Raw genomic sequence first — 72,089 nt, 5'->3', positions numbered from 1 at the left:
TACCTAGGAATTAACCAAATAAGTGAAAGACCTCTATAATGAAAACTATAAAATGCTGATTTAAAAAATTGAAGAGGACACCAGAAATGGAAAAAATGCTCCATGTTCATGAATTGGAAGAATCAACATTGTTAAAATGTCCATATTACTGCCCAAAGAAATCTACAGATTTAATACAATTCCTATCAAAATACCAATGACATTCCTCACAGAAATAGAAAAAAAAATTCCAAAATTTATATGGAACCACAAAAGACCCAGAATAACTAATGCTATCCTAAGCAAAAAGAACTAAACTGGAGAAATCACGTTACCAGACTTCAAATTCTACTACAGAGCCATAGTAACCATAACAGCATGGTACTGGCATAAAAGCAGACACATAGACCAATAGAATAGAATAGAGAATGCAGAAACAAATCCACACACCTACAATAAATTCATTTTTGACAAAGATGCCAGGAACACACTGGGGAAAGAGAATCTCTTTAATAAATGGTGCTGGGAAAACTATATGCATATGCAGAAGAGTGAAACTAGACCCCCATCTCTTGCCATATACAAAAATCAGATCAAAATGGATTAACGACTTAAATCTAAGACCTCAAACTATGAAACTCCTAGTAGAAAACATTGGGGGAAATCTCCAGGACATTGGTCTGGGCAACAATTTATTGAGCAATACCCCACGAGCACAGGCAACCAAAGCAAACATGGACAAATAGGATCACATCAAGTTAAAAAGCTTCTGCACAGCAAAGGATACAATCAACAAAGTGAAGAGACAACCCACAGAATGGGATAAAATATTTGCAAACTACCCACTTGACAAGTGATTAATAGAATATATAAGGAGCTCAAACAACTCTATAGGAAAAAATATAATTCAGTCAAAAATGGGCAAAAAATTTAAATTGACATTTCTAAAAAGAAGACACAAATGGCAAACAGACATATGAAAAGGTGCTCGACATCACTGATCATCAGAGAACTGCAAATCAAAACTACAACAAGATATCTTTCACCCGAACAAAATGGCTTATAGCCAAAAGACAAATAGCTTTTATCCAAATAACAAATGCTGGTAAGGATGTGCAAAAAAAGGGAATTCTTGTACACCGTTGGTGGGAATGTCAATTAGTACAACCACTAAGGAGAACAGTTTTGAGTTTACTTAAAAAACTAAAAAATTGTGCTACCATATTATCCAGCAATCCCACTTCTAGGTATAAACCCAAAAGAAAATAAATCCATAAATTGAAGAGATATCTGCATTCCTGTTTGTTGCAGCACTGTTTACAGTAGCTAAGATTTGGAAGCAACATAAGTGTTCATCAACAGATGAATAAAGAAAGAAAATGTACATATACACAATGGAGCACTATTCAGCCATGATGAAGAATGAGATCCAGTCATTTGCATCAACATGGATGGAACCGGAGATCATTATGTTTACTGAAATAAGCCAGGCACAGAGAGACAAACAATACATGTTCTCCGTTATTTGTGAGATCTAAAAATGAAAACAATTGAACTCATGGACATAGAGAGTAGAAGGATGATTATCAGAGGCTGGGAAGAGTGGTGGGGGATTGGTGCAGAGGTGAGGATGGTTAAAGGGTACAAAACAAAATAGTTAAAAATAATGGATAAGGCTTCCTATTTGATAACACAACAGGGTGACTATAGTCAATAGTCAATAATAAAAACTGAACATTTAAAAATAACTTAAAAAACGTAATTTGATTGTTTGCAACTCAATGGATAAATGTTCGAGGGGATGGATACCCCATTCTTCATAATGTGCTTGTTTCACATTGCATGTCTGTACCAAAACATCTCATATACCCATATATACACCTACTATGTACTCAAAAATTAAAAATGAAAAAGAAAACAAATAAGTAAAAAAATCCATATGCCTATATGTCTGTGTACCAGTACCAAATTATAGCTTTTATAATACGTTTTGAAATTGAGAAGTGAATGTCCTCCAAGTTTGTTCTTATTTTTCTAAATTATTTTAACTACTTTGAGTGTTTTTCATTTTCTCATAATTTTCAGGATTTATCAATTTCCACACACACAAAAGTCTACTGGAATTTTTGATAGGGATTGTGTTGAATCTATAAATGAATTTGGGAGATAATTGCTATCTTCACAATATTGATTCTTCTAATGAACAAACATGAAATGTGTTTTTATTTATTTAGATCTTATTTAATTGACTTCAGCAAAGTTTTGTTATTTTCAGTGTATGTTTTATGTTTTTTCTGCTAAATTTATTCCTATTATATTCTTTTTGTTGCTATTATGAATGGCATTTTATTCTCAATTTCACTCTTATTTAGAAATACAATTGATTTTTATATACTTATCTTGTATCTTGCAATAAAGCAATAGATTTTATCTTAAAAGCAGTTTCAGGTTTACAGAAAAATTGAGCAGAAACTACCGAGAATGTCCACATTTTCCCTCCACCCACTACCACTCCCCTTTCATGCTCCCTACCCAGTTTTCCCTATTATTAACATTTTGCATTAGCATGGTACATTTGTTACCCTTGATGAGCCAAAACTGATACATTGTCATTAACTAAAATTCATAATTTACATTAGAGTTTCTCCATAGTGTATATTCTGTGGGTTGTTACAAATGTGTAATGATGTGTGTACACCATTATAGTATCACGTATGAACACTTTCACTACCCTAAAAATCCCCGGCCGGGCGTGGTGGCTCACACCCGTAATCCCAGCACTTTGGGAGGCAGAGGTGGGCAGATCACGAGGTCAGGAGATCGAGACCATCCTGACTAACATGGTGAAACCCTGTCTCTACTAACAATACAAAAAATTAGCCAGGCATGGTGGTGGGTGCCTGTAGTCCCAGCTACTCGGGAGGCTGAAGCAGGAGAATGGCATGAACCCGGGAGGCGGAGCTTGCAGTGAGCTGAGATCGCGCCACTGCACTCCAGCCTGGGCGACAGAGCGAGACTCCGTCTCAAAAAAAAAAAAAAAAAAAATTCCCCTGCACTTCGTTTGTTTCCTCCTTCCCTCAAGTCTCCAGAAAACACATCTTTTTTCTCCCTCCAGAGTTGTGCCTTTTGCAGAATATCATATGATTGAAATCATGCAATATGTAGTCTTTTTAGTTTAACTTTTTTCACTTAACAATATGCATTTAAGGTTTTTTTCATGCTTTATTGTAGCTTGATAGCTCATTTAATTGCTGAATAATATTCCATTGTATATTGGAATATACCACAGCTAGGATGTACCACCGTATCTTTATCTATTTACTTACTGAAGGATATTTTGATTGCTTCCAAGTTTTAGCAAATTGTGAATAAAGCTGCTATAATTCTTCATGTGCAGGTTTTTGTGTATATATTTCAGCTCATTTGAGTAAATAACAAGGAACACAATTGCTGGATCATATGGTAAGCCTATGTTTATTTTTGTCAGAAACTTCCAAACTGTCTCTTTCAATTTTACTGTACCAGTTTTGCATTCCCAGCAGTAATGAATGAGAAACTCCATTGCTCCCCATCCTTGTCAGCCTTTGGTGCTGTAAATGTTCTGGATTTTTTTTTTTTTTTTTTTTTTTTTGAGATGGAGTCTTGCTCTGTCGCCCAGGCTCTGGAGTGCAGTGGCACAATCTCTGCTCACTTCAAGCTCCACCTTCTGGGTTCACGTCATTCTCCTGCCTCAGCCTCCCCAGTAGCTTGGACTACAGGCACCTGCCACCATGCCCGGCTAATTTTTTGTATTGTTAGTAGAGACAGGGTTTCACTGTGTTAGCCAGGATGGTCTCGATCTCCCGACCTCGTGATCTGCTCACCTCTGCCTCCCAAAGTGCTGGGATTACAGGTGTGAGCCACTGTGCCCGGCCAATGTTCTGGATTTTAGCCATTTTAATAGGTATGTCATGGGATCTCACTGTTGTTTTAGTTGGCAATTCCCTGACGACACATGATGCAGGACAGCTTTTCATATGCTTATTTGCTATCTATATGTTTTCTTTGGTAAACTGTCTGTTCAGTTTTTTTTGCTCACTTATTAATTAATTGGGTTGTTTACTTTCCTATTGCTGAGTTTTGTTTTAATAGTTATATCTATATTTTAGGTATAATGATTCATCAGATTTGTGTTTTGCAAATATTTACTTCCAGTCTGTGGCTTATATTTTTATTCTCATAAGAGTGATTTTTTGCGAGCAGAAATTTTTAATTGTAATGAAGTATGACATCAATTTTTGCTGTCATATGTTGTGCTTTTGGTGTTGTATCTAAGAAGTCATCACCAAACCAAAGGTCACCTAGCTTTTATCTTATGTTACATTCTAGAGCTTTGTGGTTTCTTGTTCTAAATTTAGGTCTCTAATCCATTTGGGGTTAATTTTTGTGAAAAGTGTGTGGTCTGTGACTGGATTCATTTTTTTTTTTTTTTGCATATGAATTTCCAGTTGTTCTAGCACCATTTATTGAAAAGACTCTCTTTTCTCCATTGAATTGCCTTCGCTCTTTTGTCAAAGTTTAATTGATTATATCTGTGTTGATCTATTTCTGGGCTGTCTATTCTGTTCCTTTGATTTATTTTTTTAACCTTTTGCCAATACTGTACTTTCTCAGTTATTGTAGTTTCCTTCTTTTTAAAAAAATTTCTAATTTAACTTTATTTGTATAATTTTCCTCCTCCTAAATTTATTAATACTTATTTCATGACTTAACATATGATTTATCCTGGAGAATATCCCATATGTGCTTGAAAATAATGTATATTCTTGGTGTTGATGGGCTTTTGGTCAAGTTGGTTGATAATGTTTTTAAAGTTCTATGTATTCTTGCTGAAATTTTTTTCTAGTTGTTCTATCAAGTTTTTTCTTTGTTGCTTAGGCTTGAGACTTATCTATCAGTTTTTGAAAGTGGAATATTAAAGTCTATAACTACTATTGTTGAATTTTCTGTTTCTACCTTGAATTCTGCCAGTTTTAGTTTTGTATATTTAGGGATCAGTTATTAGGTATTAGGTGTTTATAATTTTTATGTAGTCCTGCTGAATTGATGCTTTTATCATTATAAAATGTCTCCCATCTAGTAGCAATTTTTTAAAGTTTATTTTGTCTTTTATTAGTATAACCTCTCCAACTCCATTTTGGTTACTGTTTGCATTAGATATCTTTTATTCATCTTTTTACTTCTAGCTGATTTGTATCTTTGAATCTAAGTTCTCTCTTGTAGACAGCATATAATTGGATCATACAGTTTTATCCATTCAACATGCCTCTGCCTTTTGGATTGGAGCATTTAATTATTTACATTTAATTTAATTACTGATAAGGTAGGATATATGTCTGCCATTTTGCTATTTGTTTCCTGTGTGTCTTTTGTCTTTTTTGTTCATCTCTTTCCTCATTACTCACTTCTCTTGTGTTAAATAAATATTTTCAATTTTATCATTTAAATTCCCGTGTTGTGTCTTCTACTCTTTTTAAAAATGTTATTTCTTAGTAGTTATCCTCAGGATTACAACTGCCATTTTAAAGCAATCGAGTTTGGATAAATACTAACTTAATTTCAATAGTACACAGAAATACAGAAATTTTGCTCCAGTATCACTCCATTCCCTCCCTCCTCTTATGTAATATTATTATACAAATTACATCTTTATACATTAGACCATCAACACAGAATTATGTTTATTCCTTTGTGCACTTGTCTTCTAATTCAGAGAAGAAAAGCAGTACAAAAATTATAATTTTATTTGTCTTTCATTTTAGGCTGAAGGAAGCCCTTTAGGGCAAATTTGCTGGTTGTAAATTCTGTAAGCTTTTGTTTACCTTGGAATATATTTCTTACACAGTTTTGAAAATTGTTGTGTTAGATATAGAACTTTTGGTCAGTGGTTGCCCCTTCCCCTAACACTTCAATTATGTCATCCTGATACTTTCTGATCTCTGTAGTTTCTGATGAAATGTCAGCATTAATTTTATTGAGACTTTCTTGTACATAATGAGTTAATTTTCTCTTATTGCTTTCCAGATTCCCTCTTTGTGTCTTTCTACAGTTTGACTATGATGTATTTATGTGTGGCTTTCTTTGAGTTTTTCTACGTGGGGTTCATTTGTTTTTTGTATCAATGTTGGGAAGATTTCAGCCGTTATCTCCTCAAATATTCTTTCTATCCCTTCCTCTCCATTCCTTCTGGTACTCTTACTATGTGTATATCTTTTGTCTTTTATTAGTATAACTTCTCCAGCTCTATTTTGGGTACTGTTTGCATTATATATCTCTTATTTATCTTTTTACTTCTAGCTGATTTGTATCCTTGCATACAAATATGGATAAGGCTTACTTAAGATGGATACAAAGAATGGATAAGGCTTACTATTTCATAGCAAAACAGGGTGACTATAGTCAATAATAAAAACTGTACATTTAAAAATAATTTACAGAATGTAATTGGATTGTTTGCAATCAGTGGATAAATGCTTGAGGGATGGACATTCCATTCTTCATAATGCACTTGTTTCACATTGCATGTCTGTACCAAGACATCTCATGTACCCATATATACACCTACTATGTACCCACAAAAATTAAAAATTAAAAAAAAATCCATATGCCTATATGGCTATGTACCAGTATCAGATTATAGCTTTTATAATAAGTTTTGAAATTGAGAAGTGAATGTCCTCCAAATTTGTTCTTATTTTTCTAAATTATTTTGACTACTTTGGATGTTTTTCATTTTCACATAATTTTCGGGATTTATCAATTTACACACACACAAAAAAAGCCTACTGAAATTTTTGATAGGGATTGTGTTGAATCTGTAAATGAATTTGGGAGATAATTGCTGTCTTCACGATATTGATTATTCTAATGAGCAAACATGAAATGTCTTTTTATTTATTTAGATCTGCTTGATGGTATCACACTGGTCTCTGTGGGTCTTTTCATTTTTCTTCATTCTTTTTTCTTTCTGTTTCTCCGAGTGGATAATCTTATTTGATCTATTTTCAAGTTCACTGATTCTTTTATTCCTGCCAGCTCTAATCTGTTATTGAGCTCCTCTAGTGAGTTTTTCATTTTAGTTGTTGTACTTTTCAACTCCACAAATTGTATCTGGCTCTTTTTTATAATGATTTATCTTTAATATTCTCTATTTGGTGAGATGTCACTGTCATACTTTAATTTTTTACACTCTGTTTCCTTTAATTCTTTGAGCTGATTTAAAATGTTTGTCTGCTATGTTGAACATCTTGGCTTCCCTAGGGAGAGTTTCTATTGACTACCTTTTTCCTGTGTATGGGCCATATTTTTTTTTAAATGAGCCACATATATTTTTATTTAAAACTGGACATTTTGGGTAATACAATATGGTGACTCTCAAAATCAGGTTCCTGCTCCCCAGAGTTTGTTGTTGTTACTGTTTTGTTGCTGCTGCTGGGGTGTGTGTGTGTGTGTGTGTGTGTGTCTGTGTTCGTTCAATCACTTTCCTGGACTAATTTGTAAAGTCTATATTATGGGTTGAATTGTGTCCCTTCAAAAAGATATGTTTAGTTCTAATCCTCACTGCCTCAGAATGTGTCCTGATTTGGAAATAGGATCTTCACAGAGGTTATTGGGTTAAAACGTGGTCATTAGGGTCGACCCTAGTTCAATATGAGTGTTGTTCTTATAAAAAGGAAATTTGGACACAGAGACATATAGGCATAGTGGGAAGAAAATATGAAGACCCACAGAGAAAAAACGGAATGTGACCATAGTAGTATATTTATAAATCAAAGAAGCCCAAGGATTGCTGGAAATCACTAGAAGCTAGAAGAGGACAGAAAAGTTATCACCTAGAGTTGCCAGTGAGAGCATGGCCCTGACAACATCTCGATTTTGAACTTCTAGACTCCAGAACTGTGAGACAATAAATTTCTTTTGTTTAAAGCCACCTAGCTTTTGGCACTTTGAACCAATACAATCTATATTTTCTGTAGTGTGCAGCCTCTGAATTCTCCACTAAGAAGGGCTAGTATTCAGCTATTGACTGGTTAGAGATTTCCACAAATACCTTGAATCAATAAACCTTCCATCGTTTGCCAAAGAGCTCTCTGTGTTTGTGTTGAGGCACTCTGATGCTCGGGCAATTTTCCAGCCAGCCTTAAGCTTCACTTCCTGTTTCCACAGGGCCTCAAGTAAGCCAGAGGTGAGATACTGGGGCCCTTTCAGTTCTTTCCTGAGCATTTGCACAGCCCTGAACATGCACGTGGCCTTCTAGGTCTTCAGGGATATGCCAGTGCCTTTAAAAGGCCCTATAAAGATCCTTTCCTTCAGATATTCCAGGCTGGGATTTTATTTTCCTATACTAGTATTGTTGCCTTAGGCAACTGCTATGTTAGATAATCACAACTGACTGTTTTAGACAAATGCTCTGCATATAGGATTTTTTCCCACAGATCAAAATCTGAGTCATGTCAAATGACAACAGTGCCCTGCAAGTGGGACTTCTTCAAATAGCTAAGAGATACGTTAAATAAAAACAATGCTATTGGCTATGCGCAGTGGCTCACACCTGTAATCCTGGCACTTTGGGAGGCTGAGGTGCGAAGATCACTTGAGCCCAAGAGTCCAAGACCAGCCTGGGCAACATGGCAAAGCCCTGTCTCTACAAAAAACTAGCCAGATGTGGTAGTGTATGCCTGTAGTCCCAGCTACTTAGGAAGATGAGGTGAGAGGATAACCTGAGCCCTGGAGGTCTAGGCTGCAGTGAGCCAAGATTGCACCACTATACTTCAGCTTGGGTGACAGAGTGAGATCTGCCTTAAAAAAATGCTCTGGAAATGGGATCTTTTGAGAAGTTCCTGGTTTGCCACTTTCTAGTGGCTGAGAGAATGCTGGTTTTCTAACAGCCCAATTAGTTCATCTTGTCTGCTGCCTGGATAGAACCAATTTATCAAGACAGGGGATTTGTGATGGAGAATTTAGTAAATGTAGAGCCAACTAAACAGAAGACCGAAGTTTTATTACTACTCAAATCAGCCTCCCTGAAAATTTGGAGGCTAGGATTTCAAAAAGATAGTTTGGCAGGCAAAGGGTTAGGGAATAAGTGCTGTTGATTGGTTGGGAATGCAATCATAGGGGTGAGGTGTAGGGGATGGGTTGGCATGGTGGGAAAAACTATAGGGAAAGGATGCAAACCTTCTGAAAGGTTGGAAGATTTTGCATAGCCCTGGGGTAGACTAGCTGAAGGCAGCTGTTCTATAACCCTGAGGCAGAGGGCAAGGAGTAGGTACAAGGGAGTATAGGGGAATTTATCTTAAACAGGCTTGTTTATTTATATTGATCAGGAACTGACCTTTGATCATCTATGTGTGTGACATTCCCTGAAAGGGGAACAATAAATGTTAATTACCTGCAGGTTGTGTTTGCTCCAGGTTTTTGGCATTGTGCCTGCACTGAATAAAAGCAAGCAGCTCCAGGTTCTCGGGGCTGCTCTCTGGCCACTAGAGCCAGGCAGTCACCTAGATGCTCTTACATTGCATACCTACCTGTGTCTGAGTACTCATTTCACCCATTGGCCAGGGTCTATGGGACAGACCTCAGAGTGTGGAAAATGGTCCTAGTGTGCCAAATCCACTTCTGGATCAGGGCCACAGAACCAGTTGAACCATGAATCCCAGCTCCAGGTAGATTCATTCAGTCATCAGAAATGCAAAAGTCTGAAAAGACAACTCAAAAGGCCAATCTTAGGTTCTAGTAGTGATGTTATTTACAGGAGTAATTGGAGAAGTTACAAATCTTGTGACCTTCAGAACAATGGCTGGTTATAGTTTAACTACACTTACATTTTACACCATGATCTGCACCCATATAAGACAGTGAATTTAATTGATAAATGTGTGTGATCCAATTGCTCCACCAACTGGCTATTTCCCTGTCTCTTTCCTTTTCCTCAGGTCTCCCTGTTCCCTGAGACACAATGATATTAAAATTAGGCCAATTAATAACCCTACAATGGCTCTAAGTGTTCAAGTGAATGACAGGGTCACATGTCTTTCACTTTAAATCAAAAGCTAGATGTGATGAAGCTTAGTGACAAAAGCATGTTGAAAGCTGAGATAGGTTGAAAGCTAGGCCTCTTGAGCCAAATGATTAGCTGTGTTATGCATGCAAAAATAAAGTTCTTGAAGGAAATTAAAAGTGCTATTCCAGTGAACACATGAATGAAAAGAAAGCAAAACTGTCTTATTACTGATATAGAAAAAGTGTAAGTGGTCTGGATAGAAAATCAAGCCAGTTACAACATGCCCTTAAGCCAAAGCCTAATCCAGAGCAAGGACCTAAATCTCTTCAATTCCGTGAAGGGTGAGAGATGTGAAGAAACTTCAGAAGAAAAATTTGAAACTAGCAAAAGTTGGTTCATGAGGTTTAAGGAAAGAAGCCATCTCCATAACATAAAAATGCAAGCAAATTCTGATATAGAACCTGCAGTAAGTTTTCTGGAAGATCTAGCTGAGATCATTGATGAAAGCAGTTACACTAAGTAGCATATTTTCAGTGGAGATGAAACAGCCTTCTATTGGAAGATGTCATATAGGACTTTCATAACTAGAGAAGAGAAGTCAAGGCCTGCCTTCAAAGTTTCAAAGAACAGTTGACTCTTGTTAGGGGCTAGTTTAGCTGGTGACTTTAAATTGAAGCCAATGTTCATGTACCATTCCAAAATCTAGGACACTCAAGAATTATGCTAACTCTACTCTACCTGTGCTTTTCAAATGAAACAACACACCTTGGATTACAGCACATCTGTTTACAGCATGGTTTTACTCAATATTTTAAACTCACTCTTGAGACCTACTGCTCAGAAAAAAAAGATTCCTTTCAAAAGATTACTGATCATTGATCATACACCTGGTCACACAATAACTTTGATGGAGATGTACAAGGAGATTAATGTTGTTTTCATACCTGCTAACACAATATTCATTCTGCAGCCTATGGATCAAAGAGAATTTTGACTTTTCAAGTCTTCTTATTTAAGAAATACATTTCATAAGGCTATAGTTGCCATAGATAGTGATTCCTCTAATGGATCTGGGCAAAGTAAATTGAAAGCCTTCTGGAAAGAATTCATCACTCTAGATGGCATTAAGAACATTGTGATTCATGGTAGAAGATCAAAATATCAGCATTAACAGGAATTTGGAAGAAGATGATTTTAACCCTCATGGATGACTTTGATGGGTTCAAGACTTCAGTGGAGAAAGAAATTGAAGATGTGGTGGAAATAGCAGGAGAACTAGAAGTGGAGCTACAAGCTCATGATAAAATTTGTACAGATGAGGAGTTGCTGCTTGTGAATGAGCAAAGAAAATGGTTTCTTGAGATCTATAACTGGTGAAGATACTGTGAACATTGTTGAAATGATGAAAAAGGACTTAGAATATTACCTAAACTTAGCTGATAAAACAGCAGCAATGTTTGAAAGGATCACCTCCAATTTTGAAAGAAGTTTTACTGTGGGTAAAATGGTATCAAGCAGCATAGCATGCTACAGAGAAATCTTTCATGAAGGAAAGAGTCAATTAATGAGGCAAACTTGATAGTTGTCTTATTTTAAAAAGTTGCCATAACTGGCCAGGTGCAGTGGCACACTCCTGTAATCCCAGTACTTTGGGAGGCTGAGGTGGGCGGGTGACCTCAGGTTATATGCTTGAGAGCAGCCTGGCCAACATGACGAAACCCCGTCTCTACTAAAAATGCATCAATTAGCTGGGTATGGTGGAGTGTGACTGTAATCCCAGCTACTTGGGAGGCTGAGGCAGGAGAATTGCTTGAACTCAGGAGGCAAGTTGCAGTGAGCCGAGATTGTGCCGCTGCACTCCAGCTTGGCTGACAGAGCAAGACTCTGTCTAAAAATAAATAAATAAATAAAAATAAAAACTAAAAAACGCAAAACACATAAAACAAACAAACAAAGAAAAACCACACAAAAAGCCAAAAAAGAAATAGCCACAGCCACCTCTGCCTTCGGCAACCGCCACCCTGATCAGTCAGCAGCCATCAGCATTGAGGTAAGACCATTCACCAGCGAAACATTACAACTTCTTGAAGCCTCAGATAATTATTAGCATATTTTTTTAGCAATAAAGCATTTTAAAAATAACGAATGTACATTTTAAGTACATAATTCTATTACACACTTAAAGGACTACAATATAGAATAAATGTAACTTTTATATGCATTGGGAAATCAAAATATTTCTGTGATTTGTTTTATTACAATATTCACTTTGTTGTGGTGGTCTGGAGCTGAACCTGCAACATTTTTGAGGTATACCTATAAAGAACATGAGCTTTGGATAACCCAGGACTAGATGCAAATCCTGGCTCTTCTACTTCCAAGAGAGATGAAATAGACAAGTTCCCTAAAACCCTTAAACATTTTTTTGCATAGCTGTACAATTGAGTTAGTAATGTATACTCTCTAAGATTGACACTTTCGGGCCTGTCATCATGACAGTTCTTCTCTTAGTACTGTAATTATAGAAAAAGAAAAATAAAGATAAAAAGAAATATAATTGTAAACCTTCAGGTGGCAACAATTAATGCCCTTCAATATGTCTCCTCTCTTTTGTTTGCAGTCTCCTGTTTCACAAGTCATTTACAAGATGATCTGAACATGACAGTTTTTCAGTTAGCTTTCTAAAGCTCCTGTCCAAAAGCTGAACATACCTACATGCTCTGTGAAAGATACTCATCGGGGCACTGAAGGAGCTATGCAGCTGAGTCTAATATTGGATAACTTACACATCTTCCTCTTTGATGTATAATAGTAGCCCCACACAGAATATCCAAGAATATCCTCCTTAGACTAGAGGGCACTGCTTCAAGGAATATATCTCCTGAGTTTGGAGAATCTCCGATATTCTTGAAAGTGAACAGAAATGGGGATTGATCTCCTAGCCTATCTCTTGTCTTACATTCTTCATTTTCAGAGTCATGGACTTACCTGAATACTGTAGTGCACCAGGGATGCAGAACATGCCATAGCCTTTTGCTCCATATATTAGTCAGGAATCAAGGAGATTTAGAAGCAGAGCCTCTAAATCTATATGTACGTCTTTCTATATCTATGTCTATACCTATATCTGAATCATCTCTATCTTTATCATCTTTTTAGGTATTTATAAAAGTTAACAGGATTTACTCTGTTACAGAGATTTGACCTTAAGCAAATATGGGAGGTAGTTGGGCAGTCTCTACAAGGCTGTTGTCCTCAAGTCTGATGCTGGGAACTTGAAGTTCAAGTAATTCAGAAAGGGCAATATATGCAAAAGTGAGGGAGAGCAAAAACAAATTGAAACTCATAGGCATGAGTTGAAGACCAAGAAGATGGACTGAAATCTGTGCCAGTTCTCATTATCTCTGGCCTCAATGGTATGGATATCTTGCAGAAGTTGAGGTCCATTATCATGGAACTAAATATACATGCTTGACCCAGGAGCTGGAAAAGCTGAAGGAGGATCTCACAGAATGTGGAGGAATTGTATGCTCAGTCACAACCCCACGTTAATGAGGAAAGCTAGCAGATACACGACAATGATAGCAATTATGTGGGTCATCACATATTAAACAATGAATGTTGTAAAAGAAAACCTGCACTATTTGTTAAAAATGATAAGATAGATTTCATTTGAGCTACTGAAATAAGGGAGAGAGACTTCAGTATAGAACTGAGCTCAACTCTAAATACAGCAAAGACAGCTGGGGATTTGTAGCCAATGAACAGAATGAGGGGGTTAATGGATAGACAGTTACCAAGAAGAGCTTGATTACATATGAAGAGTGAGGAGATTCTTGCTAAGCTGAGCTCAGCTGGCCAAAGATGAGGCCTGGTCAGGAAGAGAACTCAAAGGAGCCTGACTGAAGTTTGGTCATGGGGAAATTTCTTATCAGCGTGAACTACCAATACAACTGCTGTTTCACTTCTGTACTCCAAATCTCACACAAACATCTTCCTTATGATACATTCTGATTGAGAATTTGGGAAAATGTGGTTCAGTCTAGCCAAGGAAACAACTACAAAATGACCACACTCCCATTTGGTGGCCCTGGTTCTTCTGGACTTATTTATTTTCCTGTTGTGAGATCCAAGGCTTGAGTGGTGGATTCCCTCACTATCTTCCTTAAAAGTAGATTGTTAGGTGGGGAATTTATTGGTGGGACAATGGCCACCTTTGTCCCATGCTTCTACTTTGTCTCTATTGCAGCCAAGGGCAGAACTGAGTAGGTTTGTCAAACTTTAACCCACTTTGCTTGCTTTTAGCTAGTTTCACTGTTTTAAAAGATTACTAACTCTAAACGGATGTCACATAGCTAAGCAATACATCACAAGACTCCCTTGAGCTTCCCTGTAGATATCATCTCTGATGTACGTATGGGTCACAATGGTAGCAGTTGCCTACATTGTTTTTCAGGAAACTAGAGTCAACTCCTGTCTAGTTTAAACCAGGTGAGACCACCACCCCTCCACCTGGGTGAGCCTCCACGAATGTCCGATGTGTGATCTTTTGACATCAGAGTGCCATTTATAAGATGCCATTTATAAGCTGCACCCTCATATCATGATAACATTATCATTTTCTGAACATCCATCCTATGAGGAGCCATGAAGTTTGACTGTGCTTGCACAGAACATCAATTATCTCACTTTTCCTTATCCTCAGTCACCTTTCTCCATGCCTCAGACCACCCTGCCCCTCAATCCCATAAATATTCTTAAACCCCATCTTTAAGGGGGCAGATTTGAGACCTGAACTCCCATCTCTTCACTTGGCTTAAAAAGAAAGGAATAAATCCTTTCTTTTTCGGAAAACTCATCATCTTGGTCATTGGCATACTGTGCTGTGAACAAAATAGGCCTGGTTCAGTAACACTATCTTATGGAGAACTTTCTGGTATTCTTTTCACACTCCCAGGTCCTTGCTCTCTAAGAGAAGAAACAAGACATGTTTTATTTGGGACATGGATCTAGTTGTGTTTACTGAAATCTATATAGTTTTCCATTTGTTTGTTTGTTTGAGATAGAATCTGGTTCTGTCTCCCAGGCTGGAGTGCAGTGGTCCACTCAGCTCACTGCAACCTCCACCTCCCGGGTTCAAGCAGTTCTCCTGCCTCAGCCTCCCTAGTAGCTGTGATTACAGGTGGGCACCACCTTGCCCGGCTAATTTTTGTGTTTTTAGTAGAGATGGGGTTTTGCCATGTTGGCCAGGCTGGTCTCAAACTCCAGACCTCAGGTGATCTGCCCATCTCGGCCTTCTAAAGTATTGGAATTATAGGCATGAGCCACCCACTGCACCCAGCCCTATATCACTATGTAGTATTATCAGTGAATTTTCTTGGATGCAATCTGCTGGAAAATAGCCAGTTTTCCCAAACCAAAGCAAAACCAAGCAATTTCACTTTCACTTACTCTTAGGGGACAATTGAGAAATACTTTACTAGGCCGGGCGCAGTGGGTCATACCTGTAATCCCAGCACTTTGGGAGGCAGAGGCAGGTAGATCACCTGAGGTCAGGAGTTTGAGATCAGCCTGGCCAACATGGGGAAGCCCTATCTCTACTGAAAAAAAACCCACAAAAGTTAGCCGGGTGTCATGGCGCACCCCTCTAGTCCCAGCTTAAAAAGAGACAGACAGACAGAGAGAGAGAGGGAGACAGAAATATTTATTTCCTAGGCTTATATGTGCTCCAGGCTTATGAGACTTTGGAAATTCTCAGGACAGGGCTTTGCATTATAAAGTCAACAAATGTGGGAGCTACTAAGACCCTAGACTTATAGGTTAGGACAAGATGGTTAGGACCCTCCTTCCCTCTGCCCCTGGGGCCAGGTCTTCTTTCTCTTGTACTTTCTGTTCACAATTTTCTGTATGTGACTAAGGCTACCAGAATGATAGGTGACTGGTTAAAAGACAGGCTTATGTTTCAGAGCATTTCCCCCCCTTGCCTTGCTAATTAGCTTCTGGTAATACAAGCCTGATAAAATTGCTTCCTGAAAGCTTAGTGATTTAAAAACATGTGAAGAAGAGGGAGTCAAGGCAGTAAATGGACAGCGAGCTAATTCCTCAGTGCTCATGGGAAGAGGTCAGTATTTGCTTTCTAAAGTTGAGATATTTAGAAATAAAAGTCTTTTTATATTATTTAGAGCTATGAAGGCAACCACCAAAAAGATCTAAAACCATACATACTTTAAAATGGTTGGCTTCTAATCCCAGGACTTTGGGAGACAAGGTGGGAGGATCACTTGAGCACAGGAGTTCAAAACCAGCCTGGGCAACAAAGTGAGACTCCCCCTATCTCTACCAAAAAACAAAACAACAACCACCAAAAACAAACCAACAACCACCAAAAACCTTAGCCAGGTGTGGTGGCTCATGCCCGTAGTCCCAGCTACTTGGGAGGCTAAGGTGGAAGAATTACTTCAGCCCAGGAGGTCAAGGCTGCACTCCAGCCCAGGTGACAGAGTGAGGCTCTGTCTCAAAAAATAAAATAAAATAATGAAATAAAATGATTGTCTCCAGAGGAGGGAACTGGGAAGGCATTTGGGAAGCAGTGAAATAGAGTAGGAAGCCCCAACTTTGCACTGTAATCCATGTCTTCTTGGAAATTCCTTTTTTTAAAAAAAAATCTGAATGCATTCTTTTGATAATAATTGAAAGACAAGTCAGACCAAACCCTTCTACATCTTGGTCTATTTTATTGAATGTGTCACATATATTTTGTTACTTATTATTTTTTGTCCCCATCTTCCACCTCTATTTTGTTAATTATTAAAACCAGGCTGTACTTAACGAAAATGGAACAGAAAGGACAGCATCATTTTATTTCAGGAATCCATCAACATCCTTTGCAGCTACATAGGCAGGAAAATCTAGAATTGTAATTTATATAGAATTTTAAAACTCTTCAATTACAATGGATAGAGGGGAGAAAATACAGCTCAAGAGAGTGTTTGGATATTGCTGGGGCACGAGTTTTTTGCTTATTAATATCATTGGTGCAGGAATTTTTGTGTCCCCCAAAGGTGTGTTGGCATACTCTTGCATGAACGTGGGAGTCTCCCTGTGCGTTTGGGCTGGCTGTGCCATACTGGCCATGACATCAACTCTTTGCTCTGCAGAGATAAGTATAAGCTTCCCATGCAGTGGAGCTCAATACTATTTTCTCAAGAGATACTTTGGCTCCACGGTTGCTTTTTTGAATCTCTGGACATCCTTGTTTTTGGGGTCAGGGGTAGTTGCTGGCCAAGCTCTGCTCCTTGCTGAGTACAGCATTCAGCCTTTTTTTCCCAGCTGCTCTGCCCCAAAGCTGCCTAAGAAATGTCTGGCATTGGCCATGTTGTGGATTGTAGGAATTCTGATTTCTCGTGGTGTGAAAGAAGTGACTTGGCTTCAGATAGCTAGCTCAGTGCTGAAAGTGTCCATACTTAGCTTCATTTCCCTAACTGGAGTAGTGTTCCTGATAAGAGGGAAAAAGGAGAATGTAGAACGGTTTCAGAATGCTTTTGATGCTGAATTTCCAGATATTTCTCACCTTATACAAGCCATCTTCCAAGGATATTTTGCATATTCAGGCGGGGCATGCTTTACGCTTATAGCAGGTAACAATCCATTGAGGAAAAAAAATCTAAAATCATGACTTATTGCATACAATGTGAAATGCATATCATTTGTTGTATTTTGAGTCTTAAATGATTTGATGTTCCTTTCTTCTTTGTGACTTTCTGAATCAGATCACGCCAGCCTGGCACTTGTTACCTACTCTTAATTGTTTTCCTGTTTATTCTAAGGCACTTATTTGATTGAATGACTTCTCGTTTTCAACTTTCCTTTCTGGGACCACAGATATGGGATTTCTGTGTTAATCTGTTTCCTTTCTGTTAATGGATGAATGCTGGGGTTGTGAAAATATTCCCCACCCATGAAACTGTAAATCCAGGAATGATCCAATGCCAGACTATGTTTGTGTTGTAGGTAGGTATGATGCGTTGAGGCTCTAAGTATTTTTATTTACTTACTTTTGGAGTTATGTTTTGTATTTTATTATAATTTTTTCCTTTCATTGATGAATGTAATACTACAAATTGATTTTACTTGCACTTGACCATTTTCACATCAAGCATTCTAATTAATAATAAAGCTATAATTTTCATGTGTGCATTATAAAAGCAGTCACCCTACAGCAACCTTGGATGCATTTAAAAGCTAAAATAGGGCTGGGTGTGATGGCTCATGCCTATAATCCCAATGCTTTGAGAGGCCGAAATGGGAGGATTACTTGAGTCTAGGAGTTTGAGACCACCTGGGCAAAATAGTGAGATCCTTCTCCTCAGATTTTTTTTTTTTTTTTGAGACAGAGTTTTCCTCTTGTTGCCCAGGCTAGAGTACAGTGGCATGATTTCAGCTCACTGCAACCTCCTCCTCCTGAGTTCAAGTGATTCTCCTGCCTCAGCCTCCAGAGTAGCTGGAACTACAGGTGTGCACCACTATGCCCGGCTTATTTTTGTATTTTTAGTGGAGACAGGGTTTCACCACGTTGGCCAGGTTGTTCTGGAACACTTGGCCTCATGTGAGCCACATGCCTCTGCCTCCCAAAGTGCTGGGATTACAAGCATGAGCCACTGCACCTGGACACCTCCTCAGATGTCTTAAAAAATTATCTGAGTGTGGAAGTGCACACTTTTAGTCCTAGCTACTTTGAGGCTGAGGTGGGAGGATCGCTTGAACCCAGGAGTTTGAGGCTGCAGTAAGCTATGATTGCACTACTGCACTCCAGTTTGGGCTACAGAGTGAGACCCTGTCTCAAAAAAAGAAAAATAAATAAATATGTAATAAATTAGCCAACAATGCAAAGATACTGTAAGCAGGATTATAGGAGCCTGAAAGAGGCTCACTTCCTTCCCCTACCCTCCAGAGAAGTAGTCCCTGGACATCCGAAACAGGAACTTCTCTAGCAGTTCATACCCCTTGTCTGCAATGACAGCACTGGGCAGCTGACTGAAGTGGGTGCCGAAGTGGAACAGCATCTTCTTGGTTCACTCAGGACATCAGAGCAGAACAACAAGTGCGGATTTTGCCTTGTACTTTTACTATGCTCTTAAGCATTGTTATTTTTATATATTCAGGGATCATGTACAGGTTTGTTACATAGATTTATTTGTATAATAGTGAGGTCTGGGCTTCTAGTATAGCCATCACCCTGACAGTGAACACTGTACCCAATAGGAAATTTTTCAACCCTTACCCCCCACCCACTCACCCCACTTTTGGAATCCTCAGTGTCACAATTTCCTCTGTATATCCATATGTACTCACTGTTTAGATCCCATATATAAGTGAGAATATGCAGTATTTGATTTTCTGTTTTTGAATTATTTCTCTTAGGATGATGGTCTCTAGTTGCATCCATGTTGCTGGAAAAGACATGATCTCATTCTTTTTATGGCTGCATAGTATTCCATGGTGTGTATCCACCACATTTTTAAAAACTCCAATCATGCCTTGATGGACACTTAGGTTGATTCCATGACTTTGTTATTGTGAACAGTCCTGCAATAAACATGCTAGTGCGGAGGTCTTTTTGATATAACAATTTCTATTCTTGTGGGTAGACATGCGGTAGTGGAATTGCTGGGTCAAATGGTAGTTCTGTTTTTTGTTCTTTGTAGGTTCTTAAGTATCTTTAAAGAGTAGAGAAGCATAGATATTATAGATTGCTCTGAGGCTATATACCCTTCCCTTCAATGTTAGACAGAAGTTTTCATCTTTTCATTTTCAAAGTCGGTCTTTTCCCTTGAACTCTTTATCTTTTCCCTCCCATCCACTTAAGGACTTTTCACATTCTTTTATTTCATTTTTTCTCACTTCAATCTTTTCTAAAAAATCAGTTCTTTTCCTTGTTATTTATATATGTATCAGACTCTTAACTACTGAACAAAACTTTTTCTAATCTCAGGTCCCCCACCACTAATTTATCTATTATTTGTGAAATCATTGGAGTAGCCACTATCTTTTCAAAGACTATTTTTAAAACCCTGTACTGGTGCCCCAAGATGAGTAAGATACAGTCTTTATCAAAGAGGCTTACAGTCTAGTAGGAGAGGCAATACCTAGATTTGGGTCTGCCATTGCCAACTATAGCAAGTATTTTCTCCTTTCTAGCCTCTTTTTTATTATCTGAAAAATGTACATCATGGTTTAAAATCACTATAATTCTGTGCCTTATAAACAAATAATTTGATACAGTATTTAATAGATAGCCATAACGGAATAATATAATTACCTTGGAAATCAATAGAAAGGTCACTTTTTGCTGTCACTGAGTGGAAAAGTGGCAATTTGAATTGAATCCACAAAATTCCAGAAAAATATGAGTGAAGCCGTGGAGAATAGAAGCATGCAGTGTAGATATAAGACAAGGCATGCAACCTCAGGTGACTACAAAATGGTTTCCATCTGAGAGTCTTGGTATTAGATATGATTATTAAGGCAAGTACATAGAGAGATGAAGGACAAAATACATAGGGTTGATTACTAAGGCAAGTACATAGAGGGACGAAGGACAAAATGGCATAGGGTTGGAAGGAGACAGATGACTGGACAATGCCAACTTTTAAGCAGGAGGTAGAGAAAGAAGATTCAGTGAGGAAGCCAGAGGAGGCTCAGAGTGTTACAGAGGAAAATCGCAATATGTTTCAAAAAGTGGGGAATAATCTATCTGGTTAAACGCTTCAGAAGTCAAGGAGCATGAGGACTAGTTGGAGCGCCATCATTGACAGTGTAAGAAGTCATTGGTGAATTTTGAACATGAGAGGAAGTCAGTTTGCATTGAGTTAAAAATAAGGTATTGAGAAAAGAAAGCTATGAGGAGATTACTGTTTTGTGTGGCTTGTGATTAAATGGGCCAATTTCAGCAGCTGGCGTTAACGAGCAAAAGTTTCTCATTGTTTCTTGCTTTCAAGGCTAGAAGCAATATTTCTGGATTTTTATTTGAGCCAGTTTCATTGTATCCCATTGCAGAGATGTTTCCTTGTTAGATAATTATTGTCAGCTGAATATATATTTACAGAATTTATTCATACTGACCTGTAAACTATTATGGAGTTCCTCACAAGCCGCTAGGGGTGAACAAAAGTTGGAGGAATTTCAGTGTGTGCTGGAGTTGTTAATTTACAAAATAAGTCTTAAGTACATCTAAGTTTTAAGTAACCCTTTTACCTGCAAAATAGTGGTTTGTAGACAGGCGACTTTGCAAGGTGTAGGAATACCCATCTTTAAATTTTTTTTTTTTTATTTTTTATCGCCCAGGCTGGAGTGCAGCTGTGTAATCATAGTTCACTGCAGCCTTGACCTTCTGGGCTTGATTGATTCTCTCACCTCAGCCTCCTGAGTAGCTGTGACTACAGGCACTCACCATCATGCCCAGCTAATTTTTTTTGTGTGTGGATTTTTAGTAGAGATGAGGTTTTGGCATGTTGCTCAGACTGGCCTTGAACTTCTGGGCTCCAGTGATCCACCTGCCTTGACCTCCCAAAGTGCTGGGTTTACAGACATAAGTCACCACACCCAGCTGGAATACCCATCTTTTAAGTTCAAGAGTCAAGGATATTCGTCGCCTGTCTAGCTATTATAACTTTTTATTATAAATTAAATTGTAATTTCCATCTCCTCTTTACAAATCAAGTACATAATGAGAACAAGTAAAAGGCTCAGAAGAAAGAACAGTTAATCCAAAAAATTGCCCTTTTGTTTGTCCCAAAGCTTTAATAACTATAGTAATTAACAACAACCATTTATTCAGCACTTATTATATGCTAAACACTAGGATTGGAATTTTGTTGTCCCTACAGTTTTCACTATAAGGAGATTGAAACCTTGACAGCCAATACATTGTCCAGATGTCCCACAACTAGTAAGTGGTGCAGGCAGGCTTAAAATTAAAACCTTCTAATTTTTTACTATTCAAGTTCTTAATCAGCTCAGATTAGTGTACCCCATGGGCATTAGATCCAACCCCTGGGCAGACACAGATGGAAGAAATTTGATATAGCCAAATGATAGATATTTATTAGTAAAGGGGATTTGGTTTTAAGTAGCAGAAACCCACACACATTAACTTAAACAATAAAAGGGGAACTTACTGGAAGGAGAATGCTATATTTTAAGGAAGATTTGAGCAACCAATCTTAGGAAGCAACAAAAAATAGGGAAGCAGACTGGAAGTGGCGACTCACATTTTTAATCTGCACTTTGGGAGGCCTAGACTGGAGGATTGCATAAGGCCAGGAGTTCAAGACCAGTCCAGGCAACATAGTGAGACCCTGTCTCTATAAAATAAATAAATAAATATGAAAAAATAGGGAAGGTCTAGAAATTAAAAAAAAGAAACAAACTTTCTCCTCTTCCTTTCTTTTTTAACACCATTACGTTGCTTTTCTCTTGACCTTTGGTTCAAATTCTTGAGATAGATTTTCTTGTGTACTGAAAATGATTGGCTTCCAGTGGATCGATGTCTGTTCTTTGTTCCTTGCCACTGGGCAGGGCACAGGGTGCCATTGTATATTATGGTTATAGATGACCGTTTCTTCATGCCATAGAGCAATTCTCAGGGTAGGACAAAATTTGGGGAAATGGTGTGATGAATGGAAGAATATTTAAAAATAAAACTGTCCTAGAAAGTCCACTCTATATGATGCTAGATTACTTTTTTGGCCTTTGTTTGCACTTAATATTGGCATAAAGGAATGGTCAAGAGCATACAGGGAGAAATAATTTATGTTGGGCTCTTTAACTCCTTTCAATATACAGTATGAGAAATGTATAATAGGAAAATTTTGCTAGCCAGGGAGAGAGTTACCTCTCCTACTTTCCCACAAGTAATTATTTTCCTGAGATCTGAAGGAAGGGTAGGGGTCAACTAGGCAACTAGAAAAGAACATTCCGCATAAGAGAATAGACCTATGGCAAGAAGGGATAGGACATTGTTGAGGAACTGCAAAGGCCAGTCTGTCTATATCTGTCTATATATAAAACACAGATAGCAAGAGAAACTATCACATTGTCACATAATATATCTCCATAGCACCTTGTTTTCATATAGACACTTACCATAGTCACTATTATTTTAACCTTTTATTTATGCAATTATTTAACTCATGTGTAGCTCTTCTTCTTGAGGTCAAATTTCATGTAGTTTCTGCTCACCGTTGTATTCCCACTATCCAAACTCAGTGCCTAGGCCTTAATAGATGAGGCTAAACACATAAGTGGGCTTCAAATGGTACAGGATTTATGAGCTCCGATTTCATTTTTCATTCTTAAGTCTTTCTTCAAAAATTTTACCATCTATGGAGAAAATGAAGCATATTTCATATTTTTCTTCATTTAACTATATTAGGCAGCTTGGTGTGTAGCAGTCCACCAGTGTGTGCTTGTGTGTGTGTGTGTGTGTGTGTTTGTGCATTTTAGTGTATGTGTAGTGGTAGTGGCTGAATGAATGGGAAGAGCCTAGCCCAATTCTTGACACATGGAGCGATGTTGGTGGGAATGTAAATTAGTATAATGTCTATGGAAAACAGTATGGAGATTTCTCAAAGAATTAAAAATAGAACTACAATTTGATCCAGCAATCCTACTACTGGGTATCTCCCCAAAAGAAAATAAATCAATAGGATATCTGCACTCATGTTTATCACAACACTAGTGTGTGTGTGTGTGTGTGTGTGTGTGTGTGTATGTACACCACAGAATACTACAGAGCCATAAAAAAGAATGAAATCATGTCTTTTTCAGCAACATGAATGCAGCTGGAGACCATCACCCTAAGTGAAATAACTCAAAAATAGAAAGAGAAATATTATACCTTCTCACTCATAATTAACTACAAAATGTGAACTTATGGATGTAGAGAGTAAAATGATGAACCACAGAGACTTGGAAGGGAGAGGGAGTAGACAGGTGGATGATGAAAAATTACTTAATAGGTACAATGTATGTTATTCAGGTGATGGATACACTAAAACCCTGACTTGACCACCACACAATCTATCCATGTAATAAAATCATGCTTGTACCCCATTAATTTATACAAATACAAAAATAATAATCTAAAAATAATGAATTTTAGAAATAATGTTTACCAATTACGGTTGTGTCCTCTTTTGTGTTATAGGGGAGCTGAAGAAACCCAGAACAACAATTCCCAAATGCATATTTACTGCGTTACCTCTGGTGACGGTAGTTTACTTACTGGTTAACATTTCCTATCTGACTGTTCTGACACCCAGGGAAATTCTCTCTTCAGGTTTGTATGCAAATGGCTAAAACAATAAATAAAGCGCTGGTCCTTTCAACATAACTATCATTTCACCAGTCAGGACCACTGTTTACTGTTCATTATTCTATATATAGAATCAACTTATAACTTTCTAAAGTAACAGAGGGCCAAAGTGAATGATTTGTCTTAGAAAGGAGATTCATCTTTAAGCATGGTTATGCCTTTTCTAATAATATGGAAAGATGTATATAATGTTGATGTATGGTGTAGATCAGATTCAAAATATTAGTATTCCTTTCATGATCTCATCTCAACAGAGTGACACTGTGTAATCACTGTTTACATCTATTTTAAAACTTTTAAACTGTTTGAGTCTCAATGTTTTTCTAGGTGTCACAAAAAATGATCAATTTGAAATGTAGAATATTGGCGGTTAAAAGAGTAGATGCTAATGTTCAATTGATGCATATAATTAATATTGATGTTAAAACAATACGGTTTACCACGAACAACTCTAAAATTTATGGTGGCAAAGGGTGCTGAACATATTGGAAATCTGACCAAAAAATAGCTATATTAGAGACCAAATTGTAGCATAAAGAATAAAAGAATGAGAAAAATTTAAATAAATATACATTGAAAAATGAGTAACAGATTCAAGGAATAAAAGGAAATTTGGAAAGAAATGAGAAACAGGGAAAGTGGAAGACTAGTAATTTCCTCAAGCCAGCATTATACCACCTCACGAGATAAACCTATCACCCCGTACCTTTAGGACTAATCTCTTTTGAGCAGCTATTATTGTTTTGGTGAATCTTTGAGGCATGGAGGCAAACCTAAGGGAGATTTTGATATAAAATTCTGGTAAACTTTGCCTCAATTCTCATGTTACTGCCCTGCAGGGTGCTGCCATATGGTATCAGTGCTGATTCATAATGGTCTAGGTATCTTAGGGACCTATAAACTAGATGAATCAAGCTTCTGAGTGTCTGTGGGAACAAACCAAATGCAAATTCAGATCAGAACAAGCAGTGATTTATTAACTACCTTGATTATGTAAAGAATAAATTTCCAAAGTTAATTGTGGGTGTGGTTGGGGCTGCTGGTCAGCTAGCACCGTTGTTACGGTTCATTGAAGCTGGCATCTGATATGACTACCAGTGCTCCGTCCATACGGATTGTTAAAAAGTCATGAATATCTCCTTTGGTGTCATAATGGTTATAGCAATTTTGTAGGTGGCACGAAGGTTTTGGCATGTGTGGATGACTCATGAAGTGTTTTGACCATCATCACTTGTAATTTGGCTACAATGTTTATTTTTTTAGGCGTATCATCTTTAGACTTTTTGTTTAAATTCTAAATTAATGTTTTTGAGTCCAAATAGCTGCATGTTTATTGTACAAGAAATTTAAATTAAGAAAATAATCAGTCATACATGAAAAAATGTATGTATAGGTATAGTAATCATAGCTTTATGTATGATAGCAAAAAATTAAAAACCATAAAAATATCCAATAAGCTTGGAACAAATAAAAAATTTATGGGAAATCTATATAATAGAACATTCTGTGATTTGTAAAAGATGATATTGTTGATGGATACTTGAAGAAAAGGGACAATGTTTATAATTCAATAATGAGGAAAAAGTCAGGATGTATATAATGATATACAACAGTAAATAAGTAGTTAACAATGGTGATCAATGGGAATGATATTGTATGTGATTTTTACTTTATTGTTTGCACTGAATATTTTAAATTTTCTTTAAAGTGCAAAATTTATATAATAAAAAATAGGGTTTTTTTGTTTGTTTTTTGTTTGTTTGTTTGTTTTCTTTCTTTTTTTTGTTTTTTTGAGACAGAGTCTTGCTCTGTTGCCTAGGCTGGAGTGCAGTGGCACAATCTTGCTCACTGCAACCTCCGCCTCCCAGGTTCAAGCGCTTCTTGTGCCTCAGCCTTTTGAGTAGCTGGGATTACAGGCATGGGCCACCACACCTGGCTAATTTTTGTATTTTTAGTAGAGATAAGGTTTTGTCATGTTGGCCAGGCTGGTCTGACCTCAAGTGATTCTCCCTCTTGGCCTCTCAAAGTGCTGGGATTACAGACATGAGCCACAAGGCCCAAATATAGGTTCTTAAATTAAGAAATTTTAAAGATTAAGGGATGCATTTTTTCAATCAAACAGATTTATGTAAAAAATACAAAAAATTTCCAGATGAATATAGACTATCTATGATGTGGCATGAATTGGATGCTACATTTTATTTAAGGAACATTGAAAGAATTACACCAGGCTGTGACAAAATTAGATTCTAATATTTGTGGTTTAGATAAAAAAAGGAACAATGGTATTAATTGTGTAATGTTTTTGTCTGTGTCCGTGTCAGAGCTCTGACTTGTTTCTTCACCTATTTTTCTCTTAGGAAAAAAAATAGCCTTTATTATCAATAAGTTTCATAACTGAGAAGGGAAGGGTGTTCTTCTAGAACAAGGTGTATGGGAATGCCTTAGTGAGGAGCCCTGTCCCAGCTTTGAAAACTGAGGATTTCATTGTTCCTAAAGTCCTGCCACACACTGCTGACAGGGGTGCTCACATTTGGTTTTCTTGAGAGTTCCATGCCATATTTAAAACTAGAGAAAACTGGCATAGGATAAGATAATCTAAAACAGTAAATACATTTTATGGAACAGAAGCTGAGGTTTCCCTGTCCAGATGAAGCCTAAAAGTAACTGGTCCCAAGTACCCAGATACGGTTAAGAATTTTGAAAAGATAGCCAGTGATAGGCAATAAATAAATAAATTAATTAATTAATTAAAAATAATAATAAAAGAATTTTGAAGAGAAAGTGAGAATTTTAGAATCGTTTATTGGTAAATTGATGCAATTATTTTCAGAGGGCAATTTTGTAATATCATCCTTATTTTAAAATGTATATACCTTTGGACTCACAAGCCCCACTTCTAAGAATTTACTCTAAGGAGACTTGAACAACTATCAAGAATAGGAGGCATGAGTGTTTTCATTAAACCCCTTTTATATTAGCAAGAAATTGAAAATAAACTACAAATAAAACAATATGAAATGGGTAGATAAACTCATTGACAGTTATATAATGGAATACTGAGAATTTGCTAGAATGATTAGATGCATGCAAATGTACTAATAAGAGCAAGATGAAAGTGCAAAAGTAAGCCTAAGTGAGCATACACGTACTTGCACACTCATATACAACCCTAATAGATGTTTATACATTCATATAAAATTTCTAGAAGAGGATTCAAACAGCTGTTAATGGTGGTTACATTTGCTCCGCATGAATGGGAGGCTGGCAAGGAGAGAGACATTTACTTTTCACTTCATGTGCTTCAGTGCCATTTATTTTACTTTTCACCCAAAACATACACGAAATCATTTTTAAAAGAAAAGAAACAACATGTGGAAAGAATAACAAAGAAAAAACATCCCTTGTGGCATAGAGCTAAAGATGATGTAGAAAGATGTATAGTTTTTGCCAGCCAGCACTGACAGAGCTGCACCTGATCCTCCTCAAGTTATAACTAACCACGTCTGTAGAATGCACACTGGGAAACTGAAGGGGAATTTCCTTTGCATTACTGGAAAGAAATATTCTGGAAATGTGATGGAAAATGTGGAATTTGTGGAGGTATGGGTGTCCAGGAGAAACAACCAACAATATCTTCCTGAGAAGAACAATAAATGAGACAGGAGATATTTTTAAGGAAGATCCAAAGTTGTAGAATAGCACTAAGGAAAAAAGTGAAATGGCAGTTGAGGCTATTTAAAAAAGGTTACAAAAAATAAGTATCTTTAAGAACAAGAGCTATTAATGATATTTTAATTTTGTCACATTTGGGAAGTCCTACCTTGTGTTCTAAGCCAGTATGTTGATGTCCCAAAAGTACCCCTGGAAACCGACCTTGGCACAAGAGCATAGGCTCCAAGGACACCTACCCCCAGGGACCTCAGGCCCCATTGTGCTCATTCCATTGAAAAACTGAGAATTTGTTTCTCTCTGACTGAATGATCTGTCCTAGCATATATCCACATAATATGAACTGAATCAAGTGGGTTCTCACAAACAATGGATGCTTTTCTTCACAGTTGTGTTTTTTTCCTGTGGACTTTTATTAAATTAGTACTCATAAGATCCTTTATCTTTAAGCAAAAAAAAAAAAAAAAAGTAGAATATTCTCTAATGGTTAGTTTCTTAATCTTAGTACCATGAACATTTTATACTATATAATTTTTTGTTGTAGAGAATTGTCCTGTGCATTATAGGATGTTTAGCAACATCCTTGGCCTCTACTCACTAGATACCAGCAGCAACCTCCTACCTCCCCAGTTGTGACAGCCAAAAAAGTCTCCAGATATTGCCAAATGACCCTGAGGAGTAAATTCAACTCCAATTGAGAACTACTGGTCTATAGAAAAGTCCCAAATGTCATACATATTTTTAATGGTGTGTAACTTATTTTCTTCATCTACGTGGTTCCTTTTTCTGTTAAGTATTTCAAATTGCACCATGATGTGGGAAAGTCTTATTCCGGTGTCAGTAGTGCTGCACTGTGCTTTTTGGACTCTGAATGTAACTATCAAGACTCTATAAACTAGTTTTAGAAAATAAGCATGGATTCAATCATCCATGCAACAAAATCAATTTATTTCACAAGTGTTTACTGGAAGCCTACTGTATGTCTGTCACAGAGTGATCCACTAGTTTTATAGAAAATAAATGGATTATTCTTGCCCTCAAAAACATTCTTGGTCTATTGGGGAAGACATATAATATGATAACCATTTACAATACAGTGTGATGGGATCAAATAGACACTTTTATAAGGTGTTATGTAGGTGTAACTAAGGAAATAAACAATAAAATTAATCAAATTAAATGTTATTAATTACTTAAGTTTCTGTTCTTATTTTAAAATAATATTAAAAGGTTTATCATTAGTATTTTTTAACACATTTTCTTTTGCATATTTTTGTTTTTCTGCAGATGCTGTAGCTATCACATGGGCTGATCGAGTTTTTCCCTCATTAGCATGGATTATGCCTTTTGCTATTTCTACCTCATTATTTAGCAACCTTCTGATTTCTATATTTAAATCATCGAGACCAATATATCTTGCAAGCCAAGAGGGCCAGCTGCCTTTGCTATTTAATACACTTAATAGTCACTCCTCTCCATTTACAGCTGTGCTACTACTTGTCACTTTGGGATCCCTTGCAATTATCTTAACAAGTCTAATTGATTTGATAAACTATATTTTTTTCACGGGTTCATTATGGTCTATATTATTAATGATAGGACTACTAAGGCGGAGATACCAGGAACCCAATCTGTCTATACCTTATAAGGTAAAATTGGATTTCTAATTCTTTTCTGTGTGAAATAACAAATATTGAGTATAACTGTATTTAAGATTATAATCAGAGCATCTATAAGAAGATCTTCTGAATACTCAGTTACTGTGAAACACATAAGAATAGTCTTGGTTTTAATTTTCGTTTTTATTGGCTAGGTTACGCAATATAAAAATCTCTTAGATTCCATTTAATGGTTTATTAGAGAGAAAAATAGTTCTCTGGGTGTTTGGACAGATTGTTATGAGTCTTTTGACCAGATGTTATTTTGTCTACTTATGTAACTAGTTATGCATATGAATGTCTTCCACAGTCAGGGTCAGATTTAGCAGATGGGAAACAGAAGAGGCAAGGTGAGGTCACAAGTGATAACATCCACTGTTCTGAAACATCAATTTACTTTGTTGGCAAGTTTCATCTTTTCAACTTTACTTATTTTAAACTGACTTTCAGTCTGGATGAAAAAAACTTTTCACCGGAGAGGAGACAACCACTTAATTGTAGAAAAGGAAATAAGCAGCAAAACTTGGTAGTATAAGAATGTTATTGGAGAAAGATGACCCTGACGCTCTGATTATCAGAATAATAAAATAATCTTGGTTGCCTAGGTAGGATGTTCAAAGCTTTGCTTGGATGATCACCTTTAATCCTCTTAGTAATAAAAAGGTGGATTCAATTGTTATTTCCATTTTACAGATAAGAAAACAGATTTAGAAACGTTAAGTCACTTGCCCAAGCTCAGCCACACAGCATGGATTAGAGCCAAGATTCAAATCTAGGCAGTCTTTTTGGAGTGTTTGACTCTCGCTAAATACAAAATATAAGAAAGAACTGTTGAGAGGAAGAAAGCAATGTTCTCATCACCAACTATGGTTGATTTATGTCCTTCCTTTCCAGTCTTCTTTTCAACTTCTTCCATCCAGTCATCTCTTAATTGTTGTGTGTTTGAGTATTAGTTGTCAAGAAGCAACTATATTTTAAGCACCTTGCTAGGTACTCTGAGTAGAAAAAGAATTAAGACTTGGCTCCTGCTTTTAGGCAGGTTATAATCTATCTGGACAGTCATGTAAACCAAAAATCATGGTGTGATGATTGCTACCTAGTGGTCTGCAGAGGATGCTCAGAGAACACATTGGGAGAGAGATCTAATCCAGAGCAGGGCTGATGGCCATAGTCCCCCTTGGAGGTGCCTCCCTGACATCTGCTCTCTGTATAGTTTCACATGCTGCATCTTTTTAATATGTCTTTTGCTGTCTTCTGATCCACACTTTTGTTAGATCACTGACCCTAATAAATACAATTATAAAGAAGTTATGAACTGGAGGATAAATTTGTTACACACAAATAACAGTGTAAGATAATCATTAAGAGCTTTGGACTCAAGCCCAGTTGCTTGGCTAGTAGCTGAGTTTAGTCTTGTTATTGAACCTCTGAACCTCAGTTTCTTCAGATCTAAAATGGGAAAAAATAATACCTACCTCCTATTTACGTTGGAGGTATTAAGTAAGCTAAGGCATGCAAACAATCCAAGGTCTGACATTGATGGCTATTATTGCTTATATTATTATTCAACTTACATTTGCATCAGAAATGATGGCAAGGGCAGCCTTAAGTACAAGTGGCTGAAATTTGTCTTGTATGCCCCCAGGAGTGCTCTTTTCTTTTCTCTCAGTTATTTGATAACTGATACTGAGCCATGAGATGATAAAGTATCTTTTTCAGGGATGCTTTATAAACTAAGAAGAGATTCTTTGTTTTTTCTTTTTTTTTTGAGACAGAGTCTCACTCTTGTCGTCCAGGCTGGAGAAGCTGGAGTGCAGTGGCATGATCTTGGCTCACGGCAACCTCCGCCTCCCAGGTTCAGGAGATTCTCCTGCCTCAGTCTCCCAAGTAACTGGGATTACAGGTGCCCGCCACCACACCCAGCTAATTTTTGTATTTTTAGTACAGACGGTGTTTCACCATGTTGCCCAGGCTGATCTCGATCTCCTGATCTCATGATCCACCTGCCTTGACCTCACAAAGTGCTGGGATTATAGGCGTGAGCAACTGTGCCCGGCCAAGAAGACATTCTCAATGATTAAATCCCAACAAATGATCCTCTAATTAAAGGGTTTTGTTTCATAAATTATGACTAGCTGTGTAATATATATCTTTGGGGAATATAGATTCATATCAGTTACATCTTATATCGATTTTCTCCCTAGATTGGGTAATATTGTAGAGAACTCTTACAATTCTAACACAAAGCAGGTACCAGGGACTGGTCTTTAAGGCTTTTGGCAAAGCAAAAACAAAACATAAAACAGGGAAAATTGTTTTAGCTAAAATTTTTGTCTTGATTTTTTTTTTAATATGCTGAGCCTAGAAAGTTACAACATTTACCTGTCAGTATTTACCTGTGTAACAGAGAGTCTGAGGATAGTCTTTCTGTTTTGTCATGAATTTCTTACTGCCTTGAGATATTTTCCAGAGATGATTGTTGTTACTTCTATTGCGCCTTAGAAACTCCCTCTTAACAGGCCGGGCGCGGTGGCTCACGCTTGTAATCCCAGCACTTTGGGAGGCCGAGGCGGGCGGATCACGAGGTCAGGAGATCGAGACCATGGTGAAACCGCGTCTCTACTAAAAATACAAAAAAAAAATTAGCCGGGCGTGGTGGCGGGCGCCTGTAGTCCCAGCTACTCAGAGAGGCTGAGGCAGGAGAATGGCGTGAACCCGGGAGGCGGAGCTTGCAGTGAGCCGAGATCGTGCCACTGCACTCCAGCCCGGGCGACAGAGCGAGACTCTGTCTCAAAAAAAAGAAAAAAAAAAAAAAAAAAAAAAAAAGAAACTCCCTCTTAACAGATTCATGGTACCCAGATCAGTAGATAGTGATCTTATCAGAAAATGGTTCTAGTTATTTTCATTCATGAACAGTCAAATGCTAGATGCCCATTCCCTCCAGCCTGACAATGGCAGTCTTCAACATCTCCTTTCACTCAGGCATTTATCTGACTTCTAAGCCAGGTTTATTCAACTTTACAGCTAATTTAGCCTGTTTTCCTTAATTAGTTTGTATCTTTGCATTTTTATTTATATAAATACGCAGTTATCATTCATGGATGTTCATATCTAATATTTTTTCAAACTTTGCTCTTTTCAGGTGTTTTTGCCATTTCCATTAGCAACAATAGTTATCGACGTGGGCTTGGTTGTGATACCATTGGTAAAGTCTCCAAATGTGCATTATGTCTACGTGCTTCTGTTAGTTCTCAGCGGATTACTATTTTACATACCTTTAATACATTTTAAAATAAGATTGGCTTGGTTTGAGAAGATGACTTGCTATTTACAATTACTATTTAATATTTGCCTCCCTGATGTGTCTGAAGAACAGATGTCAGAAGCGCAAACTCTTAAAAAAATAGCCTTCTAAAAAACATATATCAGATTCCAAATCAAGGTTAAACATATGATAGAACATTAATGGTGAAATTCCTATGGTAACTATTTTTTTCTCAAATGAAATAAGTAATATATACAAAAGTGCCTAAGACAGTACCTGGCTTCAGAGTCACTAAGAAATTGTTATGCATAACTAAAGCTCTGCTTTGCGTGGTAAAAAATTTAAGTCCTGGTTTGCACAGCTTGATAGAGTGATTATACATCTCCCATTCTCTCACTTTTTTTTTCTGTATCCCACCCCTTTTCTACTGAATTTGTGGGGATCCTATAATAAAAGTGAATGACTAAAAATTTTAAAAGCATTCCTTCTCTTCATCTTTCCTGAGTCCTTTTTTTTGTGAGGCGGGCGGGGTCGGGAAGGATGCTGATTTGAAAATGAAAAGAATAATTCCATTTTTCCAGTTGGCTTTTCCCTTCTAGAATGTACCACTTTTTTTTTTTTTCTTTTTGAGATGGAGTCTCACTCTGTCACCCAGGCTGGGGTGCAGTGGCATGATCTCAGCTTACTGCAAGCTCCACCTCCCAGGTTCACGCCATTCTTCTGCCTCAGCCTCCCGAGCAGCTGGGACTACAGGCACCCACCACCACGTCCGGCTAATTTTTTGTATTTTTAGTAGAGACGGGGTTTCACCGTGTTAGCCAGGATGGTCTCGATCTCCTGACCTCGTGATCCACCCGCCTTGTCCTCCCAAAGTGCTAGGATTACAGGCGTGAGCCACCGCGTCTGGCCGAGATTAACATTTAAATAGTTGGATTTCGAGTAAAGCACATTGCCTTCCTATTGTGAGTGGGCCTCATCCAATAAGTTGAAGTGCTTGATAGAAAAAAGACTGACTTCCCCAAGAGGCAATTCTGTCAGCAGATGGCCTTCGGACTTGAATTGCGACATCAGCTCTTCCATGGGTCTCTAGCCTGTCAGGCCACCAGGCCACATGACAGATTTTGGACTTGCCAGCCTCCAGCCTCCATGATTCTGTGAGCCAAGCCAATTCCTTAAAAATAAATTCTCTCTGTCTCTCTCTCTGTCCCTCTCTCTCTTTCTCCATATGCACATCCATGGGTCTGTTTCTTTGGAGAAGCCAATAACATATTTAAGTTAGCATGGTAGATAATCTATTTATAGCATGCTACTTATTTATTCCTAAGGCAGTTGCCTTATATGGGCCTCATGGTTCAACATTCCCTTCACATAAACTTCCACTACACTTAGACAACTGCCCAATTCCTCTTCCTATGAGCTTTCAACACAGTATGTGACAAAATACTTCCTGAGCTTAGTTTCATACACGTCATCCACATTTTGTAAATTCAGGAGCAGAGCTTCAGATTCTGGAGACCTGGAAGGTATTTAAATTACAAGTGAGAAGAACCAATGATCTGACTGACATTAGATTTAGAAGAAATCTTAAATGTTTACAGCAGCCCCACAAAGTAACTTGCTCATTTATGTTTGTATACTCCCAGGGATGGGGGAATCACTACTTGCTAAAGATGCTGGTCTTATCTTTGGACAGCTTTGCTTTCCAAAAGCTTTTCCTAATAATATGAAGCTGCAATGTAATTTCTGTCTATTGGGTAAGTCTAATCATCTTTCACATGATATCCTTTTAGATATTTGATGATAACCATTTTGTGGCTCTGTGCCTTCTCCAGATTAAAACCCCCCAGTAGTCCAAAGTTGCCGCTTTTGAAAACCTTGACCCCTCTCCACCTTGCCGGGCCCTTTTTAATGTAAAGATGTCTTAAATTTTTATGCCGTAAACAATGTAGTCTTTCTGAACGTGGTCTGACTACGGCAGAGCAGAGCGGAGCTATCGTTTCCCTTTTTTTAAATATTCTAGTTTTGTTCACTGTTTTGACATAACTATACACTTAAACCTCCTACATCTTTCATGTAAGTCATGGCTGAGACATGCCTATTCTAAGACTGTGTGGGACATTACGTCGGCAAGTCTGATAGGTCAATACGATTTCTCAGGGAAACTTTTGTTCCACAGCAAGATAACAAGAAATTGTCTGATGGTAGCAAGAGAGGGGTTATAAAATTTCAAGACTTCAAGGAAAGTTGCAACATGAATTTCATTATAGTTTTTATATTTTATATTATTTTTGGAAATAAGGCCTTACAAAATATTTGTGTAGTAAATTTTCTGCTTGGCAATTCCTTTTGTTCTACTCGGGACCACCAGTAATTCACCTTCCTGCTATGTTTCCTTTAAGAAGAGTCTATTTTGAAGCCATGTATCAAGAATTCCTGGCTGGGTGTGGTGGCTCACACCTGTAATCTCATCACTTTGGGAGGCTGAGGTGGGTGGGTCACGAGGTCAAGAGATCAAGACCATCCTGGCCAACATGGTGAAACCTCGTCTCTACTAAAAATACAAAAATTAGCTAGGTGTGGATGCAGGCACCTGTAGTCCCAGCTACTCGGAAGGCTGAGGCAGGAGAATCACTTGAACTGAGAGGCAGAGGTTGCAATGAGCGAAGATCACACCACTGCACTCCAGCCTGGCAACAGAGCGAGACTCTGTTTAAAAAAAGCAAAAAACAAAACAAAAATTCCTTTGATGACGTCAGGCAAGGACTTATTTGCTATACTCTCTGAATTGAGGCTAATGGAACTTAACTATCTGACACAGGTGTGCTGTGAAGGTTAATGAGTTGTGTGTGACATACTTTGAAGTTGAAAAGTAATCGCTTTCTTATTGTACATATAGGGCCTCCAAGGTGTTATCTCTTGTTTGTATCATGAAATTTGCAAAGCAGACACTACCTGAGAAGCTTCTACCTCCTCTCTATTCAAAATAGGTTTATTTTCATTATTCTATTTTTTTATTGAGACGGAGCCTCAGTCATCCAGGCTGGAGTCCATTGGCACGATCTTTGTTCACTGCAACCTTGGCCTCCCGGGCTCAAGTGATCCTCCCACTTCAGCCTCTTAAGTAGCTGGGACTACAGATGCATGCCACCAAGCTTGCCTAATTTTTTTGTATTTTTGGTAGAGACGGAGTTCCTCCATGTTGCCCAGGCTGATCTTGAACTCCTGAGTTCAAGCCATCAGCCTGCCTTCACCTCTCAAAGAGCTAGGATTATAGGCATGAGCCATTGAGCTCAGCCCAGAACATGTTTAAATAGCTTTGTGAGGTTGTATTCATTTCCTAGAGCTGCCATGACAAATTACCACAAATTCAACTGGCTTAAAATAACAGAAATTTGTTCTCTTGCAGGAGGTCAGAAGTCCAAAATCATCCTAAGCAAGAACAGAAAACCAAACACCATATGTTCTCACTTATAAATGGGAGCTAAACTTTGGGTACTTGTGGACAGAAAGATGGCAACAATTGACACTGGGGACTATTAGATGAGGGAGCGGGGAGAAGGGCAAGGGTTGAAAAACTAACTACTGGGTACTATGCTCAATACCTGGCCTATGGTATCATTTGTACCCTAAACCTCAGCATCATGCAATGTACCCAGGTAACCAACCTGCACATGTACCCCCTGAATCTAAAATAAAAGTTGAAAAAGAAAAAGATAAAATTAAAATAAAAAAATCTCCCTCTCCTTTCTCTCATAAGGATACCAGTCATTGGATTTAGGGCCCACTCCAGATCCAGGATGTTCCTGTCTCAAAATCCTGAACTTCTTACATCTGCAAAGACCCTTATTCCAAGTAAGGTCACATTCTGCTGTTCCCTGTAGATCTGTTTTTAAGAAGGCCATGATTCAACCCACGAAGCTAGGTCTCCTCATTAGCCAATTCCATTCCCAGTTCGTGACCTCTTCCAGCTATAGAGGCTGATTCTTGAGAAGGCCACCCTGATTTTGCTTCTCTCTGTAGGTAGTAACTCATCTGCATGTTGGAGTTGGAACTAAAATATGAAATCTGGAAAAGTCTCAAACTTCAAGATGTAGTACTATGAGCCTCCATTATTAGCAATGTCTCCCAAAAAGATGAGATCAGTATTTCCAAAGAAACCTGAAACTAGACTTGAGAAACAGCCAGGTAATCTCCAGAGCTGGATTATTCTGATCCTGATGCCAGGGCGTCCCAGCGGACAGAGAGAGAGTTTTGGGAGTTCTTGACAAGCAAGAACCTGGATGTTGCTGTTTACATCATGTTTTCTTATATTGACTAATGATGTGGTTGTGAAGGAAATAACTGTGCTGCAATGAATCTGTTCACATCTTTCCATTAGACCTAGGCCTCTCTCAGATGGCTTCTCTAAGTTGCTGCTTGTTCAGTATCTCGTATATGAAGCTGGTAGGAAGAAAAAATGTCACATTGCTTAAGTGTCAGCTCTGTGCCAGAGGGTTGGGAATACTGGAGTATTTCCCAGAATACAGCATGTATGCTTATTTTCAAACATGAGAAACAAACTACCTGAATGTAGAGAAGTCACAGTAACTTTATAGGGAGCAACGTTTCAGAATTGTATTTCTAAGTAATGGACTTCTATTACTATAAGGTGAAGAAAAAAATAAGTGTCCCTTTATTTAGCTGTAAAGCAAAAGTGGGTAATTTCTCAGATCCTTCCCAGGTATAACAAATGACAAGCATTCTTCTTGTTTTAAAAAATTTCAAATTGTATTTTAGATTAAGAGGTACATGTGTAGGTTTGTTACATGGGTATATTGCATAATGCTGGGGTTTGGGGTGCAAATGATCCCATCACACTGGTAGTGAGCGTAGTATCCAATAGATGGTTTTTCAGCCCATGCTCCCCTCTCTCCCTCCCCATCTAGTAGTTCTCATTGTCTCTTGTTCCTATCTTTATGTCTATGTGTACTCATTGTTTAGTTCCCACTTATAAGTGAGAACATGCAGCATTTGGTTTTCTGTTCCTGAATAAAATTTGCTTAGGGTAATGGCCTGTAGCTTCATCCATGTTGCTGCAAAGAACATGATTTTATTCTTTTTAAGGACTGTGTAGTATTTCATGGTGTATATGTACCACATTTTCTTTATCCAGTCCATCATGGATGGGCATTTAGGTTGATTCCATGTCTTTGCTGTTGTGAATACTGCTGTGAAGAGCATATGAATGCCTGTGTCTTTTTGATAGAATGAATTATTTTACTTTGGGTATATACCAAATAGTGGAATTGCTGAGTTGAATGGCAGTTCTCTTTTAAATTCTTTGAGAAATCTCCAAACTGCTTTCCCTAGTGGCTTAGTTTGCATTTCCACCTACAGTGTATAAGCATTCCCTTTTCTCCACAGCCATGTCAGCATCTGTTATTTTTTGACTTTTTAATAACCACCATTCTGCTTAATGTGAGATGGTACTTGTGGTTTGATTTTCATTTCTCTGATAATTAGTGTTGTTAAGCATTTTTTTCCATGTTCCTTGGCTGAGTGTACATTTTCTTCTTCTTCTTTTTTCGAGACGGAGTTTCACTTTTGTTGTCCAGGCTGGAGCACAATGGCATGATTTCGGCCCACTGCAACCTCCGCCTCCTGGGTTCAAGCGATTCTCCTGCCTCAGACTCCCAAATAGCTGGGATTAGAGGCATACGCCACCGCGCCTGGCTGATTTTTGTGTTTTTAGTAGAGACGGGTTTTCTCCATGTTGGTCAGGCTGGTCTCGAACTCCTGACCTTGGGAGATCCACTCGCCTGGGCCTCCCAAAGTGCTGGGATTACAGGTGTAAGCCACTGCGCTCGACCGTACATCTTCTTTTGAGAAGCATCTGTTCATGTCGTTTGCCCATTTTTTAATTGGATTTTTTTTCTGGTTCATTTGTTTATTTGTGGATTCTGGATATTAGACATTTGTCAGAAACATAGTTTGCCAATATTTTCTCCCATATTGTAGATTGTCTGTTTACTATATTGATAGTTTCTTTTGCTGTGCAGAAGTTCTTTAGTGTAATTAAGTCCCACTTGTCAGTTTTTGTTGCAGTCGTTTTGGGGAATTTCTCTGTAAGTTTTTTCCCAAAGCTGATATCGTGAAGGGTATTTCCTAGGTTTTCTACTAGGATTTTTAAACTTTGAGGATTTACATTTAAATCTTCAGTTCACCTCATGTTAATTTTGATATATGATGAGAAGTAGGGGTCCGGTTCATTCTTCTGCATATGGCTAGACAGTTATCCCAGCACCGTTTATGGAATAGGGAGTTCTTTCCCTATTGCTTATTTTTGTCAACATTGTTGAAGACCATCACAGAGTTGTGCATATGTAGGCTTATTTGTGGGTTCTCTGTTCTGTTCCATCGGTCTATGTGTCTGTTTTTGTACCAGTACCACGCTGTTTTGGTTATTATAGCCCTATGTATAGTTTGAAGACAAGCATTCTTGACCCTGAATTGCAGGTGTAACAAATGACAAGCATTCTGTGTTCCTGAACCTGGATTGCTAAGTGCGACATTAAAAGAGCATAGTTCATATAGGCCATGTAAGAGCCAGATAGTATGCTCATTCATACTATTCATTATTGACACCAGATAATAAGTTAGTGTTTACTTAATGGATGTGTTAATGAGCACTTCTTTCCACTTCTGTAAAATAAATATCTTTTTAATCTCCCCATTTATTTCCACTTTTACTGACATGGTATTGATTGGACAACCATCATTTCTCATCTGTATTGCTGAAACAGTCTCCAGACTCTGTGACTCCAGAACCCAACCTATTGTTAGAATCATGAAGGAAGACTTTGAAGACCATAGATTTGAGGCCCCTGGAAAATATAATTTAATAGGTCCAAGGTGAACCACTCAAACTTATTGTTATCTTTTTAAAAAATAAGGTAGGCCAGGATTACAGTGCTCATGCCTGTAATCCTACCACTTTGGGAGGCTGAGGCAGGTGGATCACTTGAGGTCAGAAGTTCAAGACCAGCCTGGACAACATGGCAAAATCCCATCTCTACAAAAAATAGGAAAACTAGCCAGCTGTGATGGCATGCACCCATAATCCTGCTACTTGGGAGGCTGAGGCTGGAGGATCATCTGAACCTGGGAGGTCAAGGCTGCAGTAAGCTGTGATCACGCCACTGCATTCCAGCCTGGGTGACAGAGCGAGACCTTGTCTCAAAAAACATTTTTTTTTCTAACATAATCCTATCTGAATTGATTACTCTCTATGCTTCAAGCACAGCAATTATCCTGGGTTCTACCTTGGCCAGGATTCTCTGAATTCCCTTTCTTTCTCCTGTTTCCTTTGTCCCAAGTATTTCTCTTTTTTGCTTTACTCTTTTGTTTTGAAAGAGCTTATTCTTTTGTGATGTCATAAAAAAGGAAATGAGAGGCAAATTTTATGAGATAGTCCATATATAAAAGTATCTATTTTATCTTGCTACTTGAGCAATGTATACAATTCTTTGGAAATATTTTTTCTTCAAAATTTTAAAGGCATTTCTCCACTGACATCTAACTTTTTTTTGAGAAAATCAAAATTATTCTAATTTTTAAATTTACTTTTCTTGTCTAATTGCTCTAGTTAGACATTTTAGTACATTCTGATTCCTAGTCTTTTGTAGATGGCCTGTAATTTCGTTTTTCCATCTATTCTTAAAACTTTCAGGGTTAAAACTTTATTGTCTTCAGTATTTTGAAATTTAATAATAATGCAACTTTCTGTGACTCTACTTTCACCTATTGTGTTGGACCTTCAGTGGGCCCTTTCAAAATGGAAAATATTCTCTTTTGGTTTGGGAAAATTTTCTTGAGTCATTTCCTTGATAAATTCCTCCTCTTTATTTGTGTTGCTCTCTTTTTCTAAAATTTGTATTAGTTTTATGTTGGACCTCCTGGACTGATTTTCTGATTTTCTTATCTTTCTTCTCTTCTTTTTAATTTCCCTCCCTTCCTTCCTCCCCCACTCCCCTCCCCTCCCCACTCCCCTCTCCTCTCCTCCCCTCCCCTTCCACTTCCTTTCCCTTCCCTCCCCTCCTTCCTTCCTTCCTTCCTGTATTAGTCAATTTGCATTGCTATACAGGAATACCTGAGGCTGAATAATTTATAAGAAAAAGAGTTGTATTTTGGCTTATGGTGCAGCAGGCTGTACAGAAAGTGTGATGTCAGCATCTGCTTCTGGTGAGGGCTTCAGGAAGCTTCCAATCATGATAGAGGGTGAAAGGGAAATAAGAGCATCACATGGCAAGAGCTCGAGGAGGAAATGTCAGGCTCTTTTAAACAACCAGATCTCGCGTGAACTCACAGAGGGAGAACTCATTACTGGCAGGACACTATCAAGCATTCATGAGGTATTTGCCCCCTCCGACCCTAACACCCCCCACCAGGCCCCCACCTCCACATTGGGAATCACATTTTAACCTGAGATTTGAAGGGGACAAAACATCCAAACCATCTCCCTCCCTCCCTCCCTTCCTCCCTCCTTCCCTCTCTCCCTTCCTTCCTTCCTTCCTTCCTTCCTTCCTTCCTTCCTTCCTTCCTTCCTTCCTTCCTTCCTTCCTTCCTTTTTCTCTTACTGTCTGGAGATTTCCTCATGGCTCCCTTCCCTCCCATTTTAATTATACTTTTAATTTCCAAGGTCTTGTTTGTATTACTTTGTAACAGCATGTTATTTTTGGCCCTTGGATACAATATCTTCCCTCTTCTTTGAGGAGAAAAAATTTTTTTTTCAGTTTTTAAAAATGCATGGTCTTTATTTCTGCCAATATGCTTTTAAACTGCTGTGCTTCTATTTTCCATGTTGGATTAGAGGCTTTCCTCAGCTGATTTGTAATCCTTAGTGATCCACTCATGAGTACTAGGAAAGGACTAAAAAGTTGATGAGAAACTCTGAATGTATGCATTAGGCTTATGGACTTTAAAATGGACTCTATGGCGATCTGGACGGACTGATTGCTAAGGAACCCCCAAAGTCAGTGTCTATAAATCTTTTATCTTGGCTGGTCATGCTGCCCAGAGAAGCTTTCTAATCTTCTCCCTGAAGGACAAGGCTCTGACTGCTGGCTGCTGGGATCTGGGCTGAGGAATGGGGCTAGAGAGGGCAGTCTTGGCATTTAGCAATCAGTACACATAAGCCCCCATGTAGCTGGGGCTACAGGCACAAACCACCACTGTAGAGACGGGGTTTTGCTATGTTGCCCAGGCTGGTTTTGGGCCTGAGCTCAAAGTGATCTGCCTGCCTTGGCCTCCCAAAGTTGTGGGATTACAGGCGCGTTAGCCACTGTACCTGGCCACCAATCCTTCTTAAATATTGCAACCTCTCTGCCTTCCCCATGTATGCTTAACATCGAGGTGTATAATGCATTTGAGCATTGTGTGGTATAAATCAGCTGTTTCTCAGTTTGTCTTATTTTTAGTTTGAGGAGCCACTGTCTTGAGACTGCTAAACCAGTTACCTTTTATCCATTCACTTTCTAGTTTCCAATATTTTGTTGCTCTCTTCTTTGTGGGGTTATTTATTTTTAAAATTCCTTTATTACCATTTTTGTGGGATTCCAGAAGGGTGGCTAAAATAGAAGTTTCTTCAATCTACTGTCTTAATGTGGATGTTTAAAAAGTTTGAATAATTTAAGAATGTTTAAAATGTTGAAAATTTTTTTTAACAAATAAAACGCCAGTCAAGAAATCTGGATTGATAATACTAACTACTCTCAATAAAGTTTAAAGGAAAAATGTTGAAAGAGACTTGACTTACAGATCTCTGTCTCAGTGATCCAAATTGTTCTAAAACAAAAATATAATAATTTCTGAGTTAAAGTATTATGGAAGAAGGCTGTCTGTAGCAAGCAAGAAAATTCTTTATCACATGGCAGCTATGAGCACTTTAGTGGATGAGGGAAATTGTTTGCCTCTTTCGCCTTTGATAAGAGAAAATTGATTTTATACAAATAAAAGGCAAAATCACTCCTATCTTAAGGAGATGTATCATAAATGATCTTAGCCAATCACTGTAACCCTAGGCTCCTTGCCTGTGATTGGTGTAGGCATGGGACCCAGTTTTTGCCAATAAAATGTAAAGAGGAGTCTAATGTAGAGTTTATAGGAAAGACTATCTTCCCCTATTAAAAGACAAAAATCCAAAAAAGTTCTCTATTCTTTCCTTTCTTGGATTTTTATCATGTAAAGATGTGATACTTGAAGCCGTGCTGGCCACCTTGTGACCCTGAGGTGAAAGTTAGGAGAACCAGGGACAAACAGACAGGGCCAACATATTGTTTTGCTGCAAACTTAACCAATTCTGAAACTGCCTGCTTCCAGACTTTTTATTATGTAACTTAATTAAACATGGCTATGGTTTAAGACACTGTTGCTCAATTTTTCTATTTCAAGCCAAAAATAGTTTTGTGTTTGCTTATTTGTTTGTTTTTGCAATGGGATCTTGCTATGTTGCCCAGGCTGGACTTGAACTTGAACTCTGATGGCCTCAGCCTACTGAGTGACTGGGACTACAGGCAAGCACTACCACACCCAGCTAGTCAATGTCTTTAAACCTGTTTTATCCTCTGTGAATTAGAGTTAATACCTAGCACTTAGGGTTTTTAAAAATGAAAACTAAATGAGATAACATGTTAAAAATGAAAAAAGGGGTGGGGTGCAGTGGCTCACACCTGTAACCCCAGCACTTTGGCTGAGGTGGGCAGATTGTTTGAGCTCAGGACCAGCCTGGGCAACTTGGGAAACTCTGTCTCTAAAAAAAAAAAAAAAAAAAAAAAAAAATAGCCAGGTATGGTTGCACATGCTTGTATTCCTAGCTACTCAGGAGGCTGAGGCAGGAGGATCACTTGAGCCTGGGAGGTCAAGGCTGCAGTAAGCTGTGACTGCAGCCTGGGTGACAAAGCAAGACTCTGTCTTAAAAAAGGAAAAATTTTAAAAAGAGAGAAAAAGTGTTTTTCTCAGTGTCTGGCACGCTAAAGAAATGGCAGTTAACAATTATTTTAAATTAAGACTTCTATTTTTAAGATTTTAATAACTGTCTTCATAACACCCATGATTTGGCCTAATGAGTGTATGCAAATTAGATACATACACAGCTTATTTTTCATGCCCAATCTGGCACATAGTAAGTACTCCACAAAATTTTAAAAACAAGTAAACATAATAGCTATGCAATACATTTTTACTAAATGAATACATAAAAGAATAGATGGGTAAGTGAATGAACTAATAAGTGTCAACAGTTTCAAGTGACTTGATTACTTTAAATAGCTAGAAGAAACAGTAGCATGGTATCCAAATAAATTCTGTGGAAAACATAATAGATACAGTTCTTCTGGAAAACAGGATAGCATGATAAGTAGCAAAATATAAACCCTGCACAGGGCATTGTGTAGTGTCACTTACTACTGATAAAGTAGTGCATTGTACCGTGGAAAATTATCCTGGAGCCCCTCATGGGAAATCTCTCTGAGTTGTACTAAAGACAGACCTTGTCTCTCACTCTCTCTAGGATTTTATCTGGGAATCTCACATGCTTGTGTAGCATCAAGTTTCAATTTATATAATATATGTAGAGCATTTTGCCATAAACAAGACTCAATAAAACAAATGAAATGTGCTGGAGAGGTTTCTACAGAACAAGGTGTTCCTCATAGAAGCCTGTGGCCTCTATTATTAATTCTCTTTCTTTTCTGAACTGATGGACTCATTCTGGGCACCAAGCAGAATTCCAGCTAGAATTTCATCATCTGTTGGTCTCAATCTTATCACAACAGTTTGTATTTTAAAAAGAAATACATGACATTGGAAAATAATATGTTTTTCTGTTGCTCACAGGAAACATGCATTGTGCTTTTTGTTGAAAACTTCTGGCTCACATACCTCTTGACGTCACATCTGAACTCAAAGCCCATTCTTGTTTTGGAATTTTTTAAAAGCCTCATTCCAAGTTCTGTGGAAATCAGCATTTAAAAAGCAAGATCTCAAAATTTCGTGATGTTTTTGAAGCTGATTCAACAGAATCCAAGTTACCTCAGGTCAATATAAAGAAAGTGACTTAAACCATTTATTAAATTTGTGTAAAGTTTTCTGGAAAGAAGTAAATGATTTATTTCTGAATATTTTATGAGCCCAAGGGCTGAATCTTAAAGCTATGGTTTTAAAAAACCAATGCCATCAAAGAATTAATGATCTAGTTTCTTTGGTTGTTCTTCCAGAAAGCTATTGAAAGATTATGGGCACATATGTGGTTGAGAGAAAAAAGCCACTAATGAGACAGTGCCATATGCTTTCTTTACCTTGGATCTGAGCTGAAAAAAATGACTCTTGTTGAGTCCTAAGGGATGATTAGGCTTCAAGTTCAGTGGAAGACTCAGCTTGTGGTTTGATGAGGGCACATGTTCATTCACAAATTGATGAATCAGTCATGATAGAAGAGAAAGGGTGTCTGGTTTGGGTAGAACCTACCGCATTGAAGAAATTTCCAGCTCTGGTGAAAGCAGTAAAATGAAGGCTCAAACTCCAGTCGGAGAGGATATCCAGCCAAAGTGTTTCTAAATTTGGGTATATGAAAAGTTTGAGAATGACAATTATCTCTCCTGCACTGGAGATGGAGCTTTTGTTTGTGGGGTCCCAGTGACGATGGAGTTGTCTATGACAATACGTCATCCTCCTAGGATTGTTGTGGGGCTTAAATAAAATTATATGTAGCAATTGTTTAGCCTATTGTAAGGGCTCAGGAAATGTTAGTGGGTATCATTATTATACGTGCTGTACAAAATAGCTATTGCACAGAGACAATATCTCTATAGATTATCTCAGATGCTACTCCAAATCAGGTGACTATAAAATGAGCAAGTCAGCCATTCAATCTCAGACATCCATGCCTTACTGATTCTTATTTTTATAACAAGATAGAATGGATGAAATAATTTCTGATGTTTTAAGAGAGAATTATCTTTTATCCTACAGGTATCAAGGCTCCTCAAAAAATTACTGGAAAATTTTCAGTAAAGCTGAATGAAAATGATAATGCTGATTATTAGAATCAGAGCTTTTTGCCAAATTATGTGTCTGAGACAGTGCAGAAATAACCTGCCTGCCTCGCCTGCCTCACGACCTCTTCCCTCTCTCACTGTCTCTTGCCAATTTTCTATCACATCTTTTCAATATTTCAAACAAGGATAAGATACAGTCAGCTACATGTGAAAAAGCTGAATATACATATTAAAGGAAATTGCTAAGCTATGTATTATTGTCGCATTTTGAAAGGGTACATTTTAGAATATAGAAAAATCAGAAAGAAAAGAAAGCCTTTTAAAACTATATGAAGAAGCAAAGGAAATAGAAACCAATCTTCAGACACAGAAATATAATTAGCAAACTACACAGATAAAAGCATTTTCTGGCTTGGAGGTCAGTAATAGCACATTTTCTATACAGTTTCTAAAGGCAAGACCCTCAGGGATTTATTTACAATTTATATTTTCTTCTTACCTTGGAAATAACTATTTTTCTCAACTTGCTTTCTTGGTAGTGAAAATAATTTCCAAATGTTTGAGTTTCTTTTGAAAGTTATCTGATGGAGAGAATAAAATGTCAATATGTCCCTAAGTTTTATGTTGGTTGATCTGATCTCCAAGAAGCGATTCTTTCAATACAGTTTAATATTGTTACCGAACTGAACCCTGACATTTTCATCTGCCTACTTGAGCTGGTGCACTGAAATGTTTCACTGGAATTTCAAACTCAGGATGTACAAAACTGAACATCTTTTCTACCAAATCTCCTCTACTTTCACCTCTCAGCTGGTGGCCAATATATTCCTAGCAGTGTAGACTTTCACCTCTCAGCTAGTGGTCAATATATTCCTAGCAATGTAGACTCATAGGTGACAGTCACATTTGAGCTTTCTCTTCTTCCACCTCCCTTAGTCAGTTGGTGATCTAAATTCCATTTATTCTACCTTGACAGGTTTCTTGCACTGATCCTTTCCTTTCTATTGCCACATTTGCTTTTCTAGAAAAAGTCCTTAATATCTTTTTTCTAGCAGTTACTGCATTATCTTCGTAATTATTCATCCTGCATTAAATTGCATTCTTTTCCAATCCATCTTTCTCATTGGTGCTAGTTTCATCTTCCTGAACCAGAGCTACGAACATGTCATTCTCCTGTTCAAAATCCTACAGTGTGTTATCTCACTAAGATTAGAGCAGCATTTAAAGTTCTTCCACAATATTTACATATCATTCTAATCTTTTAAATGTCCATCATTTTTAGCCACGGGTAATGGCACACACCTGTGATCCCAGGTACTCAGGAGGTTGAAGTGGGAGGATTTCTTGAGTCCAGGCAGTCAAGGTTGCAGGGAGCTGTGATTGCACCACTGCACACCAACTTGGGCAACAGAGCGAGACTCCATCTCGCCTGGCTAATTTTTGTATTTTTAGTAGAGACGGAATTTCATCATGTTGGCCAGGCTGGTCTTGAACTCCTGATCTTAAGTGATCCACCCACCTTGGTCTCCCAAAGTGCTGGGATTACAGGCATGAGCCACCATGCCTGGCTGCATTAAGTATATTTCACATTGTTGTGCAACCATCACCTCCATCCATCTCCAGAATTTATTCATTTTCCCCCACTGAAACTCCGTACTCTTTAAACACTTAATTCCTATCTCCCCTCGCTGCTGTTTCCTGGCAACCACCATTCTAATTTGTGTCTCTATGAATTTGACTACTCCAGGTACCTCAAATAAGTGCGATCATAATATCTGTTCTTTTGTGACTGGCTTATTTTATTCAGCATAATGTCTTCAAGGTTCATCCATGTTGTAGCTTGTATCTACATTTCTTTCCTTTTTAAGACTGAATAATATTCTATTGTGTGTATATATCACATTTTGTTTATCCATTCATCTGTGACAAATACTTGGCCAACTCCATATTCTCATATAACTAGAATAGAGGGTAAAATGCTCCCCTTCTCCCTAAGTCTGTGTTATTTGGATTATCACTGAGATCTTGATAGGGAGTCTTGAACTTTGCTTGAAATTTCCTGTGTGAAGTCATAGAAACTTCTCACCATCTCCAGGGGCCAATGCAATACTAGGCACCTGAGACTCCTTTTTTTTTTTTTTTTTCTGTAAGAACACTGAATTCCTTACCCATCTTCTCCTTCCCCAGCCACCTTATACCCAAACCTTGCCACCCCCAAAGCCAATGTCAGGGCCATACGACCTAGATACAACTACTTTCCATAAGAAGACCCTCCACCCTTTGCCAGGCCCATTTTAATGCAAAAGTTTCTTAATTTTTAATGTTATAAACAATGCAGTCTTTCCAGACTACGGCAGGGCAGAGCAGAACTATCACATCCCTTTTCTAAATATTCTAGTTTTGTTTACTGTTTTGGCACCACTATGCACTTAAACTTCCTAAGTCTTTCATGTAAGTCATGGCTGAGACATGCCTATTCTGACTGTGTGGGATGTCATCTAGGTAAGTCTGAATTAGTAAGTGGCAGTGCCAAGAGTTGAACCTAAATCTGTCTGGATCAACACTCATACTATTTCCACCATCCCATTACCTTTTACCTAGAGATAGTCAAAGTCTCCCATCTAGAGACTGCCTGGGCCAGATGGAGGGAGAGATGCACTGTCGGTGGGGAGGAATCAAGAGTGGTGGTAGGGGTATGTTGTGTATAAAAATGGCACTGATCGTTGACTTTTAAGTGTCTCAAGCTGCTGCTTCATATTTCTTTCTCTAATATATTTTTATTATAGCCTTAAAAATCATCATGTGGCCATGTTACCTTAAAAACTAAAATAACGGTTTTAGAGGAAGCACCCAAGAGAAACAATTGCTCCTCCTTTTCCTATCTCTTCTTCTGATAAACAACCATCACCTCATTTCTGGCCTTAAATTTTACAACTTCCCAGTGTACGTTCTGACTAAACTAACCTAAACTGATTAATTGTTCCTTCACCATTCAATTTACTTCTTCATTTCAGTCTATTTGTGTATAATATTATCACCTGGAATGCTTTCCTTTTTCTCCATCTTTGTTATCAAGACACCAGCCTGAATCCTTCCTTGAAATCTCTGTTCTCTAAGCAGTAGGAGTCTTCTCTCTAATGAGCTCTCCAGTTCCTACAGAGAATTTAACAAATTCTGATACGTATTATAGATATGATGCATATGTATTTCCTCATTTCAGATTACAGATTTCTAAGAGGCAGGAACATATTTCATTGTTAAAGTGTAAGTTTCAAAATGGTAAAATCATGACTCTTATACAAATGTAAAATAAACATGTATCAAAGATTATGTCATTAATTAGTGAGAGAACTAGTATGATGCTAAAACAGGTTCACATCTGACTTATAGAGATTTATTTTCCTTATGGGATAAAATTAATTTATATCATTATGAACAGGAATGATTTACATTGTTATCAGTTTTCTACAACTTAACTTCTATCCTCACAGATTTGCCAAAAGCATAGTCAGCCTAAAAGAATCAAAGGTCACATCCCTGTAGAATCACATAATTCCAGAGGATCTTTCTGCTAACTCCCAGGATTCCACTGAAAGGATGCCAAGTAGTCTCTGCTGGCCATCTCCAAGTCAGTGACAAATTTTCCTTATATTACCCATCTTCATTTATCATAAAATGCCAAGAATGTGAATCTTATATTGGAAAAACAATATACCATTGAATAAGTATTATTACTGTTATTTAGAAAATATAAAACAACCTAGAAATATGAAAAAAGTCACAATTAGGTAACTCCTACAAGCACATTTGTTGCATTTTCTACTAAATTTTAGGCCATTTAATGCATTCTAAGATTGTCAGGTCTTTAACTTCAGAACAATTTTAGTAGTACTATTTGGGAACTCTTCTAGTTCTGGGGTGTAGGCAAACCCAACTCACCTAATTTTAATTAGCTTACCCAAGACATATTTAATTTTAATGATCAATACAACTTAACATCAATTTTTAGGGAATGAAATCAATTATGCTCTGGGCATTCCCAAAATATGTTATTTTGATCGTTACTACCTCAAACAACTTAGTTCTCCCAAATGATTCAGTAAGTAAACTAATCTTTTTTTAATTATACTTTAAATTCTAGGGTACATGTGCAAAATGTGCAGGCTTGTTACATATGTATACATGTGCCATGTTGGTGTGCTGCACCTGTTAACTCGTCATTTACATTAGGTGTATCTTCTCCTAATGCTATCCCTCCCCACTCCCCCCACCCCACGACAGGCCCCAGTGTGTTGGAAAAAAACTACTTTAAAGTTCATATGGAACCAAAAAAGAGCCCACATTGCCAAGACAATCCTAAGCCAAAAGAACAAAGCTAGAGGCATCATGCTACCTGACTTCAAATTACACTACAAGGCTACAGTAACCAAAAGAGCATGGTACTGGTACCAAAACAGATATAGACCAATGGAACAGAATAGAGCCCTTGGAAATAATACCACACATCTACAACCATCTGATCTTTGACAAACCTGACAAAAACAAAAAATGGGGAAATGATTCCCTATTTAATAAATGGTGCTGGGAAAACTGGCTAGCCATATGTAGAAAGCTGAAACTGGATCCCTTCCCTACACCTTATACAAAAATTAATTCAAGATGGGTTAAAGACTTAAATGTTAGACTTGAAACCATAAAAACCCTAGAGGAAAACTTAGGCAATACCATTCAGGACATAGGCATGGGCAAAGACTTCATGACTAAAACACCAAAAGCAATGGCAACAAAAGCCAAAATAGACAAATGGGATCTAATTAAACTAAAGAGCTTCTGCCCAGCAAAAGAAACTACCGTCAGAGTGAACAGGCAACCTACAGAATGGGAGTAAACTAATCTTAACTATATTTTATCTAAACCTTCTAAAAATATTTGACAATAGAAATCCTTTAATAGGCTGGGCGTGGTGGCTCACACCTGTATCCCAGCACTTTGGGAGGCCATTGTGGGAGGATCACTTGAGCTCAGGAGTTTGAGAGTAGCCTGGGCAACATAATGAGACCCTGTCTCTTTAGTAAAAAATGTAATATATATATTATATGTTATAAATATGTAATTATATATATTATATGTTATATATATGTAATATGTATATATGTATGTGTATATATATTGATAGGTAGTACTATGTGTAGGTTTTCCAAATTGTGTATTATTTGTTTTGATAGGTAGTAGTATTATAGGGATTTCATTAACAAATAGTACATGTTTTGTAAAACCTTCACATAAAATAATACATGAGTTTATTAAAAATTTTTGTCTTATAATTTAAAAAGGAAACTAAGATTATTTTTTCATTCAAGGATTATTTATATGCCTACTATTTGCCAGAAAAAACTTTTCAGGACTTGAAATGTGTTCTGAGAGTGGAAATGGAAAATAATCTAATAAGTAGGAAGCGGCAGCATCATGGCCCATTTACCGTGATAAATCGTCTCTACACAGTGATGCTTTCCTGGTACCTGGAGGAAAGGCTATGAATCAACGTAGAATTTACATGACGCAGTTTCAGTTGAGCTTAAAGACACTAAAGAAACCAGGTCAGTTTTGTGCTTATGTAGGACCAAACGAATCTCTATAATTAGTCCAGCTAAAATTACTTAATTAATGAATATTCTTAATTAATTCATTAAAAGACAATCCAAGGTTACTGACTTCAGGCTTTCAGAGGAAAATTCAGATTAACTGGTTTCTGGTCCACGAAACTTGCCACAACTGACTTTTTGCCAAATGATCGACGGACGTGCAGACCAGATCAGGTATTAAAATGGCAATTTCCGTGGGCAACTTGGTTTGCATTCCTCTCATTGTAATCAGTGTTGGCACTGCATTAATTTATCTTCCTAATCACTTCAAGGGCCAGAGAACATTCCAAAGAGCTAGGGCCATATGTCACATCCACAGCAAGAGTCTTGGAAGCTGTTTCTCATAGATGTTGGAGGAGATTGGAGAGGCGCTCCCGCACAGGGTCTGTTGGGAGGAAGAGGAGTCCTGAGGCGACTGCTGTAGGTGGCTCTTCCACTCCCAACAGCAGCAGAGGAGTGGCAGGCAGGGTGCTAGGGCCAAATGTTGATGCTTACTGGAGGAAGCCCTGGGAGAAGATGTGGTGCAAAAGGAAGGGAGATGCAGGCAAAATCATGGGCAAATTTCCCCTGTGAAAACCTTGAGATTTCATCACTGCCACTGAAATTCTATCATGGGAAAAAAAATCTGATGCATGATGGATGGTTTTAAAAAATGTTTAATTTAGTCCACCTTACATTCTACATTACCGCTAGCATGGCCGTAATTAATGTCATCATTAATTCTTGAGTGCTTGCTGGGTGGATGCCCTTTAAATAGGAAATCTGGAATCATTGTAAACCATGGAAAAAGGGTGGATAATTTCTGGAGGATTTAACAGAGAAATCTGCGGTCACATATTAAACATAAAAATTATATCTAAAAGCATGTCCATATAAACAGCTGAATAGCTATTTTAGATTTGAGTTAATGTGTTCAGATTGGAGATGATACATTCAAATTGAGAACAGGTTATAACCTGTTTATATTGGAAACAATATGTTATAAAAGCATTTTATATGCTTTTTCAATAGTTAACTAATTACTTTAGCATTAAGCTTATGAGATAAATTCTATTTAATAAGGAATCAGTTATAAAACTATTTCACGTACTTAAAGTAATGTGTTTTTTAAATACAGTCTTATTATGCCACCTTCATTCCCACCAATGGACCCATGAATCACTGGAACCACTCAGATAGCAATGACAGATTTAAGTTACGTAATATCTGTAGGCTTTCTGGCCTCTTACTTATAGGCAAACTCTTTATAAATGGGAATATGAAAGACAAGATTAACTACAGATATGATTCTTTTAAGGATTCTGGTGTCTATTAGCTCTTTGTCAAAATAACCCAAAGAGATTCAAATAAGGAGTAGGTCAGAAAAAAATTATCTGCCTTCTGGGGAAGGGAGCTGCTATTTTCCATTTGAAATCTTGACTCCCCTCTGTGCGAGAGTGGTCGCCTGAGAGCACACATGCCCTACTCTGGTTCAGTTGCAAGCCTGGTAAAAAGCTATAAGCTCCTATCCAGGGGCACCAAGGTTAATGATGTAAAGGCCCACTCTCCTGTACCACCACCCACCATTGCAGTATGCAGAACTGTTTCCTCAAACTTTATTACATTGCTCAGTGTAATTCAAGAGTGATATCAAATATACTTCAAATATGACTGTTCCCAAGTTCACAGGGCAGGTACAGATCTGTGGCCTCAGGTACAGATCTGTGGCCTGTTAGGAACTGGGCCACACAGCAGGAGGTAAGCAGCAGGTAAGAAAGTGAAGCTTCATCTGTATTTACGGCTGCTCCCCTTGGCTTTCATTACTGCCTGAGTTTCACCTCCTGTCAGATCAATGGCAGCATTAGATTCTCATAGGAGCGTGAACCCTGTTGTAAATTTTGCACACAAGGGATCTAGGTTGTGTGCTCCTTATGAGAAGCTAATGCTTGAATATCTGTCACTGATACGGTTTGCCTGTGTCTCCACCCAAATCTCATCTTGAATTGTAGTTCCCATAATCCCCATGTGTTTTGGGAGGGATCCTGTAGGAGGCAACTGAACGATGGGGGTGACTACCTCTACCTCCTTGCTGTTCTCGTGATAGTGAGTGAGTTCTCACGAGATCTGATCGTTTTATAAGGGACTTTTTCCCCTTTGCTTGGCACTTCTTCTTCATTCCACCATATGAAGAAGGACGTGTTTGCTTGCCCTTCTGCCATGATTGTAAGTTTCCTGAGACCTCCCCAGCCATGAGGAACTGTGAGTCAATTAAACCTCTTTTCTTTATAAATTACCCAGTCTCAGGTATTACTTCATAGCAATGTGAGAACAGAGTAATACGGTAAATTGGTACCTCAGAGAATGGGGTGCCGCTATAAAGATACCCAAAAATGTGTAAACAACTTTGAAATTGTGTAACAGGAAAAGGTTGGAACAGTTTGGAGGGAACAGAAAAAGATAAAAAATGTAGGAAAGTTTGGAACTTGCTAGAGACTTGGAGGGCTCAGAAGACAAGATGTGGGAAAGTTTGGAACTTCCTAGAGACTTGTTGACTTTGTTTGACCAAAATGCTGATGGTGATATGGACAATAAAGTCCAGGCTGAGGTGGTCTCAGATGGAGATGAGGAACCTGTTGGGAATTGGAGCAAAAGTGATTCTTGCTATGCTTTAGCAACGAGACTGGTGGCATTTTGCCCCTGTGCCAGAGATCTGTGGAACTTTGAACTTGAGGGAGATGATTCAGGGTATCTGGTGGAGGAAATTTCTAAGTGGCAAAGCATTTGAGAGGAAGCAAAGCATAAAAGTTTTGAAAATTTGCAGCCTGACGATGTGACAGAAAAGAAAAACCAATTTTCTGGGGAGAAATTCAAGCCTGCTGCAGAAATTTGCATAAGTAGTGAGGAGTGGAATGTTAATCACCAAGATGACAGGGAAAATGTCTCCAGGGCATGTCAGAGACCTTCATGGCAGCCCCTTCCATTACACGCCTAGAGGCCTAGGAGAAAAAAATTGTTTCATGGGCTGAGCCCAAGGCACCCCTGATCTATGCAGCCTTGGAACATAGTGTCTTGCATCCGAGCTACTTCAACTCCAGCTGTGGCTAAAAGGGGCCAAGGTACAGCTCAGGCTGTTGCTTCAGAGGGTGCAAGCCCCAGTCCTTGGTGACGTACACCTGGCATTGGGCCTGTAGGTGCACAGAAGTCAAGAATTGAGGTTGTGGAACCTCCACCTAGATTTCAGAGGATGTATGGCAATGCCTGGATGTCCAGGCAGAAGTTTGCCACAGGAGCAGAGCCCCCATGGAGAACCTCTGCTAGAGCAATGTAGAAAGGAATGTGGAGTTGGAGCCCCCACACAGAGTCCCCACTGGGACACTGCCTAGTGGAGCTGTGACAAGAGGGCCACCATCCTCCAGACTCCAGAATGATAGATCCACCAGCAGCTTGCACTGTGCACCTGGAAAAGCTGCAGACATGCAATACCAGCCTGTGAAAGCAGCCAGGAGCAGGGCTGTACCCTGCAAAGCCACAGGGGCAGAGCTGTCCAAGGCTTTCAGAGCCTTCCTATTCCATCAGTGTGACCTGCATGTAAGATATAGAATCAAAGGAGCATTTTGAAAAGTTTAATGGCTGCCTTATTGGATTTCAGACTTGCATGGGGCCTGTAGACCCTTTGTTTGGCCAATTTCTCCCATTTGAAATGTATTTACCCAATGCTTGTAACCCCATTGTATCTAGAAAGTAACTAACTTGCTTTTGATTTTACAGGCTCATAGGCAGAAGGGACTTGCCTTGTTTTAGATGAAACTTTGGACTTGGACTTTTGAGTTAATGTGTGAATGAGCTAAGACTTTGGGGAACGGTTGGAAAGGCATGATTCCATTTTGAAATGTGAGAACATGAGATTTGGGAGAGGCCACGGGCAGAACAATATGATTTGGCTATGTCCCCACCCAAATCTCATCTTGAACTGTAGTTCTGTAATCCCCATGTGTTGTGAGAGGGATCAAGTGGGAGGCAATTGAATCATGGCAGTGGTTACCCCCATGCTGTTCTCGTGACAGTGAGTGAGTTCTCATGAGATCTGATGGTTTTATAGGGGACTTTTTCCCCCTTTGCCTGGCACTTTTCCTTCCTGCCCATGTGAAGAAGGATGTGTTTGCTTCTCCTTCCACCATGATTGTAAGTTTCCTGATGCCTCCCCAGCCCTGTGGAACTGTGAGTTAATTAAATTCTTTTCTTAATAAATTGCCCAGTCTTGGGTATTTCTTTTTAGCAGCATGAGAATGGACTAACACAGTCACTGTCTCCCCTCACCCCCATATGGGACCATCTAGTTGCAAGAAAACAAGCTCAAGGCTCCCATTGATTCTACATTATGGTGAGTTGTATAATTATTTCATTATATACTACAAGGTAATAATAATAGAAATAAAGTGCACAATAAACATAATGCACTTGAACCATCCTGAAACTATCAACCCCCACCCCTAGTCCATGAAAAAATTATCTTCCACAAAACCAATCCCTGGTGCCCAAAAGATGGGGGACCTCTGCCATAGGGACAGCACACAAGAAGCTACAACATTTATAAGGGAACTCCTCTTGAGCTCATTCATGTTCCTAATCTGGCTTCTTCCACCCCATGTGTCATGTTTCTGACTTCTGCTCTGCAGATTTCTACCCTCCTTTTGGGAAACTGTTTTGGGAAATATTATGTTCTGAATGTTTATGTTCCCCATTCCCAAATTCATATGTTGATGTCTATGCACGCAAGGTGATGGCATTGGGAGGCAAGGACTTTGAGGGGTGATTATGTGATGAGGACAGAGCCCTCGTAAATAAGATTAGTGCCCTTATAAAAGAGGCCCAAGAGAGACCCCTTGCCACTTCCACCATGTGAGGATACAATGAGAAGCAGGCCCTCACAAGGCACTGAGTTGCCGGTGCTTTGATCTCAGACTTCCCAGCCTCCAGAACTGTGAGAAATGCATTTCTGTTGTTTATAAGCCACCCAGTCTATGGTATTTTCTTATAAGCAGCCCAAGTGGGCTAAGACAGAGACAATGCCTTTTAGCCAGAGAGATTGATCTGTTTCCATGCTATTCTCTTCCACAGAAGTACATTTTCCTAACTCTGAGCCCTTGCTTTTGAAGTAATGTTCTTGAGGTGGGGGGCAGTGAGACAGCCAAAGACCCTGTCAACAGGGCAGTCCATAACCTGTGCTGACACTCCCCAAACAGCTTGGCAATATCCAGAGTGGTCATGAGTTCCCCAGGACAAGTCAACCTGTGAGAACACTGTAAGTGGAAGGAAGGGCACTTTTTTCCTCCAACTGTGCAGTGAGGAACACACGAAACACACACATACACACCACACAAAACACACACACATACAAGCAAAACACAAACAATACACACAGACAAAACACACACACACAAACAAAACACATAGGATACACACAGACAAAACACACACATACACACACACATACACACACACAAAACACACACACACCACCTTCCAAAGCTATATGTTAATCCTGAGAGACAGTGAATTCCAGTTCTAAAAGAAAGTTGGGAAATATCTTTTTCATCCATAACTGAATTACTATTTCACATTTTTTAGGCTAAGCAAAAAAATAGTTTTTTCTTCTTCCCTTGTTTCCAAATATTTCTTACAACGGCCAACCTCTTTTCTTCCCAAAGGCCCTGCCAAGGTGCTGAGATCAGTTTTTTTCAAGAGGAGGGAGGCGGAAGTTTTATTCTTCTAGTTAGCTCTTATTCCCGCAGTTACATTTTTAACACAATAACCCAGGAGATTCATTAACTTATTCATTAATTCTCCATTCATTCACTGATTCATTCAACAGACATTTGTTGAGTACTAGTATGTCCTACTCAATGCTTGGGAAAATATAAATAAAAACAAGGTATGCTTTCAGTTCACAAATATCTCACAATGTCATTAACTATAATACCACGTGAAAAGTGCTATGAAAAGTGCTATGGAAAGTGCTAGGTGGGCATAGAGACAGTTGCAATTACATTTTCCTTGAAGAGTCATTGTCCTATTTCCCATCTGTTTTCATTGATAATGAGAAGTGTAGCTCAGTTGTGAAAAATGAAATTTTTTCCCCTTTTTCTGAATTTGCACAGGACCATCACTCAGAATTAATGTTGGGTTTTTGGAGATGTGTGTGGTATGTGTGTGTTTTCATTTCAACAACTTCTCTGTTCAACTGGAAGAGGCAACTGCCACACTTTCAACTTAGAGTGGTGGATGATGAGGCAAAGATGACTGGACCTGGAAAACCCACCCACCTGGATATCTTCTGAAAAGTCTTCATTTCAGGAATTAAAGATTCTCAGCCATGCACGGTGGCTCATGCCTGTAATCCCAGCACTTTGGGAGGCCGAGGCAGGCCGGATTACCTGAGGTTGGGAGTTCGAGACCAGCCTGACCAACATGGAGAAACCCCATCTCTACTAAAAATACAAAATTAGCCGGGCATGGTGGTGCATGCCTGTAATCCCAGCTACTTGGGTGGCTAAGGCAGGAGAATCGCTTGAACCCCAGAGGCGGAGGTTGCAGTGAGCCGAGATCACACCATTGCACTCCAGCCTGGGCAATAAGTGCAAAATTCCATCTCAAAAATAAGAAAAAAAAGAAAAAACAGAAACAAAAACAAAAAACCCATAAAGATTCTCATTGCACAGATACTAGTCAATCTCACGAGCTTCACCCTTGCAGGAAAGCCAACGTAACCTGTACATACAGTTACTCTCGTGCTTCTGGAAATCTCCTGGGTCTCCTGCTCTCCTGGATCCACAGCTGCCTTGGGTAGAGGAGAGGGAAGGGGTGAGAATAAGGTATGGGTGATGTCAGTGATGGCATGAAGATGTGAGGTCCATTCATCAATCCATCTTATGAGTATTTGTTGAGCAGGTGCTCTGGAGCAGGCACTGTGGTAGGCTCCAGAGACACTGTGTTCATGAATAAGACACAGATCTGTGGCAGACAGCTGGTTGTCTCCCTATATTTATATTATGTATTTATTTTTTGAGACAGGGTCTTGCCCTGCCACCCAGGCTGGAGTGCAGTGGTATAATCTCGGCTCACTGCAACCTCCGCCAAGTTGGCCAGGCTGGTCTTGAACTCCCGACCTCAGGTGATTTGCCTGGCTCAGCCTCCCAAAATGCTGGTATTACAGGCATGAACCACCGTGCTTGGCCTGTCTCCCTATATTTAATTTCCTCTCCTTCCCTAGTATTGATAATTGCCAGCTAAAGCCTACAGTGTGTAGGTTCTTTTGCTATTAGGTGTACTCATGTGACCAAGTTGTGGCTAATGTAATGTGAGTGGAAGCAGTGTTTGCTACTTTAGAGAGCTCAGCTTTTAAAGTATTCAACTTGTGCACCTCTCATCCTTTTCGTCTTCTTATTGACAAAGAGGTAGCAAGAACTTGGCAGCTTGACTGAGAGATGGAAGCTACATATTGAGGGCAGCAGAGCAATCCCATCAGTGCTAGAAGATTATATGAAAAAAATATGTATGTGCAGCTTGTATAAGTGATATTATTTGGAGTTCTATTTGTTAAAGCATTTTAGCCTGTACCTTAATTAATGCAAGCTTTGCCTTCCTCGAGCTTACAGTCTACAGGGAAACTTAGTAATCAACTGATCTCAAAATAAACATATAATTACAAACTGAGTTAAAAGTTACGTATGTAAGGGCCAGGCGCGGTGGCTCATGCTGACATGAGCCCACACTTTAGAAGGCTGAGGCGGGTGGACTGCTTGAGGCCAGGAGTTCAAGACCAGCCTGGCCAACATGATGAAATCCCATCTCTACTAAATATACAAAATGTAGCCAGGCATGGTGGTGCACACCTGTAATCTCAGCTACTCAGGAGGCCTGAGGCAGGAGAATCACATGAACCTGGGAGGTGGAGTTTGCAGTGAGTCAAGATCGTGCCACTGCACTCTAATCTGTGTGACAGGGTGTGACTGTCTCAAAAAAGAAGAAAAGGAAATTGTATTATAAGAGCATTTAGGCCGGGCGCGGTGGCTCACGCTTGTAATCCCAGCACTTTGGGAGGCCGAGGCGGGCGGATCACGAGGTCAGGAGATCGAGACCACGGTGAAACCCCGTCTCTACTAAAAAATACAAAAAATTAGCTGGGCGTGGTGGCGGGCGCCTGTAGTCCCAGCTACTCGGAGAGGCTGAGGCAGGAGAATGGCGTGAACCCGGGAGGCGGAGCTTGCAGTAAGCCGAGATTGCGCCACTGCACTCCAGCCTGGGCGACAGGGCGAGACTCCGTCTCAAAAAAAAAAAAAAAAAAAAAAAGAGCATTTAATGAAGAGATTTGGCCTAATCTGAGGGGCTTAGGGAATACTGGAGAAAGCAAGAGTGGTGTAAATGCCAGAGGTGTGTTGGACATAGTATTTGAAAATGTATTATTTATTTATTTTTAATTTTTTTTTAGAGATGAGGGTCTCACTCTACCACCCAGGCTGGAGTGCAGTGGTGCAATCATGGCTCTCTGAAGCCTCAACCTCCTAGGTTCAAGCAATCCTCTCCCCTCAGCCTCCTGAGTAGCTAGGACTACAGGTGCATGTCATCATGCCTGGCTAATTTTTTAATTTTTTGTAAAGACAAGGTCTTGTCATTGTTTCCCAGGCTTTTCTTGAAATCCTGGGCTCAAGTGATACTCCTGCCTCAGTTTCCCAAAGTGCTGGGATTACAAACGTGAACCATGTACCTAATGATAATTTAAAAAAAAATGTGAGGAGCACCTCTGCCCAGCTGCCGCACCAACTGGGAAGTGAGGAGCGCCTCTGCCTGGCTGCCCTGCAACCCTCCAGGTGTGAAGTGGCAGCCTTGTGTGTGATCTTTCTGCCCTCCCCAAGTTTGCATTTTCGACAGTAAAGTTTAGTTTTAAATTAAAAGATTTAAATTGGGGAAGATTAAAAAACAGCAACAACAACAACGATTTTACATTAAGCCAGTTTTGTTTTTTGAGGGCCATTACCTAAATGCTTATCTTCATGAATTTCTCTGCCTGGTATAGTCCATGAGCTTGAGGGAGAAAGTCTAGTAAGATGTACAAGCTGTAAGTCATATAAAAAGGAAAAATACTAAATTTTGAACAGAACAACATTACTAGTGTTTATATTATAATGCTTGGTTTAAAAATAAAAGGTGGAGGCCAGGCACAGTGGCTCACACCTGTAATCCCAGTAGTTTGGGAGGCTGAGGCAAGTGAATCACCTGAGATCAGGAGTTCGAGACCAGCCTGGACAACATGGTGAAACCCTGTCTCTACTGAAAATACAAAAATTAGCTGGGCATGGTGGTGCATGCCTGTAATCCCAGCTACTTGGGAGGCTAAGGCAGGGGGATTGCTTGAACCCGAGAGGCAGAGGTTTCAGTGAGCCGAGATTGTGCCACTGCACTCCAGCCTGGGTGACAGAGTGAGACTCTGTCTCAAAATAAATAAATAAATAAAAGAGAAAAATGTTTATATAAGGTAAATCTATCTAGACAAACATAAGGACAGATGAAGTACAAATAAGATCCAAGCAAAAAGTACAAGCTATTTCTTTTATTAAGGAAAAGAATGAGGTTATTTTTTGTCTAAATCATTGGCTTATTGTCCACAATGATCAAATGCAACTGAAAGACTGTGCAAATGTCTGCTCATTTTGTATAGACTTGAAGCCAGAGACTAATTACAACAAATAGTGTGCACTGACAGGAAAAGACAACACATAACTAGCACAATGCTTCACTAAAGAACAAGAAGCACTTTCAGAATGATAGACACACAAGCAAATTTAATAAGGTGATGCATAAATGTGCAATTTTACAAGCAAGGAACATTGCATCACTGGATGACATCCAGATACAAGAATAAGAAAACCAGTGGGAGAGGCCAACTCATGAACTGAGAGTTGACCACTTTGTCTGATTATTCTATGTAGCATCTTTGTTTCTGTTATGCCTAATATGGAGATAATTTGGACTTGAAACCATCGGAGATTGACTAGATCCTCAATGTCAATCTAAAACATATCTACTAAATCACACCTTGTATAAAAATTAAAAAACAACAACCACTAATTATAGAAAATAGTAGCAACTCTTACCCCATATTGTCCCATGGTGGAGAATTTTAGTATCCTCAAATTAAGATGCAATAATGTGGGAGAAATAGATATATCAAGTAAAATATGATGTTTGCAAAAAGTATTGCCTTTACTAATTAGTTCACATGTTAAACTAAATATAATTTGCCTTGAGTACCATAGAGACCAAAAAAAATTCACTGGAGGGGAAGAGAGAAGAATGAAAAATGTATGAATGGTTAAAAATACCAATATAGCAATGAACATATTTTTTCCATATAAATGGAAAATTTTGCCAGTGGATATAATCTTAATAATTACGATGATGATGCAATTTTCACTTCATTAGAATTCAAGTTAAATAAGCTACTGGAAGTGTTTTCCAAGAGAGTTCTGATAATTTAAACAAATCTCTTCATGAGAAAATAGTTTACTATTAGGTTTGAGCTGTATCAGCATATAAAGAATAGAGTGTGTGTTTCTGGAAAGCTAACTATTAAAATAGGAAAGAAGAATTTTTAAGGACTCCATTGAAAATATCACCCTCATTTACTCTGACATAATTAAAAACATCTTTTTTTTTGCCTGAGTCTTCTTGCTAGGGAACATAATTTTATTATAACAAAAGTCATATCTAATTCAAGTTAAATACATGTTAATATCATTATTCAATTATGACTGCTTTAGAGAAACAAACATTTCATCATTTAGAAAATAAATTGTGATACCATCTTAAGTGGAAAATAGAAAAAACTAATAAAAATAGAAAAAATCTATTTGTTCCGGAAACATTTTCATATCCATAATCATATCTATGTATTATTTCATCATTTTTAGGGCATTATCACAGACATCACATTGTTTGAGATCTGTAAAATCCATGTGAGAGCAGGCACTTATTCAATAGGTACTTACCTAGCACCAACTATGTGCCAGGCACTGAAAAGCACTGAGGATTTTATGTTGGGCAAACAGAGAGTCACTGACTTCTTGGAGTTTATAGTTTTCTGGAAAGGCAGCCAATATATTTGATAGTTCTTAAATATAAGGAACTATGACATGTCAGAGAAACTTAAAGTTGGTCAATGTGGTTAAAGTACGGAATGGAAGAATGGTTAAGCCTGGAGAGAGAACCGGGTGCTGTTAAACTGGTTCTCCTGCATGGAGGAGAGAGGCTAAGTGTGGAGAAAACCCTTTGTAGCATTTGCCAGTTTCCACAGGATACATACTCTCCCCACATCCAATGATTCAGCAACCAGCTTGCAAAATTCCAGAATATTTAACCATCTGCATGCAGGTGCCAGCCAGTATGAGCCAGATCAAACACATTCCTTTTCTTCCCCAGAGGCTAGATCACGGAGGATCCTTGTATGCCATAAGGAGTTTGATTATTATCTTAAAGAGCAACAGAAAGCTATTACATTGAACATATTTTTATTTTTTAAATAAAACTTTGACTATAGCATGGATTAAAATGGGATGCAATGAGACAATTTCTGAGTACAGTGTGAGGGTCCAAGAGAAAGATGATGATGGCTAGAATAAGGGTGATGGCAATAGAGAATAAGCAGTTGACAAAGTCAAGAAACAATTTGATGGTAAAATCAACAAGCCTTAGTGATGGACTAAGACACAAGGCAGAGGATGATGTCTACAGGTCTTTGGCTTGCAAAACTGGAAGAGTGGATGGGTGGTGGTATCCAGATAGAAAACCCTTGGGTCGGGAGAAATAGTTTTAGAGAAGATCATGAGATCAGTTTGGAATTTGTAGATTTTGATGAATCTTTCTTTCAGATCTCCAGGTAAAATGTTGAGTGGGTGGTGAGATATGCAGATTTGGATATTAGGAAAGGTTTGGGCTGAAGATAACCTTTTGGGAGTCAAAGTTTCAATTACATGATAATTGATACCATGCACTGATATTATAGCCTAGGGAGAAAATACAAAGTGAGAAAAATGAGGACACTTAGGAATGATTATTGAGAATATGCAGCATTTAAAGACAAGCAGAAGAGGCTGAGCCGGAAAAGAGGGACACCATGGCCAGTGGGTAGGAGGAAAGCCAGGAGACTCCTTGGCTTGTCTTGGTCACGGAAGCCAAGAGAAGAGAGTGCTGGGGATGGATGGAAGGGGCAATGTTGCTGAATGTCGGGTAAGGAAGTAACTTGTCCAAGCTCACTCTGGGGATTGGAATGCAAACATTCTCACTGTGTTTGTCAAGAACAAATTCTTAGTCTAATCAGAGCAAATAGAAAGAAAAGATATTTCAAGGATATGCAGATTTCATTGAGAAATGAAGACAGTATCTGAGATTGATAAGAATTGGAACTGCAAAGAGCTTACCTTTAATGTGATTGTATTTGATTATAATTATTATATGTAGCATTGGATGTAATTATGCTATGTTATTAGCATTAACTGTGAGTTTACTGTGAGACACTGCTCTGCACTTCACATGCATCTTTCTTTTGATTCTAACAATCCTGTGAGAAAGATACTACTCTTAGCTTCATTTTACAGATGAGAAAAATGAGTTTTAAAGAGGTTAAGTAACTTGCTCAAGGTCACACAAGTTGACAGGGGAGCCAGGGCTCTGAGATAGGTTTCAGTGATTCCAAAGCTCATACCCTTGAATGATGTACAGATTGGCAGAATCAAGGCATCTATTCCCAGGAGCCAGGCATGGTGGCCTCACACCTATAATCCTAGTGTTTTGGGAGGCCAAGGCAGGAGGATCATTTAAGGCCAGAAGTTCAAGACTAGCCTGGGCAACATAGCAAAACCCTGTCTCTAAAACAAAAATAAAATAAAATAAGTTACGTGGGTATGGTGGTACATGCCTGTGGTCCTAGCTACTTGGGAGGCTCAGATGGGAGGATCACTTGATCCTAGGAGGTCAAGGCTGCAGTGAGCTATGATACCATACCACTGCACTCCAGCCTAGGTGACAGAGTGAGACCCTGTCTGTATTAAAAAAACAAAAATTGTCTAGTCCCTCGATCACCCCCACCCCATTTAGAGGCCCAGTCACCTCTGCTCTCTGCAGAATGCTCCATTCTCCATTCTTAGGGTGGGCTTCCTCAGCATCAGCTTGCATATGACCCATCATAGTCTTAGCCCTGATTCTTTATGAGCTTAGTGTCTACACATCTCAATTATAAACTTCACAGAGGAATGTGCTCAGACTAGTTCATCTAGGATGTAGAAGGAAGGCAGGTGTCCCCTCATGATTCAAACAGCTATGTCCAGGGATTGAGGTATAAAGAGAGTAGTGATTTGGGGCAGGGACTGTTACCTCAGAGGGAAGCAGAAACAGGATTTCTGTCTTGGATACACATACTCTCAAATTCTCAGTCTTTTTGTATCTTCAACCTTTCTTCTGACTTTTTTCTAAACATATAAACATGTTCCTCTCAGTTTTAATCAGACATTTTTAATGGTAAATGACAGAAACCCAGCTACAGTTTATTTAAGCAGAAAGAGAAATTTTATTATAGAAATACTGATTATCTCAGATCTTGAGAGAAATAACGTTTCTGGGTCTCAGGAACAATCAGAAGTAAGTAAGGATTGAAATGTTGCTAGCTCTCTTATCTTTCTTTCTTTCTGTTAGTCTTTCATCTTCGCATTTCTCTATATTTTTATTTGTCTTCCTTATTGCAGGTTGCTTTTCAAAACACGATGGAAAACATGACTGCCAACGAATTTTACAGTTTATAGTTTCAATCACTGAAATGAAATTGATTTGGTATTTCTCCAGTATAAAATCTAAAAATCCCATGGTGGGGAAACTGGCTCATTTGAGTACATTAGCCACTCCTCATTCATTCAGGTGGTTCATTGGTATGGATTCTTTAGACCAATTTGGATTAGATTAACTACCAATTAATTCTGACAAGGAAATGGATCATATAAGAAACATGATATCTCTTGGCCGGGTGCAGTGGCTCATGCCTGTAATCCCAGACCTTTGGGAGGGTGAGGCAGGTGGATCACTTGAGATCAGGAGCTCGAGACCAGCCTGGCCAACATGGTGAAACCCCGTCTCTACCAAAAAATACAAACATTATCCCAGTGTGATGGCAGGCACCTGTAGTCCCAGCTACTCAGGAGGCTGAGATAGGAGAATTGCTTGAACCTGGGAGGCAGAGGTTGCAGTGAGCTGAGATTGTGCCGCTTCACTTCAGGCTGGGCAACAGAGCAAGACTCCATCTCAAAACAAAAACAAAAACAAGAAATATGATATCTCTCATTCTTCTATCCGATGTTGGTGGAACTGCTTTGGGAGGACCTTGGAAGAAGTTTCCAGGAGAAGCAGGTTGCTCCATTCTCATCTTCCTGATGGCTGGTTTCCTCTGCTTCAGTTTGCACATGGCCCATCAAAGTCTTATCCATGAGCTCTATTCTCATGAAGGTGCTGAGCTCACTACAGTCTTCCTTCTCACCTTCCGTTTCACAGCCCAGCTTACTTTCAGCTCATATTCATTTTCTTTATCTTAAAGTCAATTCTTCATCTACTGCAGTTTGACCTACATTCTCACTACTCCAAGAAACTACTTTTGCCAAGATTGTCACTAGTTAGTTCAATAAACACTCTTCAGTCTTTTTCTTACAACAACTGTCTTCAATTTATGTCATTGTTCACTAACTCCTATGTGACAAAGGCTTCCAATTGCTTCCCAGGATCCTTTTTCCCCTTTTTTCTTATTAAATGGAACCCATTTCTCACCTGGAATTATGGCTGTCTAGAATGAGATTTACAGTTCCCAGCCTCATTTGAAGTCAGATGTGGCCATGTGGCTAAATTCTGCCAATGGATTGGAATTAGAAATGTTGTATAAAATGTGGAGTAAGTGTCTTTCAAGGTAGTGGTGCGCTCTTCTCGGCCTGTCCTTTTTCCTTCTGGGATGAATCTTGAGCAACCATCTTGGACGATTAAGATGCAGAGTAGAGTGTAGAAAGAACTGCATGATAATAGAGGCCCCATACTAGGGTAGGCTGCCTAACTATACATCTAGTCTATGTGAGAAAGGACTGTAACCTGCAGCTAAGTATAATCCTAACAGATACATACTTTTTTCTTGAAACTCCCTTCCCTTTCCTCTGTTTACTTTCTGTAACTCTGCTCCCTACTGTTCTTCTTCCTACTATTTTAGATTTTCTAACTCAGACTTATTTTCCTTGATCCATCCCTTGTCTCCAGGGTTCTATCTGGTGATCTCTGAATATTCTAAATATTTTATATGTGAAACCTTATCAATACTCGCACTTAAAATTGCTATATTATGTTGTTGACTCAGAAATACAAGTTTCTAGACTTTCTCTCCTCTTCTGACTGCAGACCCAAGTATGCCTCAGCCTCTGAATGATTTTAACTTTTTAACATTCCTTAAGTTGCTTATATCAGTTAGTGACCTCCCTATCTTAACTGCTGCCTGAAAAAGAAGACTGAATTTCTCTCGACCTCCCTAAATGGTCTACTGCAGCAGTCTTATAGCTGGTCTTCTCTTATTTAAATTCTTTTCCACATTGCTGTCAAAGTTGTCTTTTTTTTTTTCTTTTGTCAAGGTCTCATTCTGTTGCCCAGACTGGAGTGCAATACTGAGATCATGGCTCACTTCAGATTCAATCCCGCCACTTCAGCTGCCAGAGTAGCTGGGATTACAGGCATGCACCACAATGCCTGGATAATTTTTATGCTTTGTAGACAAGATTTTGCCAACTTGCCCAGGCTGGTCTCAAACGCCTAGGCTCAAGAGATCCACATGCTTCAGCCTCCTAAAGTGCTGGATTATAGACATGAACCACTATGCCTGGCCAAAGTTGCCTTTCTAAAACCAACTCCAATCATGATACTTTACCAAATAAAAAATCTTTTAATGACTCTCCATTGTCCAATGTCTTAATGTGCATAACAGAAATTTCAGGTACTGCCTCTCTCTCCAGATTCATTTTCAGTAACCTCTTCAGATTCCAAACCTCCAAAAACACCGAACCATTTGCAGCTCCCACCTGAGCCATGCTCTTTGTAGATGCGGGATGCTTTGAAATGCAGTTTTTCTGTAGTTTTTCTCTCTTCCCATTTCATAGCAAATTCCCACTTATGCTTTGAAACTCAACCCAAACATTCTTTCCTCTATAAAATTTTCCCTGACATCATCAGGTCTATGTAGATTGATGCTTTTCTTCAATGTTTCTAATAACTACCTAAATAGGTGCAAGCCTGCATTACATGTGCTACGTTGATAATCACTTTAGTTACACATCTGCATTTTTGACTTGAGCTAGAGCTTATTTTTTTATATATGGAGTGTCATCTTCTTCCTGGTACACTGTAGGTATTTAATAAAGTGTTAAAACTATTAATTTATAAAGATAAAAATTTGGGAAAAAACTAAAGTTCTGTTTATTACTAAATTCATCTCAAACCTGATTATGAGCTCATCAAAAATAGCATTCCCAAATCAGGTTGCTACTCAGTACATGATTCTCTGAGTGGGCCTGTCAGTAGCACTCTTCCTTTTATGCTTCCCCCATTTCTTTTGCATTGGCTATTAATCCAAAAGCAGAAATTCTAAGTCCAGCTGGGCCAACAGGATATTCCCCCCACAGGCATTTGAAATGACTTGAGGTTTTTCAGAAATGGAAGTTTCTGAGAGCTGAGTCATCCAATGTGAGTGTCTTACAGAGAGGATTTGTGAGCAGCCAGCCCTGATGATTTCCCTGGATCTGCTCCCATTTCTGTCCTCTCCAAGGACTATGTACACTGCTCTTCCTTTGATTGTGTGAACAGCCCTTTTCACACACTCCCCTATTTCACTAGGATGAGCTAGAGTCAGTTTCTTTTGCTTATAAACAAAAGAATCTTAACCAAAGCACCAATTATAAAAATACTGAAGGATTGCAAACACTATTGGCTGATTCACTATTCTGCGGGTTAATGACTAGGTTCTCATAAATGCACACAGTGAAGCTCTTTGAGCATACAGATTTTATAGCTTTCTAAGAGGTCAGATTTAGCAGAAACAAAGGTAGGCAAATTCATGGTACTCTTTTCCACAAAACCACACGAACTCAATTTAAATATTGTTTTCATTTCAGGTGTCCTTTTTTCATGTTTTTCATAAAAGAACATATATTTCCCCTTCTAGAAACAGTCTTTTCACTTCAAATTTAAAATGCCATGTTAAGTTAGCGTAGAATTTTGGCTTCAATTGTTCCTAGATGTTAGGTCCACTTCTCCTCAATGCCAATTAAAATGACATAGTCTGACGTATGTGTATCTGATGTTTCCATAGCAGCTAACACTAAGCAGCTTTACTTCCTAATTAGCTTGACGGTACACTGTGAAATCCCTTCTATCCAAAGATGAGATGTTATAAGATATGGCCTTTGTGTAAACATAACCTTCTATGACAGGAAGCCAAAAAAGCAAAATTTATCCAGATGAAACAGAAAGGGGAAATGTGCTCAGCCAAAGTGTTAAATTCAAGCTGAGATTTGGCAGAACACTGGGAAGAAAATATCCTCTACTGTTTTGTTATCACACACACACTCAGTGGAATACTTAATAATCAGAAGGAATTTAAGGCTTGGTTTTGTAATGCATTTTGGCAACTGGCATCTCCAGTACCCGAGGTCTGTACATATCATCACAAGACATTATTTAATACCGATTTAGAGGACCCATCAGCCTGCTGATTCAGCTCCACTACTTCCTGTCAACAATAGTGATAATATTATAAAAACTCTCACGTACCCAGTGGTTATTAACAAAGTAATCTCAGCTTTCAGGAAATAGAAAATAATCCATCAAGCTAAAAAGCTTACCAAGAATTCAAAGCAGCATCTCAAAGTCCAGGTGCTAAAGCTGATCTGATCTCCATTTTCTCTTATGTTAGACTTAATTCTAACCGGTGTAAAAATTTAGTTTTATGGCTCCCAAAAAATAAGCAGCAAATCAGAAGATAGAGACAAGTGACTTCTATTACACCGACAGTGAAAGAGGGGAAAGAACATTATAGAAAAAGCAAGAACAAAACTACAAAATGTGTACTTGTCTGCAGTCACTTCAAAGAAGGACAAATATTGGTGTAAGGAAGAGTCTTGGTGAAGAAATAAAAGAAAGAAAGAAAAAGGACAAATAGCCCAATTTAGCTTAGTAGCCCCAGCGGCAACTCTGTATTATTATTGAAAGGATGGGCATCCTGAACCATCAAGAAGAGTTTGGTAAATTCTGTGTGGTGGCCTCTAGTTATGAAGAAAGCAGCTGGGTGGGGTGGCTCATGCCGGTAATCCCAGTACTTTGTGGGGCTGAGGCAGGTGGATCACTTGAAGCCGGGAGTTCAAGACCATCTTGGCCAACATGGTGAAAACTTGTCTCTACTAAAAAAAAAAAAAAAAAATACAAAAACTAGCCAGGAATCGTGGTGCATGCTTGTAATCCCAGCTACTCAGGAGGCTGAGGCAGGAGGGGAATCACTTGAATGCGGGAGGCCGAGGTTGCAGTGAGCTGAGATCGTGCCACTGCACTCCAGCCTGGGTGCCTGGGCGACGGAGCTGTTTAAAGAAAAAAAAAAGGAAAAAAAAAAAAAAAGAAAGCAGAAATGTATTTAGATTTCAAGAAGAATTTATTATAAGACTGAATTGAGGCAGGGACGAGGGGAGGATACTGAAGGAAGAGGAGCAGCAATGAGCCCCAGGAACCAAGAATAAAATAGATGCGACTAAGGGCTCAGTTGTTGCAGCAGACCTTACCATGAAAGACTTGGGAGGGGAAACAGAAAGGAGGGTTAGGAAGAGTAACTGGAATTGCAAGACAAGCACATAAACTGCTCTAGGGTCTTGGGGAAGAGAGGCCTTGAGATGGTAACAGAAGACATCACTGTACAAAAGAGACCCATACAGTGTAGTGCAGGTTGCTGTGGAAGGTGACAGGCCTCATTGCTTAGAATTCATCTGCAGCCAGCTGTAATTTGGGAACAAAGGAAAATTATTTTAGTCACGCATCTATAAACAGGTACTTTGATATCTAATACCAAATGTTTTATTTTATTTGAAAAGCATGTTTGCTTTATTTTGAGCAAGCATCATGCTGTGAATTAATGAAGGCATAAAAGATAATGAAGAGACTCTTCCAAGATGGCCAAATAGGAACAGCTCCAGTCTGCAGCTCCCAGTGTGATCGACACAGAAGACAGGTGATTTCTGCATTTCCAACTGAGGTACCTGGTTCATTTCATTGGGACTAGTTGGACAGTTGGTGCAGCCCATGAAGGGCCAGCCGAAGCAGGGCGGGGTGTCGCCTCACCCGGGAAGCAGAAGGGGTTGGGGGATTTCCCTTTCCTAGCCTAGGGATGCTGTGACAGATGGTACCTGGAAAAATGGGACTCTCCTGCTCAAGTACTGCACTTTTCCAACTGTCTTAGCAATTGGCACACCAGGAGATTATATCCCATGCCTGGCTCAGTGGGTCCCACGCCCACAGAGCCTTGCTCACTGCTAGTGCAGCAGTCTGAGATCGACCTGTGAGGCAGCAGGCTGGCAGGGGGAGGGGCGTTCGCCATTGCTGAGGCTTGAGTAGGTAAACAAAGCAGCTGGGGAATCTCGAACTGGTGGAGCCCACCGCAGCTCAGCCAGGCCTGCTGCCTCTGTAGACTCCACCTCTGGGGACAGGGCATAGCTGAACAAAAGGCAGCAGAAAGTTCTGCAGACTTAAACGTCCTTGCCTGACAGCTCTGAAGAGAGCAGTGGTTCTCTCAGCATGGTGTTTGAGCTCAGAGAACGGACAGACTGCCTCCTCAAGTGGGTCCCTGACCCCCGTGTAGCCTAACTGGGAGACATTTCCCAGTAGGGGCTGACTGACACCTCACACAGGCAGATGCCCCTCTGGGAAGAAGCTTCCAGAGGAAGGATCAGGCAGCAATATCTCCTGAGGGACCTGACCATTAGAAGGAAAACTAACTAACAGAAAGGAATACCATCAACATCAACAAAAAGGACATCCACACCAAAACCCCATCTGACCAAAGGCAGATAAAACCACAAAGATGGGGAGAAACCAGAGCAGAAAAGCTGAAAATTCTGAAAATCAGAGTGCCTCTTCTCCTCCAAAGGATCGCAGCCCCTCGCCAGCAACGGAACAAAGCCGGATGCAGAATGACTGACTAGCTGATAGAAGTAGGCTTCAGAAGGTCGGAAATAACAAACTTCTCCGAGCTAAAGGAGGATGCTCGAACCCATTGCAAGGAAGCTAAAAAACATGAAAAAAGATTAGATGAATGGCTAACTAGAATAAACGGTGTAGAGAATACCTTA

The 72,089-nt window shown here is 38.8% G+C and overlaps 2 protein-coding genes across 2 annotated transcripts; one reads left to right on the top strand and one right to left on the bottom strand.

Annotated features, from left to right (window-relative positions):
- The first annotated feature begins 16,870 nt into the window (after positions 1–16,870).
- On the top strand, positions 16,871–33,460 carry SLC7A13 (solute carrier family 7 member 13). Its single transcript, XM_055284844.1, has 4 exons — positions 16,871–17,658; positions 24,228–24,359; positions 29,355–29,716; positions 32,868–33,460. Exons 1-4 carry the CDS (start codon positions 16,974–16,976, stop codon positions 33,138–33,140), a joined length of 1,452 nt encoding a protein of 483 aa, XP_055140819.1. The 5' UTR covers positions 16,871–16,973; the 3' UTR covers positions 33,141–33,460.
- Positions 33,461–34,464: 1,004 nt separating this feature from the next.
- Positions 34,465–64,955, bottom strand: LOC134737223 (uncharacterized). Its single transcript, XM_063643393.1, has 5 exons — positions 64,804–64,955; positions 58,421–58,480; positions 49,060–49,174; positions 46,521–46,602; positions 34,465–34,506 (listed from the first exon to the last, which is right to left on the bottom strand). Exons 1-4 carry the CDS (start codon positions 64,879–64,881, stop codon positions 46,541–46,543), a joined length of 315 nt encoding a protein of 104 aa, XP_063499463.1. The 5' UTR covers positions 64,882–64,955; the 3' UTR covers positions 34,465–34,506; positions 46,521–46,540.
- Between the last annotated feature and the right edge of the window lie 7,134 nt (positions 64,956–72,089).

The sequence above is a fragment of the Symphalangus syndactylus genome, chromosome 7 (assembly GCF_028878055.3).
Source record: "Symphalangus syndactylus isolate Jambi chromosome 7, NHGRI_mSymSyn1-v2.1_pri, whole genome shotgun sequence".
Taxonomy (NCBI): domain Eukaryota; kingdom Metazoa; phylum Chordata; class Mammalia; order Primates; family Hylobatidae; genus Symphalangus; species Symphalangus syndactylus.
The sequence above is the reverse complement of the archived record's forward strand: the minus strand, read 5'-3'. Positions and strand labels throughout refer to the sequence as shown.

Coding starts and splice junctions, on each gene's coding strand:
- SLC7A13 (XM_055284844.1), top strand. CDS start 16,974: ATGGATAGAGGGGAGAAAATACAGCTCAAGAGAGTGTTTGGATATTGC. Junction 24,360..29,354: donor CAGGGAAATTCTCTCTTCAG/GTTTGTATGCAA, acceptor GTTTTTCTGCAG/ATGCTGTAGCTATCACATGG. Junction 29,717..32,867: donor ATCTGTCTATACCTTATAAG/GTAAAATTGGAT, acceptor TGCTCTTTTCAG/GTGTTTTTGCCATTTCCATT.
- LOC134737223 (XM_063643393.1), bottom strand. CDS start 64,881: ATGATGGGTCATATGCAAGCTGATGCTGAGGAAGCCCACCCTAAGAAT. Junction 58,481..64,803: donor GCATTCTGCAGAGAGCAGAG/GTGACTGGGCCT, acceptor CCTCTACCCAAG/GCAGCTGTGGATCCAGGAGA. Junction 49,175..58,420: donor CCAGAAGCACGAGAGTAACT/GTATGTACAGGT, acceptor AATTCTCTGTAG/GAACTGGAGAGCTCATTAGA.